Here is a 62,295-nt window from a genome sequence, read left to right as displayed (position 1 = left end):
GTCGTAGAAATTGAGGGACGACCGTCCTCAAAGCCGACGCATGCGCAGATGACGCCAAATGTCATCTTTACCGTCGCAGAACCATCCGTCGTCGAAAACGAAAAGTCCCTATTGTAAACGACACGACAACATCAAAAAACAAAACCGCTCAGCATAAACAAATATATTGCTTATCAGAAACTGGTTACCAGCTAAAAGTCTACAAAGTCATACGTTGTTGTGACTGGTGCCCCAACCATTTTGTTTGCCAATTTGCTAAGCAGTATTGTTCTGCTTAATAGCATTATCAAATTTGGCCCTGTATTTCAAAGTCTGCAATACACAAGTCAGCATTGGTTCGGTCGCCTACACCATTGATATCCCACGCCTGCACCATTGATATCCCGATAGTGGAGTCTGTGTGCAGTACCGAACAGATACAGATACCATAACCATTCAACCAAACCCCGAGCACAACAAAAGACAAATTAGCCAAGCTCTCTTGTTGATACAAAAAAACCTGTTCCTTGCTGAAACCAGGGAGCTTCTTTGACTAGCTCCATGGTGCCGTTTACACACCACGCTTCTGACAACTCTACCATTTCAATCTCAGGTAGCAGTAAGGGCCACAAGGTGTCTCTCCTAAACTACAGGTGTCAACTTCAAACTATTTTAATTTGATTTCCCGTCTTCGGGAGTACAGTAATTTATGGCTGCATGCAAGTCATGCATACAGAACTAGATTCCTGTCATGAACACATGGGACCAGCTAGGCTTACAATCATAAGGTCGTTTTTTTATCAGGCTAGTGCGTTGTCATGTTCCCAGTCTTCAATAGGAAACTTGTTTATGTGTCTCAAAACGGGTTCCGACTATGTTCACTTACCTCAGTTTGATGGGACATGGTGTCCCCGATGTTAACAAACTTTTAACCACTATTTCATTAGACCCCCTTAAAAAACCTCTAAAGATTCCATGAAAATCCAAGCACGCAATGAAGACACCCTTGTAGGGGGTCCTGGGGGGGGGGGGGTTACACCGTGCCCCATGGGAACAGACCGAAGTTCTACTAGTAAATGTACAGAAACTTATGTCAGTTCTGAGTTGTCAATAATAGTTACCGAGTTGAAAGTTTAGAATTTCTTTCAATAAAAAGAGGGCCAACGGGCTATTACAAAAAGTCATGTTGGGGTATACCCAATACAGGTCACGCAATGGTGCCAGATTTACAGTACAAGATCTATTTTGATAGCTTAATTTAATTTCGGTACATACTCCTGACATAATTATATAAAGTACGTTGGTTCATAAGCCTTGAAGGATACCTGGAAGTTGCAGTTAAACAATTAACCACACAGTAAACAAGCAAAGTCTTGTTTAGACCTTTAATCCGAGAAGGATGATTCACGACAACAAAACCTTCAAACAAAATGGATTCTTACGTGTTGAGATTTCAGGTGTAGCCAAAGTACGGTACAAATTGATTTTGAGTCAATTGAGTGAGTGGCGAAAGGAAGCTTAAGTCAAGGTCCCCCGGTGCGAAACTCACCAGGTTCGGAGACAGCGAAAGGGGGGTAAATGGGGGGAAAGGAAGGGGCCAAATTGACCCCTCATTAATCAATTATTTCGTAAATGAAAATGTAACAGATTTTCGACACTCTTTCCTAATCTAACTCACTCCACAGTATTCCATTTTTGGAATTAGTATTACAAACGTCTCCCCTGCCCCCCCCCCCCCCCACAATTTCAAGACTCATTGATAGTATCATGTAAAACAAAATAAATCTAGCCACTAATAATTACAACAACCGCAACACCCAACAGCAACAACAACAACAACAACAACAAGACGGGGAGGAAATTCTGCAATTCTAACAATGACATATACAATTTAAGCATGAGAACTCAAATGTCTACGTTTAGTCGTTTACACACGGGGAAGTACACAATTTCGTGAATGCATAATTTCCTAAAAGACATGCAGTACATTTTAGGCCAACGGGCTATAGGCCCATATAAGCATATATACCATGCACTTGTACACACACAAAGAACAAGCCAAGTTTCAGTTGTCATGTCAAGTTCCACTTTCTAACAAGGCCCCTAGAGGACTCGACCTAACCCCTCTAATTTACAGCTGGTGAACGAGTTAGTGTGAATAGTTCTAAATTGAGGTTTGGGACCTTTGCCTTTCTGCTGGAGGGTCACTGTTGAGAGTGGGGACGGGTGCCATTAAAATGGGTCCAACAACGTCCATGGCCAAGTGTATTGTGGGGATGTGGGCTTATAGCTTCTTTCCTCCAAGCTTCTCATAAGAAACAAATGTTAACATACGAATCAAGGATAAAGATCCATTGGTTTGCAGATACATAATGTACATGTACATAATGTGGTTTAGTTCCGACCGAACCAAAATCCCGGGTCAGAATTGACCCGGATTTGGGTCCTAGGGGGCCAGACCCATTTCTGGGTCAGTTTGACCCGGAATCTGTGTTAATGTGCCCCGGAATCTGAGTCAAAATCCCCGCTTTTAACCCGAATTTGCTGGTCACAATGACTCGGATTCCGGGTCACATTGACACGGATTCCGGGTCAAACAGACCCAGAAATGGGTGTGGCCCCCCTGGGAGTGAAGCTTCAACAACATCAGGCAATCAGATCTTACTGATTGAACCTGAACGTCGGATTGTTAAACCAAAAGTTCTGTCCAGAACAACCACATTTCACAGAGAGAGTTATTTAACTCATTAAGGCTATACATGATATCCCCACAACCACATTATCATTGTATTCCCACCACACACAATTTAAAAACCAAATGTGACAAATACAGGCAAGAACAACATTGTCACAGTGTTTTGTCCCACAACGTTTCTGCATGTACCAAATCTGAAGGAGTTACATTTACAGCTTGAACCTTTATGAACTGATTGTGCCCAAAGACTCTCTGCCTGATGGATTCTGTGAAGAAGAAGAAAAAACCTTTACGCCGACAAAATGGACAAGTTGTGTTGAAACGAAGTGGATGTAGTTTGAAAACCAGATGTTTGAGGGATGGGGAGGTCAGGAGGTGAAGCAGGGGAAGTATCGCCCCTCGTAGGGAGGTCAAGCTAAGAGGGCAACGGTAGTCCCTTTTGGGAGGAAAACAACACACAGTTCGTGAAACTGAATAAGAAAGGGGTTCACTCGTCTTGGTAAATTGGCAGAAATATAGCTTTGTAACTTTCCGGAAACAGGCAGTTGCATCTATAAAAAATGATTTATTGGTACAAAATAATATGTATAAATCAGTTGAAATCTATAATAAATTGTTCAACTAAAGATGTAAATCTTAGACATGTTTGAAACCACCACTTTCATTTGTGTACTAACAAGGAGAAACACAATTTATCCACCCCCCCCCCTAAAAATGTCTAACTCAAGCTAAACTCGAGGACCAAGTCGCCACCATTGCAGCAGCATTGCCCACTTGAAGGTTTCCTTTTGGTCAATGAAAGATCCTTATTGTCCAGACACCCCCTAAGGCAAGCAAGACTGGCTCCAATTTACAACAATTCTCTTCTGATTTGTGTGTTTTGGGTTTTAGTCTTTTAATTGGCTTATCTTCAGGGACTTATATGGCCAATTCAGACAGAGTCCCAGTTGAAATGTTAACAACCCAGTTTTTGCAGTGCAGCAGCTATAGTAATACACAGTTTGAAGTATTCATCAATGGCGCCAAAAAAAACACACACTTTGTTTTATAACACCTGGGTAGATTTATATAGAACAAAGTCTGATTACAGACAGAAGTCTGTATTTCCTCATCCCTAGATCCTCACGGCCTTATTGAGTGTTGGAAGATAGACACATTCAAACCGAGGACCAATAGCAAAAGAGGACAATATAGTCCATCGTTCGCGAAAGGTATTACAGTTTGAAAACGTGTACAAAACCAATGGGAGCTGTTGCAAACAAAAGTAAAAACAAAAGAGGGACAATAGGAGGTTCACGGTTGCAGGTGTATACAAGCTTGTCAGTGTGAAGCTTGTAGTGTGAAGCTCGTTATAGTTGATACAGGGTTAATAAATAGTTACCAAATATTCATAAGGACCAAAATAAAAAGAAGGGGGCGTGGGTGGAGCTACCTCAACAGCAGACATTCAGCTATGTTGTCAAATAGCAATTAGTGAGGACAGAAGACGACTAGCCAAGGAGGAAATAGTGGGATCCAAATCGAAGAACCCCAAACACTTCAAGGATGATATCATTATTTGGCTATCAGACAAAAGTGAACATCACTTAAAGGGGCAACTGCCACTTTAAAGTGGCAACCTGTTGATAAAAATGCGAAGGTGAACAAGAAAGTCGTTTATTACCCAAATGTTTAACTGTAACTTGAAAACCAATAAATTACAACGTACATTCCTACAAATATTTTTTCTTTACAAATATAAAGAAAAATCCACATTTTCATAGAATAAAGAGATCACTTTTTTGATATGAAATTGAAGAAATAAAATATGACAATTAAGAAAAAGAAACATAATTTCTTTCCCTTTTATGTTTCTCCATTTACGTCCTGTTTCTTCCTGAATTCCAATGAACACGAGCTGTACTTCGCCTTTAAAACGAACTTTCAAATTCCCAGACACGAAAACAAAATCATATTTTCCAAAAGCTCAAAATTATGTTGGCTTCCTTTAACAACAATAATCTCATGCACTTTGTCACTCGTCATATTGGCATAATAAAAACATAATGATTGTTATGAAGAGCGTGGAGCTAGATGGTGTTGAGTGAGTCCATCCAGATCCAGCTGTTTCTGGTGTGGGTTCCTGAAGGAGCCATGTACATGTACACATTCATGTACCAACCAAACAGGGTTGGCATCATGGTTGCACCATGGAGGCTTCCTCCATGGTTGCACCCACTCTAGTTCAAACATGGAGGTCTTGAGGACTTGGGTTTTGAAAGGGAGATTGCGACACCAGGCTTACACCTAGACTTGTCCAAGGCTCTTCATGTTCCACAGAATCATGCAAGCAATTGCATGGCGTGACTAAAGGCGGGGGGGGGGGGGGGGGGGGGGGGGCTCTACCTGGCATTGGCGTCCATGTCCATGCCCCGAGTACCCCCCCCCCCCCCCATATTTTAAAATATCGTCTTTCTAGACTTACATTTAACTAAGTAAACAGCGAGGACGCTTTTATGTTGTAATTTAAGTGTTTGCAGAAATAGGTTTCTATTTATTTACAGACCATACACATCTAGTTAGATTATCTTATTAAACAAATTCGCGGAGTAATATTAAAAACCAGGGAGTGGGGTGGGGGCTTGATTTAGTAAACCAACATCGGTGCACACAAACATGGTACACTCACTGGTATGTTTGCCTTACTAGCGAAAGTATTTTTTATAAATTGGAAACCGTAGTATTACTATTGTCAGTACCTACGGGGCTTGTCAATTCACAAGATCGAACTTTTCAATAATAACATGTAAAAAGCAGGGGGAAATGGTTGGAGAAAATCATTCTCACAGTACTTTGTTCCAATGTCAAGTCACTCAACAAGAGAGGGGGGGGGTCTATTGAGAGAGGAATATGTGTCACATTTAATAGCTTCTGAACTGACTACCATTTCAGACATTAATTTCGACTACTGCGGTAAATCGCACTGACACAAATTGAAAACCCTGTCTGCAGCTGGTAGCAATGAGAAGGGAATTCCTGGTTAACTCACGCTCAATTTCCCCCGCATGAACAGAGCTCCAGCCTGCCCCCGTTTGTTTCCAATTATTTGAAGCCATGTTGGTGGGAAAACGGAGAGGCCAACTTTTACTCTCCCAATCAAGTAATAATAGACTATATAGACAAGGTTGTTCATCTGCTTATTTCATTATGTGAGGTTATAGAAAGGGGACATAGGCATCATTTATAGAGATGGGGAAGAGGCATGATCAGAGAGGGTCAGAGTGGAAGGAGCTCCCCTCCCCCTGATCATGCCCTCTTGCGCAAATAAATGTTTGATACACCAGACCCCCCCCCCATTACATGTTTTTGTGTATCTGCCCCTCCCCCGAATAAGAATGTCTCAGGCTTTGAGTATTCTTAGCAAACATATTAAACTGAAACAAAGGCTGTTTGTGGTCGACATTTGATTTTATAAACTTGAAGAGGCAAATAATGAAATGATAATAGTTTTAAGAAAATGTTGTGACAACCTATAACTTTGACATAATCTGATTGTCATTCACAACAAAACGTAGGTCTACATACCCATGTTACCCACTCACAGTGACATATGAGCAGTACCTAATACTCGATTGATACTTAATATTTGTGTTGCCTTAAAAATCTAAAAGTGCAGTGCCATTTCCCAAAAAGGAAACCTTTATGTTTAATAAACGCTAATAATAATCACAATAGACGATGGTGATTATGGAAAGTTACGGTCCAGACAGCTTTGTTGCAGCAATTTTTATATATCCCTCAATCTGCATTAGAGCACTAAATGCTAGTCCCCCACCTTACATGTTTGTCACTACTCCGTGAATTCATGAATTGTGAAGCTCTTATTTTAGTAGGCCATCCGCCCATCAATGCGCGTAAGCCTCGAATTACAAAAGCAAGTGCCAAACAATAATTTGGTAAAACGATACGTTTGACTCTGCACAATATGCTTTTTTAGAAATCTTTGTGAAGCTTTTTTTATAAATCTTTATGAAGCTGGTTAGCTTCACCTTGTCGCTCGAGTTCTATCTACCCTGCCCTGAGTTGTTGTGACAAACCCAATCACCGTGACTCCGCGGACTGCATTCAGCAGAAAAAAAGTGGCATGAAAAAAATAAATGTGTGTATTTTTTCCCACCCCCTAAATAAAAAGTCCCCATTTAGTCTGTGACAGAAATAGTACGACTACCCCCTGATAAGATTGATTACTTACTTTCACTGATGAAAAGCACTGTAGAACCGTCATGCAACACCAAGTGAACACACCAGAAAATTCCCACTTCCGAAAAACATATTTTCCCATTACAATTACACAATTATTTAGAAAACCAACATATTGCAAGTTCTTGTAAACAAAAGGTTCTGAAATTGCACTGGGTGTATATAATGGAAGAACTTTGCAGGAAAGCTGTGGTTTGTAGCTGTGGTTTTATCGATCAAGGTTAAATCGTTTCAATTTCATAGTTGATCACAGAAATGGTGTGCATTGTGTATTCAGAATTGTTCATCTATGGCAAGTGCATGAAGGGGTTAAAATAGCTGAAAGTTTTACAAAGTGGTGGGAGTAAAAAGCATCTCCATTTCAAACTGTCTTCTGTACATCATTTGGGAAAACGCGCCACATATGCCTACTTAGAAACCGGTGTAACACTCCCTGACTGCAACATAGCAATAACAAACACTGATTCTCATTAGACCAACATTGAACCAGCCTATTCTCCACCAATCATTGGTTTTGGTTTACATTAAAGATTTGAATGATTTAGGGATTAAAACGGATTTAAAAAAAAACGAACCAGAAAAAAACACAGTAAAACCTCAGGAAGACAGTTCGGTTTGTTATAATGACTCAAAGATAAACCCGGGAGTTGTTAAATCCCAATAAATAAACACAGGCCAGTGCATCAAGTTTGTTATAGTTCTTAAAAAATAACACATTTTATGACCTTTTCTCTTTGTCTTGCCGTGGAAGTTCCACATAGCCATGTTTCCTGATATGAGCAAATTGATCCCACACCTCCACAAACTTATGTTCGTGCCTTCCTGAGGGCTGGTGCCAAGAGCTATGGCAACTGCGCAACAATTGGCAAAGATACGGCTCAAAGCCTGTCTAAATGAACTTCCCCTTCGGTGTGTTCGAAATGGTACGGGTCTCCCCCCCCCCCCACCCCCCTCACGCTCTCCACCCTACCACCCCTCCCCACAAACTTACGTCCATGCCTTCCTGATGAGGGCTAGTGGAAAGAGCTGCAGCAACTGCGCAAGAATTGACAAAGATAAGGCTCAAAGCATGTCTGAATGAGCTTCCTTCAGTGCGTTCGACAGGGATCACCCATACCATCCCTACCCCCCCCCCTTGCAAGCAAGGTGTACAGTGATAACGTTGCAGACATGAACTGGAACTGTTTAGCAACGCTTGTCAGAAATCCTTACAGCGACTAAATTTCCTAGAGACACTCTGGTACAAGTGTTCTATCCGAGATGCCAATCTTCCTCAGACCTTAGATGTTTGTTCGCCCCTCGAGAGAGTCACAAATAATTTCTGTGTTGACGTATCAAAAAAAAAAAAATAGTAAAAACTCTGAAAAAGTTCTGGGCCCGCACCTAAATAACTTCGGCAAAACAACTCCTGTACTGTTAATGCTGCACTTATGCACTCTAAAAACTCCCGGGTCAGAATTGACCCGGATGCTTGGTCCCAGGGGCCCTGACCCATTTGGGGTTACACTGACCTGGAAAAGGATTAGTAATATGATTTTAGCTGCTTGCTCAGAGGCTGCATCATTTTGACCCATTTATGTGTCAGTTTGACACAGATTTGGGGTCATACAGACCCAGAAAAAGGTCAGGCCTTCCTGAAACCGGAACCGAGTCAATTTTGACCCAGGTATTTTAAGAGTGTGGTTACAGATTAGTTATTATTATAAATTGTTCTGAACTTTCCAGATTTGGTTAGGGAGATCTTGCAAATTTAACACACACAAAAACCACAATCATGGTTGCCGTATTTTCATATTAAAGGCAGTGGACACGTTTGGTAATTACTCAAAATAATTATCATCATAAACCATTAATTGGTGACGAGTAATTGAGAGAGGTTGATGGTACAAAACATTGTGAGAAACGGCTCCCTCTGAAGTGACATATATTTTTCGAGAAAGAAGTAATTTTCCACGAATTTGATTTCGAGACCTCAAGTTTAGAACTTGAGGTCTCGAAATCAAGCATCTGAACGCACACAACTTCGTGTGACAAGGGTGTTTTTTATTTCATTATTATCTCGCAACTTCGACGACCGATTGAGCTCAAATTTTCACAGGTTTGTTATTTTATGCATATGTTGAGATACACCAAGTGTGAAGACTGGTCTTTGACAATTACCAATAGTGTCCACTGCCTTTAATTAAATTACATCATAAAAGCAAAACATCTCTTACTGAGAACTGACATAAATATATCGATGTTTTTTATCTCTCCTGAAACACTGTCTTCAAATCTTTAAAACCAGTGGAGGATAAATAATTCCCGATTCTTCAGAAAAAGGTTGTATTTTGAATGATCCTTCTTTCCGAAATGCCCCCATCCCTAAAATAACTAAGTTATTGCTCTATTTTTGTTTAAGTTTTCTTTTCTATTCACAATGATCAATTCTCTTCTGCCGTCACTGATTGCCCGAGACTGTATGTTGCATGTTTTGGAATAAACCCTAATAGAATGGAATCGAGTTAAATTGAAAACCAAATTGGACAGAATTGAAGCAAATTGACACAAATTACATGCAATCGACTGTACGGAGGAGTGATGTTGAAAATGATTTATTTCTGAAATATGTTACGACAATAATGCCTACTGGTTCAACGAGGTAATTTGCCGAGTATAGAAAAACACCTTTTTGCTTTTAAGGTTTCAGAGTTCACATATCATGGACGTCAGACATAAATTGCTGAGGGCACCAAGTTGTTCAGTTTAAATTATACGGGTCCCGTTTCCAATCCAGAACAAAAGTAGTAACTGATCAGGGGTGTCATGTATAGGGGTGGAGCCATTTATTAGTCTGAACATCTGACGTCACATTTCGAGGCTGCTGAATAACGCTAGGTACCAGCCTGACCGGATGTTCGATTCCTTATACAAATGAAACTTTGACCTCGAAATCATTTCAAACTGAGATTTGCAGTCAATGAATATACAAGCTGACACTAGATCACCTCGGACCAATCACTATGGGTGCGTTCGTTTAGCTTCCCCAGGTCGACCCCGGTGTGTGGCGTGTTTTTTTCCAGGACAAACGTGTGCAGATAAGGTGGAAAAAACCGCCACACACCGGGGTCGACCCAGGGAAGCTAAACGAACGCACCCTATATATTATATTGAAAGTTTACGTCACAGCACGTTTAACCAATGAAATCATTGGGCCTTGATTGAAAACCAGTACATTTCTTTATCCTGACCAGTCTCCGGAGACATTAACGGTACATGACCATGTCTGTACTATACATGAAACACACCAAAATAACCTTAACATTTTTTACTTCCCCAGATACTTTTCTTTACAATTTTTACATGGAATCCAGTTCAGCTGAAGATAATAAAACTTCCTACAAAAAAATCCACAACTGAATGACTTTCTCAACCATGTTATTAGTTAAATATTACTTTAATGCTCTTTTTTATGTTGCGCAAAGTGGTTTGTGCGAAAACTCTCGAAGCATTACACACTAAATCGTTTCGAGGTAATAAACTAGAAGCTTTTATATCCATAAATCAAGTGTGTCCATTATTCGCGCTACTCCACATTGCTCTGGTAGCTTTTATTTTACTTTCTCGTCCTTGTACATACGCAGATAGTTTCCCAACCCTAACCCCACTCCTTGTTCCCTTTTCAAAACCTGTCACGCTAGAAAGTGATTCAGACAAACATTCCCAAATTCTGAGGTTTGTTTTGCTCCCTTATATTAAACAAGTTCGTCTGTACTTCTTCGTGATCGCCTGAATTCTCCGATCGCACCCCCTCGTGGTCTAAAAGGACCTACGGGCAAACATTCCGTCAGTCAGGAGGGATGACAACAGAACAGACTCCCAGCTCCGTGAATGCATTTCGTACTTCCAAACAGGTGGTACCTCCCAAACTTCACCAATTGATACCGATATTGGGTATGAATGTATTTTCCACCCCTCTGTGCCAGGAACAGACCTGACTCCACCACGCCACAGAGGAAGCTGGTTTTTCACACTATAGGCCTAAACTACTAAGCATTTTCAACCGAAGAAAGGAACACAAATCAATAGCATCACCCAACTGTGACCCTATACAATTTTCCATAGCTTTAAAAGGCGGATAATTTTCCCCTGTATTTATAACAAGCCCCTTTTCACTTGCAGACCGATGGAGTGAAGAGGAAAAAATGACAAATAAATTACTCTAGACTGATTGATGCTTTACGGATATTTCCTATGGGCACTTCCTGGCAGATAATTATAGATTTTCTTAAACAAAATTAAAAAAAACTCCACACGTAAGTAAATTGGTGACTAAGGAGCCGCAGTTTTACCAAATTGGAAGTTCTCTAAACTGCTTCCAGTAAAGTTGTGGCAAGAAAGCAGTTCTCAACAATTATCTAATTACATTTTCACCTGGTAAGGGTTTGCGCCGCAGTGAACCATACCCCGTCCTTCTTCAAAGGTCTCTAGGATTTTTGAGATGGGTTTTAGATCCCAACGCTTAACCAGGTGACCTCATCTTTGAAGACATTTTTAAGGGGGTGGTGCGGGAACAGATAGAGGTAGTTGACTTCTCAAGTTCTATGAGGTATTTGAATTCTCCAGGTCTGAACTGGCGCCAATAATTTTCATGTCACTATCGCTCACACTCTTCAGAGTCCTGACGATGACTAGAGAGCAAGCTTGTTCGGTATCACGAGAAAATAATGAAAACGCTATTTGTTTTGCACTGTCTTTAAATTATGTAGTTTTAGTTTCGCGAATTTCAAAACTAAATATCGTCGTACTCATTTGACTCTTAATAAAAAACAAAACAAAAAACACTGTAGCATAACAAAAAAGCACTGTAGCATTTTACATGAACAAAATGTTTCAAGGTTAATTTTCCACAATTCTGTCCTAACCAATTATTGTGTACAACCTTTAAAGCTGCTTGCATTTTTCAGGGTCAATTTAAACGCTTCGCCCAATCCACAAATTGGACTCTGCGTTTTCTACCCTTCATAATAAACAGAAACATGCATCGCTAATGGCAATGGGGCTATGACTCACTCCGATACCAAGCTCAACCCTGAAACAGCCAAATTAGAGAAAATTACGAAAAGAAAATTATTGTTGGACTTACAGTCTGAAGAGGGAATCCATGCTGGAGAAGAGAAGCTCAGGTAAGCTCTGAATCTGATTGCGGTTGATTCTCCTGTAGAACAGAAAAAAGTAACACACCAAATTTTAAATATTGTACAACACAGGTGGAAATCCTGTGTGGACGTGTGTGATTCCTGAATTATATCAAATTGTGTGGACATCGTTTGTTCTTAGCCCCAAACTGCGAGAACTGAGGTGTAAATTTTACACCATGGGTGTGTTGTCACATAAATAACACCAAAGCAAGAATAACAATGTACACATACAACAAAATCACCTCACTTACACCTCACTACAAATTAGAGTGTTAAAAATAAGTGCACTTAAAGACGCTGGACACTATTGATAATTGTCAAAGACCAGTCTTCTCAATATTGTGGTGTATCTCAACATATGCATAAAATAACAAACCTGTGAAAATTTGAGCTCAATCTGTCGTCGAAGTTGCAAGATATTAATTAAAGAAAAAACACCCGTGTCGCACTATGGTCACACGAAGTTGTGTGCTTTCAGATGCTTGATTTCGAGACCTCGAATTCTAAATTCGAGGTCTCGAAATCAGATTCGATGAAAAGACCCTTCAGTAAGCTCACACATGTTTAAAATATTTATTCTCCATAGAGTTGCACTTGGTTATTTTAGCGACGTCCAATTTGATTTAGTACCCATCGCAAAGTAAATACAGTCCCCGACGGTGGTGTTATTTTCACGGTCCTTAGTTTGAATACGTTAACAAATTTACATACACAAAATACACACAGCTTTGAAATTCTGTCTCCAACATTCAAAACCTTCACAGTGTTAAGATCTATAACATTCAGAATATTCGGACACATACATTCAAACTCAATATAAACCATAATCAGGTGGTTCATCTCACATGATGCCAAACTGCAAACACACGTGGGTTTCTATAACCGCGTTCTATTTCCCTTCAATTTGCAAACACTCTCTCCTTCGAAACTAGTTCACGGACCAACGCTGAGGTTGAAAGTAAACTCCATAAGGGTTCAAAACGATCAAGGAAAACATACATTTTTCAAATACAAAAAAAGAAGTCAGCATTCTGACTGAGCTAATCATTAATTTGGTTTGATATAAACTTGGCAAGCTGTAGATTTGATCTGATTTCAAACAACAGTTTGGTTTGATATAACTTGGCAAGATGTAGATTTGATCTGATTTCAAACAACAGTATTTTAAGGAGAAATTTGCATTTTCTCAACTTTCACCTATACCCTTTTAAAAATGAATTAAAATTTGACAAACCCTGTGGCAAAACGAAAGTTATAAAACAACAGCACAAGCGACGAGAATATGGGTTCATAACTGGGTAGCCAAGATTCATCTTTGCCCGGCCCAACCCATTTTGATAAGATGTTGACGAATCAAAACGAAGTGCCAGGGTTACACAAATTAAAGAACTTTGGCTCCAAGGTCAAATCCAGATCTGTGATGCACTAATTTTACAGAATTTAACCCATAGAGACTTGTGATTTCCTTTTCCATTTTGATATCTACTAATCTACTGGGGAAAAAGGGTGTATCACAAAACTGAATTTGACCTTGGCTGGATGGAGCCCCCTTCCTTTTAAAGTCAGCATGATATGTTCCTGGACGCTAAGACAAGATATACAATATTATAGGCTACATGACATACTATGCACTCTTTCTTGCCTATTTCACTATACTGCATGAGCAAATCCTCTTCACCAACTCTCCATTTCACTCTATCCTGCGCTGTCTGTTGCCAAGCAATGCCCCCCTTTATGTACTTAGTTCACGTCTACAGTTTATCTCAACCTGTTTCTTGTTCTGTTTCTTTGAGTTAAGTTGGTTGTTTTGCATGCCCATCTGCTATCATGCCTCCTTGGGGTGGATTTGGTCTTCTCGTCCTTACTTAGGACTTACTTAGGACTGGCCTAGGACTAGCCATACGTTTTTAATATCTCGGACTAGTCCTAACTCTTTATGAAATCGACCCCAGCCCATCTCCATTTCTTCAATTAATGGTCTTATACTATCCTCTTGTGCTCTTGAGTTTTTGTTTGATGTCCTCATATTGGTATATACAATAATACAAAACAAAACTGGATTCTGCAAAATGAGGACAGGCTATACAAAAACGTGGTCTAGAACCTCCTCCATACTATTGTTTTATCTACAACAGTTTGCAACCTGCTTGTTATTTCATGGTTAATCAGGGCATATTGGTTTTGGCATACAGAGGGGAAGTACAGCTTTACATAGCTGTGCACTTGTTCCATACTAATCTTGCTTCTGCACTCCTTTCAAAATCTAGGTCAGGGGACATTTCAGATATTTAAACAAGCCTTTTTTCCCCCGCATACAATATCCATGTAGCTTACCACCTGTCTATCTTCCGAGAACACAAAAGTAGGACTGGGGGGAAAAAACTACAGTTCTTTCTTGTTTCTGAATAATATCTGGACTCCAGTGGGGAGAGTTGCATTATGCGGCGGCGTTTACCAACCAACACACACGCCATGTCCCCCTACAACAGGTCAGGGCCGCTTCCACAAAAACTCTGAAATTGTTAAACATGTACTTTAGATGGTGAACAAAGATAGCCCATTCACTAAAGTCTTGTAACTTCGGTGTGTGCTAACCCCAGTTTTCTAGCTCCGGCTGCTGTGTAATTCAAACTCAAACTGTCAATAAAAATGGGGCAATTAATCGCAGTTTATATCACGAGAATTACAAGACTTTGGCTGGCACAATGGGCCTCAGCGAAACCGGTCCATTGTTATCGTTCTGTAATGCCTGTATACGCGTGTTTCTGGGTCAGTCCTTTTCAAGAGTCTTGTGAGAGAAATTTGGTGCATTAGGGGGGGGGGGGCGACGAAGGGAGGGGAAGCATGGACAGAAATTGTACGTGATCGCAAAACGGGGAGAGTAAATTCAAGATGTGTGGTAATCAGCTTTTCTGATCTATGGTTAATATTTTCCCATCTGCGTCTCTTTTTATCAGATTAGAATATCTCGTGACTCCTTCAAGTATGGCGTGTGTTTTTCTTCCATCTTTGTGACCTTCAAGGTTGGCGTTGAAGGTAAAAACTGATGATGCTGCCTTGTTATGACACACTCAAATCTAATTTTGCAAGAAACACACACCTATATGCAGAACAGTATGGGTGTGAATGTAATGACAGTACAGGCCTACCTCATTGGCACTGTGTCCAGCCATGTCCAGCAAAATTGAAAATGTAAGTTAATGAGCATGCTTTTTGTTTTAAGTGCGGGACACATTTTTTTCTGTACAAGGTAATATATCATCTGGTTCATTTTTCTCAGAAGACGATCAGAGCATACTGATCGAAACGTCGAGTTGAAACCAACGGTTCTTTCTTTTCAGAACCACCCCCAACTCATTAGAGATAGTCATTACATGGTGTTACCGCAAACCTTTCTATATTTCATTTTTCTCGCAAACATCTCTGCCAACATTGAGACAATGTTTCAAGCTGCTTTGTACAGTGAACCTCAAGTTCACCAAACTTCTCACTCTTCTCACTCTTTGCCATTGATTTGCCAAAACACTAACCCAAACAATATTTATTTTGTTGCATCGATGGGCTTTCCCGATGACCTTTAAGAATCACAATATATAGATTGAATAATTTGACGCATCTGTGTTTTTCAGCGATGCATTGTCGCGTCAGTTTACAGGCTGCGTACATTTTGCTTCAATCGTCAATTTGAATTTATATCACCTCTACAGGGGAAACAAGTGATACCCGCCCCATCCCTTGCAAAATGTTGATGAGCTCCCGTGCAGCCCCTTCCTCCCCTCAAAAACTATACATTAAAGGCAGTGGAAACTATTGGTAATTACTCAAAATAATTGTTAGCCTAGAAACTTACTTGGTAAACGAGAAATGTACAGCTGTTGATAGTATACAATTTGTGAGAATCTGCTCCCTCTGAAGTAACGTAGTTTTTTTTTAGATAGAGGTAATATCTAACTCAAATAACTATTAAAAGACTTCCAGGGCTTAATGAAACCATTTATTGGGCATCTAAAAGCGCACAAATTTGTGCAACAAGGGCGTTTTTTCTTTCGTTGTTCTCTTGCAACTTTAGTGACCAATTTAGTCAAAATTTTCACATATTTGCTATGTTATTGATTGTGTTGGGATACAACCAAATGAGAATACTGGTCTTTGTCAATTATTCCCAAAGGTATGCAGTGCCTTTAAGGCTATAACACAAAGTGCCGGCACCAACGCCTAGTTGGATCAGACATTCAACAGAGCGTGGGTGCCAAAACTGATGGAGCGTTTCTGAACATGAGATCACAGTTGTCTGACGATAAGCAAAGTCTTCTTAAATCAAGTTACTCCCCTTCAACAAGCATCAAAGCCAAGGGTGCTCCGGTGATACGTAACACAACATACACGTCTAGGAGATAATAGTGGTCTCGACTAATCTTATTAAAATATCCCTTATTGAAAGTCACGAAACTACATTAAAGGCACTGGCCACCTTTGGGAATTTGCAAAAACCAGTATTCTCACTTGATGTATCCTAACACATGAAATATGAAATAAAAAATATGTGAAATTCGGACTCAATTTGTCATCAACGTTACTAATACTAGAGAACAATGAGAGAAAAAACACCATAGTTGCACAACAAAATGTGTGTGCTTTCAGATGCCCATTGAGTGAGAAGATTACGTTTTTACTTGAGAGGGAGCCGTTTCACACAATGTTCTATACTATCAACAGCTCCCCATTGCTCGTTACCAAGTAAGCTTTTATGCTAACAATTACTTTGAGTGATATTACCACTAGTGTCCAGTGCCTTTAAAGGCAGTGGACACTATTGGTAATTACTCAAAATAATTATCGTCATAAAACCTTTCTTGATTACGAGTAATGGGGAGAGGTTGATAGTATAAAACATTGTGAGAAACAGCTCCCTCTGAAGTGACGTAACGAAGAAATTTTCCACGAAATTGATTTCGAGACCTCAAGTTTAGAATTTGAGGTCTCAAAATCAAGCATCAGAAAGCACACAACTTCGTGTGACAAGGGTGTTTTTTCTTTCATTATTATCTCGCAACTTCGACGACCGACTAATCTCAAATTTTCACAGGTTTGTTTTTTCATGCATATGTTGACATCACCTAGTGAGGAGACTGGTCTTTGACAACTACCACTAGTGTCCACTGCCTTTAAGGTGCTTGGCATGGGAGAAAAAACCCTCTCACGCCAGCAAATACTACTCAATAATGCCATCCATGTAGACCTTACATTGCCTGTGATGACTAGTTCCATGCTAATCTTCAAAGGCAGTGAGTTAGAGTAGTCAGAATATTCCGCATTCAATGAAGCTTGGCCCTGAACCACTTGACCACTTTCTGTTCGTTTTTTGAAGGGCTGTCAAAATCAACACTGTATTCTAAATTCAGAATACTCATCGGATTGGTATTGTGGCATCTCTCTCTGTGAATACATTTACATTTTCCTCTGATCAGTCGAAAATAATTGAGAATTCTGAACCAGGGACGCAAGCGTATGCAAGTGCATATTTGAATGGGTGTGGTTAACAGTACCGAAATGCAAGGAGAACAATAGTACATACAAAATGCATGAAGCGTCGTTATCTTTGTTACAAAATAATCATTGATGCCTCATAAGTGAAATCATTTAAGTTCAGAAGGCTGAGGAAACCTGTAAACAAGGGTTGTTACTTTGTTCGTTGGTTTATTTGTTTGTTTGTTTGTTTGTTTGTTTATTAGACAAACTCCACAGAGTTGTTTAAAATACAACACGTTGACAACTATAGTAAATACGTTAACCAGAAGCACCGAGGTTTACCCCGTCTCTTCAATGGTAAATGTTCTGGGCTCTGGTACGTTCTCTACTAATTCTAGCACACGGGACCTAAGGCTTAACGTCCCATCCGAAGGATGAACTATGTTCAAGTATCTCTCTCAAGGAACAACCGAAACTCCAACAAGAACCAATAATATAATAAAAGTGAGCTCTACAAATACTTTCTTGATTATGTTAAATGTTTACTTTACTCCTCAAATCATAAGTTTCAACACCTAAGCTGTCAAATGTTCGGTTAGGGCCTACTGGTAATGTAGTCCTCAAAATGTGTACATAAATGAGTTTGTTTTTTACAGTACATAGGGCTTACCATGTAAAGTTACATCACAATGGGCATGAGTCATTGACTTTATGCTCATTGCAAATCTGTACAGTGCATTAAGTGGTTTTTAAATCTGTTTTGAATACTTTAGCTTAGGATTTTCCAACCCCCCATTTTCCGTATGTAAGTAAGACGGCAAATTCGTTAGGCGTAAACGAACATTGTGACTAAACTGAAAGCCGAAACACAGTAAAGTTGAACCTGTGAACTTGAAACACATGTGAACGAAATTCCAAAGGAATTTCTTAAAGAAAGAGTAAAACCGTTAAGTATGGGCTAAGGGGGGTCAGCCTTTCCCAAGAAGAACAAAATTAAATTTCGACCCGGGGCATGTGGATTAATTTTACAGTGGTGAACACCATCATTAAGGGTGTCATGCATACAGCGCAGGCAAGCCGATCGGACACTACAAAAGCCAGGAAAAACAGCGCCCAAGGGTTCCGCTTCAGTTCTCCCCCCGAAAATAAAAAAAAAACGAAGGAAAAAGGAGCCATAGCCGGCAATGATCCAAGGTGCTAAGTGGTAATAAGCCGGATCAGGAGGGCCAAGTTAAGCACGCTGGGCCGGGGAGATTTGTGTTACAGTCTCGACCTCTTGCTAGCAATCTCAGTACCAGCCCTGGGAGCACTGATTGTCCCGGATCATTGGGGGGGGTGACCCCGCTTAGCCATTTGCCTCCTGCAGGGTCGCAGAAATTCTTAAGACAACTCCTACGGGGAAGGCTGTTTGATGAAAGGACCGCTGCAATCAAACCCGCAAACAAACTTCACTTTCGAGAGAGAACACAATCTTTATACCACTCTGCCACTAACTATCTTAGCTGAACTTCAAGTAAGAAAGGAAATTAGCTATGTAGTCGGCCACTTTGAAAACTATCTTACTGACTTCAAGTAAGAAAATATATTAATGCACTGTAGTCAGCCACTTAGACAACTTTCCAACTTCAAGAAAGAAGAGAGTTAACCACTGTAGTCGGCCACTTTTAAAAACTTACTTCAAGACCAAGTAAGACAAATCTTTACCACTCTGCCACTTTGAAAACTATCTTACTTCAAGAACGAAAGTTCTTTATATGCTGCTTAAATCCATTTCACATCAAGAAAGAAACAATTTGTATTCATCCTGCCTGTGTGCAACTTTGAAAACCATTAGCACGTGGAGTTCTGTTCTGAATCCTACATCATCCTCACTGGTAAAAACATTTGATTGACAAATTCAAACATTTATCAACAAAGGTTGGTGACTGTGTTTTTTTTTCGTGGTCTACATCTTATATCCCACTCCGTAACAGCACACAACCTAAATCAGGTAAAACGTACACAGTTATGATTGTTTATGAGACAACAAGCACGTTCCTCGTGACCTTGCAAAATATTTTCTTTTCAAAAATTTTTTTTTAACGATGTTTACCCATGCTTGATGTCATATCACCATCCATGTGATCTACCTACATTCTTCTCAATTTGTAATAATATGCCTGGTTGCTTACGGGACAAAACCGAAAACCTTTACGACCATCAGAAATAAACGGTTTTATAGAGGGGGGGAAAAAGTCACACAATTATACCATATCCAAGAAATATCTGCCTGAGGGATAGAGTCTGCACCCCCATTCCGCATGAATGATAATTCAATGATTCTTCAGTAAAAAGGTTCAAGATTGTAAAGAAGTACCAGCAACATGCAAACAACCGTTTTTATAAGTAAACAAGACTGGTATGTACATGTATCAAAAAGTGTTTTGAGCCATGTGTGTAACAAACTGTTTTTAGCACATTCCATTTACCAGTGCTACCAGTGCAGTAAGGTGGGCAGATTCATGGAAAAATCATATCCGATCGGCAGTCAATAATTGTGGTGACAATGTTTGGCAATATTGAAACTAATACAGGGAAAACCCCCCAAAATAGCACACCCCTATTTTTACATTCAAATTTAACCCAAACCTAACATAGTGTCCACCATAACTTGAAATTGTCTATTGGTGTACTTTGACTTTATTTATAGTACATTTATTGTACAGTTTCATTTGGCGGTCAAATGTAGCCATGTATCATTCGCATGGTCTGTGACAGCAGAATCAGAAGTGAACAATCCTGACAATATTGGATAACAGTTTCTTATTTTGTGACAAAACGAAGCCCATTGACAGTTCCCATTGAATTTACAGTGAGATACATTTCAGAGATTTTCAGAGTCTCTCATTTCAAAATATTGTTTTGGTCATAACATGGGCCATGTTTTTTTCATTTCTCCGATATTGATTTCGCTTCTTTCAAGAAAATCTCAATCTTAAGAAATCCATAGCCCTGGTCATCTTTAAAAAATAAAAAAAATAATAACAAAAGGGTTTCTAAAATATCTTTCAAACTGTTAATCGTTTCATGCATGTACCATGATTTGGGACATCTCATAGTCATTGATAATAAAAAAAAAATAGTTAACTTTAAGGTGTAAATCTTTGGCAATGGGCTTTGGGCAACACCTTGAATCTGTCGAGTTCCTTACAGTATTGTAAATTTACTGGTTGCCTCAAGTCAAAAACAACCATGTAAAAAGCAACTCAAATTAGCCATTTTACACTACACCACCCCCTCCCCTTGCTTGTTAACTCCCACCTCTCTAACTTCGAAGGGACCAGCTGCAACACAACTCAAATAAAAGCATTGAAAACGCCACTGTGCGAAAACCACTGAATCGCAGTCACTTTTATAACCTTCACAACAATTGCAGTTCTCTGCGTTAATACTGATTGATCGAGTATTTGCAGCGAACTGGCCGCATAGAGCGAACAAAGGGCTCAAAAAATTATGCTATTACCAGGGGAAATGTACAGAGTACCTGCCAAAATAGAGTGGGCTTTCCTCGTAACAATGCCCCTGGCATCTCTCTCTCTAAAGCCCCCATATCTTCATGATCTGTGAAGGTTGGTCGGATTTTCCTCTTGAAGAAACTGTGTCTACCGAACTCAAAAAGAGTTATTTCTATAGGACACCAATTTATAACGCCATAAGTTTTCTTTGTGGAGCTTGTATTATGCAGTGAACACCTTTGGTCAAATGAACGCATTTGTATCGTTACCACATACAAATTGGGAAACTGACCCAGGAAAATCACAGCAAGCAGCTTAATCTCATTTTAGCTACTCGCAACCTGGTGTTTTAAAAAAAAGTTGTGCTTTTTTCATCATTGTAAAATTTATTCACAGACTCTTTCTGGTGCATGAGATTCCCTGCCCGACCCCACCCCAAAGCCATGACTACAACTTTTAAAGATGACAAAAAACGTCTAACTAAGGGGATGTTCTTGCGCATTGCATGACTAATCTATATAATGTTTTTTTGAAGAAAACAAAAATCTATATTTTTTTCCAATAACAAAGTCTTTCCTTTTCTTGCTTATTTTGGCTTAATGGTGTTACCTGATTATGACACGTCTCGTAATTAGGTTACACACTCCAATTTAAACAAAAACCGTTATCGGTGTGCAGAACGTTCACTATGAACTTGTTCTATGTTTACTCAAATTTTGTTCTACCTAAATATTTCCTCTCAATATCAAGGTTTCATCACGGGGATTATTCAATTTGTGTGGATACAGGTGTACAATTCAAGCAGATGAAGTGGCCTATGCCTTCAATTACAACCTGGATACTGTAGCAAGTAACTGTAGTTTTTCATTTCTCTGTTGTACACACTAAGGCTTCAACTGTGTAATGCATTTCCAACAGTGGCTTCACATTGTTTGCAGCAAGGGTTTAGACATTCGGGGGCAAAATGGTAATAGACTAGCTCACAGTCCTGCTGGTTAGTCATTTGAACATTTCAGTGCGAGCCTTCTTACAAACACAGCTTAAACCAGAACCCCATTATGTATGTGTATCACCCAAATGAGTTTTACAAGCATGGCCTCATCACGTCAACAAGGCAGTTTTACATACATTCAGTTTAAAAAGATCAGAGTTATAAAACAATCTGGAAGCGTTCATGCCTTACAGCTGAAGACACAATCCCCGAGATTATTTCAAAAGCTTTGTCATTAATGTCACTCTTATAGAAAGTCTTCGATAATATATGAGAGAGGATATAAGTCTATAAAGTATAAAGGTTTTGAAGAAAAAGAAAAAAAAGACCAAACGTCATGAGAGTTTAAGTTCAACTGCACCTCAATCACATTCAGTCACGTATACATTGTCGTCACAACATGACAGCGAAACTTTATCATCCTCAATGAACCCGTTCAAAAAGCCACCCACATAATCAAAACCCACTCAAATAATTCACCAGGCTCTTTAGTTCTGATCAAAATACCAGTTAGCCTAAAAGATAACCTTGACTTGTTCACTGCCTTCTCCAAACTTGACACAGAGATTAAAACTGTGATATTGTCCAGATTGTACAATAATTCCATTTGCTCCACAAAAGGGTACATCAACTGAATCATTTTGTTGCAGCAGCACGGTGTACTACTCTGACAAAAATAATAGTGAAAACAACGTTAAAATGATTGAACCTATGACGACTGAATCCTACAATGTCGTCACTTCACGGAGGCAACGAATGCGATTGCATCCATTGCCCCCTGGCCCTTGCCTTGGTGCCCTTGAAATGCTCTAGTACAAATTTACAAGTTCCTCAAAGGGTGCCCTTTGCCAAGGAGAAAATGCCTTGGTGCCTTTGCCCTTTCAAAAAAAAAAATCAATCACCATACTTTTAATCGTTGTCCGAAAGGGGCCAGACTATGACCCCGGGCCCCCTTACAAATCTCAATTTTACTTTGATTACATTGTTTTGAACAGTCAAAAAGTCAAAATTGCTGCACTGCAAAACACTCCAAGGAGTCAGCTTTCAAAAATCAGCTCATAAAATTTAAATTTTAGTTTTGACACTTCTAGGGGAATGATCAAAAACCCAACTGTATTCCCTTGTGTGTCTGATTGTCTGGTCAATGGTCATCCTATAATGGAAACATCAGCACTAAAGCCACGAGAATAAAAGCCAAATTAAAGCCAGATGCAATTATCTCATCAGTCATCTTTAGTTGGCATTCAAGACTGACGCCAATATTCCTAGCACCCAAAACATTTTCTTAATAATTCCCAAGAACCTATAAATGCAGGAAGCCGATACTATCATTCGATTTTTTTTTTTTTTTTTTTTTTTGTACACTGTGGAAGTATGTGTCGGGACGATTAACTCTGATTCCAAATCCTACTGCTGAAACATCAAGGTCTCATCTTTTCTAATCGGGAGGGTTTTAAGAGTTCCCTTTCCCCCTTGTGTAGGGGCAATCTTGGGTCCTTCAGGGAGAGTCGCTGACATACAAGGAGAGAGAATGCATTCACACTTTGTCAGCTTCGAGAGAGAAGCTCAACCATCAGATTACCCTGTGTTAGGAACGGCAGTAAGTCACAAGGGAGAGGAAAATGTGTACGGTATCAATTTATCGCGGTACAAAGGTTGCCCCAATTTCTGACAGTTTCTTTTTGACTTTCCCCCGAGAAATGTTTTCGTCGAGTAGAGCCTTGTTTTGTTTTCTTTTTCTGGTTTAACATGAGCTGACAATACGCATCACAACATTGTTCAAATGAATATCTCATATCGCATAGCAGTTACATAATGATCCCAAAAGGGATATAGAAAAGTAAACAACACAAAGATTAATCTGATCCAATTTAAAGGGGTATAAACCACTAGCCCTAAATAAAGTGGAAATTTCTCCGCGAGAAATAAGTTGCAAATAAGTGCATATAAGAAAACAAGTGGTTAACTCCCAATAGCTAGTGATGAGCTAGTTTAGAGCGATTGACTTCACTCCAGAGGAAGCCTGCGTCTCTAGCTTTCACTTTATTTCATCATTGACCCAGGAAGTATTAATAAATAGTTATTGATGCTTTAAAGACAGTGGACACTATTGGTATTTGTCAAAGACCGGTCTTCTCACTTGGTGTATCTCAACATGCATAAAACAACAAACCTGTGAAAATTTGAGCTCGATTGGTCGTCGGAGTTGCGAGATAACTATGAAAGAAAAAAAAACACACATCTTGTCACACGAAGTTGTGTGCTTTCAGATGCTTGATTTCGAGACCTCAAATTCGTGGAAAATTACTTCTTTCTCGAAAACTACGTCACTTCAGAGGGAGCCGTTTCTCATAGTGTTTTATACCATGAACCTCTTCCCATTACTCGTTACCAAGTAAGGTTTTATGCTGATAATTAATTTGAGTCATTACCAATAGTGTCCACTGCCTTTAATGACTACTCAATAATATTTACAACAATCTCTTTATAGCTCGTAAACATTTTGGCTCTGACCCATTTTCGGCAGACATGAAATTCCACTCTCACTCAACACACACCTACAACAAAAAACTCCTTTTGTTGAGTCTTCCAAAGCAATATTTCTTTATACACGCACAATTTCAAAATGTGACAAACAAAAATGTCCACTCCCTGTCAACAGAAAGAAAAATGTTAAACGTTTCACACAAAATATGCTCCAGCGAGAAACTTGGCATAACAAATAAGGTATTGTGGACGTGGAGAATTCGCACCTTGGAGAATTCCTATTCAAGTTTTTTTTTATTGTTGACTTTAACCTCTCAGAAAACCAAAGTAAAAACATTCTAATAAGAAACTGAACTGACAATCTTCAAACTGTAAACATCAATATTCTGTCACCTCGTTTTTTTGGGGGTTTTTTTGCGGTACTGCCCAGCGTCTCAATTTGAAAAAAAAAAAGGAAAACGGGTCTGATGCTCGTTTTTTAAAGGGCAAGGGCACCAAGATATTTTCTCCTCTGTAAGGGGTACTCTATGAGGAAATTGTAATGTTCTACTGGAGCATTTCAAGGGCACGAAGGCATTGACCAGGGGGGGGGGGCATGGGGGCAATCGCCTTTGCTGCCTCATGAAGTATCAGGCCTGAACTACAAATTTGGACAAACAACAGAGAAAGAGGACAAACTGTCTCACACTTCATAGAGTCTTACACCCTATTTCAAAGACTGCGAATTAATCAACTTGCAAATTCAAACAACACCTTGTCCCGGTTGCCACTTACTACTTACAAGACTAGACAGCATGTATGTCTTTGTTTGGTTGTGTAAACTTATTGTTTCTGAGTTGTTCTCCTGATGGGTGGCCTTACAAATCTTTGCTCTTAGACCTGACTCTCGATTTTTCCAACAAAGATATGCATCATAGTTACATCTGGGATATGAGATTTCAATTGTGCTGTCAAGACATTGGGTTGAAATTGGTTATAATATTGGTTATAAATACCATAGTTACCATAAAGAAAGTAACTTTCGTTATATGGAATATACCATGGAAGTTAAACATTCAGTTTATGGTTATATGGTTACCATAGCACTGTGGGTTATGGCTGTACCTTTGATGTCCATAAGAAAAATCCCAAAACAAACACCCCGATGTCCCTGTGTAAGGGATTAGTCTTGAGTGTTAAACCAGAAGAAATCCTGCTTGAAGGGTGGCAGCCTCACTGACCCCAGAAATCCCAAGAAATTTTACCCAACCCGCATCATGATACTCTCACCTCCCTTATTGACTTTACCCTGGGCTATTTAATTAACACTAGCTCTCAAAATGAGATGTGCCGCCTTCAGGATGGTATAGGGGTACTATAGTAGCCACTAGTCTGGCCCCATTAAGGAGACTTTAGAAAGAAGGCACCAAGTCAGTGGAACCAGATGCCATACAAGTGTTGAAAATCCTTTCCAATCCTTGAGAGTGGAACCTGGGGAATTCTTGGCCTCACGGCTCCAGGCAAGAAAAATCTGAAACAAATCCTTCGAGGGTTTACAGAGGAGCAAGGTCGTCCCTTTTTTTAATGAAGGTTGGAAGATTTTTGGGGGTATTTTCTTTGAAGGAATTATAAGATGAACAAAACCACCACAACGGCAGTGGTATCAAGAACCGTGGATGATATGCTAAACAGTGCTACTGCTCAACTATGTTTCAAAAAGAAGAAAGTTGAACAGTGTACTTTGTATGGGTGACTTTCTGTTATCAGCTCAAAGAGCTGTTTCCTTGTTCACTACTGAACTACTACAAACAATACCATTCAAAACCACTTTTACAAGCAAAACCCAACTGTGAAAAAGGGACTTTCTCCAAAGAAAATAATCAGTATTCCCACTTGATTTCAAAAACCTCTGACATTTCCAATTCCCAGCATACTATAAGTCATCGAATTGTAAAAGCAACAGCAGATGCCTGTGACTCAAGTCCCACGACTGCATATATCCACCACCTCTTAACAAATTTAGTTTGGTTTTTTTTCCAGAGAAAGAAGCAACTGTTTATCCAGCAGCCAAGGATGGCTCCTCTACACTTGGGAATGAGCGAGTACGGCCTTGAATCAGAAAACCCGACCTTACACCTGGCTTCGGACCCAGCCAGTGCAATAATAAACCAGCAACAATGTTGCTACGCTGGAAAAAAAAAATCCGATTCACACTTTTGTTATAAACTGTTGCAAACCAAACCATGCAATTTTTTTACAAGAAATCTTGTTTTGTGTGCGATTTGAACAAGTATGCAAAACTTGCAGTTCCATTCATGGACCCTAGCTGGATACTTTCGCTAGTCCCTTTTACTGGATCTAACCAAGCCTGATGAATCCAAGGCCGGGCAGGTTTTCTTTTTGTGGGAGCGATGGATGGAGATGAAGTCAAGCGGAATTTCAAAACGTAATAATTTGATCACGCTCTTCGCTGCCAGGCCATTGAACTAGACATTCAAATACAGGACTACAACAATGGGGTTTACTTTTGTTAGAGAGAGGGTTTGTCAACCGATTAGTTGCTCAATTTACTCTAGAGATGGCTGTTGCTTTTTTTTTTACCAACGGTTTATTCTTTTGTTAGAGAGAGAGAAAGACTCTGGGTATACGTAACAGAAGGAGTCAAAATGTTCACAGCATTATAACTTTATGCATTATGCATTCTGTGAACATTTTGACTCGAAGTTGCAAGAAAGTAATGAAAGAAAAACACCCCTCTTGCAGCACGAATTTATGTGCTTTTCACGTGTCTAATAAAAGGCTTCGGGCGTGTGGAAGTCTTTCAAAAATATTAAGTGAGGAATAACCTCTTTCTCAAAAACTACGTTACTTCAGAGTGAGCCGTTTCTCACAATGTTGTATTCCATTGGACAGCACTCAAATGCTCGTGTCCAAGTAAGTTTGTAAGCTAACAATAATTTCGAGTTCCAAATACTGTTCAGTGCATTTGAGATCTACACCCGGTACTCGATACCAAGATAGCTGCATCTTGTATTTCCAAACACACACCAGCAGGTTCGCAGAGGAGCCCCTACTATCTATAGTTATACCAACTTCACACCAAACCAAAACCTAAGCTCTTAAATAATTATTTGTTAATTTGATAATCTAGTAACTGTACACCTGCTTCAATCCAGAAGCCAACACTGGAAAACATGTGGCCCTTTAGAAGCCCAATTTGCCCCTCTGGTGACCACAAACAATACCCGCCTATTCAAGACACATTGATGGTCATTTTACGGTTCATTGTTGAGGTCCCCACCTGTGTATACAACAATGTCTGTAACAGCCTTCAAGTACGCAACCCCAATGGAATTACAATGATCGCTCGCTTGGCTTCTAAATGCAGGTGGCTCTGTCAGCCAAAATACTTTGGTGTTTTGGTGTTATAGTAGGGTAAAAACAACAACACAGTCATGCTAAACTACGTGTGTTTGATCAGCCTTATTGCTAACTACGAGAGTCCTACAGCACCATGATATTGTACTTACTTAGCTAAAGATCTTTTGATCGCTAGAATCAATTTACTGCATAATAAAGTCTTTAGTTCTTTTTTTAATTAAAGCAGAGAGGGGGGTTTTGACAGAACAGTGCCAAGACAGGGCATTTCAAAAGATTCAGGGAAATTATCAAGTAAGCTAAACTTTATGCTGATGTTTTGTAAAGAGGCCCTTTCGAAATTATGGTTTCGGCTCCAACGTGGGGTTCGTAAGATACAAGTGGCTTTAATTATGCATAAAAATGCTTGAGGCCCGAACCGAAGTCTGTTAGTATTGAGAAGTTACATCTTTGTCAAAAATTGCGTTACTTAAGAGGGAGTCGTTTCTCACAATATCAACAGCTCTCCTTCGATCGTTCAAAGTAAGTTTTTATGCTAACAATTATTTTGAGTAGTTACCAATAGTTTCGAGTGCCTTTAAAGAAACAAATTTGAATCTTGAAGCTTTGTCATAACAGATGAAAACTCATGCTGCTTTTCGTATCTATTGTAAAATGGTACTACATTCCATCACAAGTAAAAGGTGTTCAAACAAAATAGTCCGGCTTGACACAGGTGCGTGTTACGCAAACTGGTGTTTTCGGCTCAGATGTAAAACCATGAAAGGTGTTAAAAGGCATTGAAGAAGCACTAAGGGATAAACGCAATCTCAACGGAATGCAAAGTGCCTATTATTATAATAAATTATGGTTTGGACTAGAACCCATAACCTTGAATCCACGTCCAAGAGAGTCAGACATCTTAGAACGACCCCGATCTTAAAAAGGTATTTGGGGAAGTAAAATTATTGTGGTTTGGGGGTAAACACCACAAGTTGAGTACTTATTGAGACGCCTGCTTGGCAGGAACAGTTTGTGGTTCGATCCCACCTAACCCAATTATGGATGGTGCTCAATATGTGGCATTGTGTTTCACCTCCCCTGCCTTTGTGTCTTAGTCTTCGTTGTGTTATGAGAATCTCACGAGTTCTTTGATTTGTTTGCAATTTTATTTATTTTGTATGTATTTTTCAAATTTGTTTCATTTAATCTTTTTTTTATTTATTTTTATTCATTGTATTGTTGGTTTCTTTTTCTTTTTCTTGGGGCTGACTTCTGTACATGAAAGAATGTGTTAAAAAAGTGTGGGGTTTTCTTGCGGGACGCCATCTACCGAAAATGGGGCATGCTTTATGGACCATTGGTGTCGGTAGATAATTACGAGAAAAAAAGAAGAACAAAATCATTAACTTACATTCGCTCCACTGATCTGAGATCTGAGAAAGCCCCACGTTCGATGGTAACGATTTGGTTGTCCGTCAGCTGTCTGTAGTTTCATTAAAACAAAGGATGAGGTTTCAATCATTAGTGAGAGGCTTAATTTAAGGCAGTCATTACATAGGTATTTAGAGTTAATTAATATATTATAGCTTATGATATATAATGAATAGGGTAGATGGCCTTAGCTTTCGATCCAATCCGGACCTTCTTCAGAGGCATAAAACAAGTATGAACGAATACATATCCATTTATAGAAAAAGAGAAGGATTAAGGAAAGGATCCAGAAAGAAGCAGGAAAATAACAGCCAATCAAAGTTTCTATTTCAGAAACAATATTGGTGGCTTATGATATAAATTTATAAAATTAAAAAAAATTAAAATACTTAATTTTGTGAATTTTGCACCGGGAAAAAAGGAATATAGTTTGGTGAGTAACGTTAGGCCTACACCATTGAGTACACAGTGCTTAAAAGTAATACACACGATCAAATATTTAGAAAACAAAAATGTTTTTCTCCAACGAAATACAGTTTTTACAGGAATTGTTAAGGATTTGGATGAGCCTGTGACTACTATTCGGTATTAACATTTTTGTTCTTTCTGAAAACACAATTGAAACTCTACTATTTTTCTTCTTTAAATTGGCAAATCATGAATTGGTATAGTGTAGCACATAGAGAATGTCTTTGGAATGATATCAATTGGTGTTAAATTGAACAACTGACAAAGTATACTTACAAAACACGTAATTTCCGAAGGTTATCAAAATCTCCCTTGCGAATCTTTGTAATATTATTTCCATCCAGATTTCTGTTAACGAAAACAATGAAATAAATTATTACATATTATGTAGATATTCGACAGCTCTAACCCTCCGTCGCTAACCCTCCCCAACCCGTTTAAAGTGTCCACCAGCATTCACTCCTCCCAATATAAATTGTCCATCAATTGAACCAGAGCCTTTATGACATCATTATGAGGGAAAACCCGAAATGCTTGGCAACACCCTGTTCTCAATTTGGGGCCACTCTTTTATCTGTCATTTACAAGTTAATATTTTGTAGAAACAATTTGGACACAGTTTTAAAATTTCCAGCAAATTTTGACACCCTTTCACAAAATCCTGGCTAAAATCTTGAAAGGTCGTTTTTTTCTTATCCACTAAAGTTCTAAACTCCAAAGTTTTTTACACGCAATGCTTTTGAGTATCTTCCTCATGTAACGAGCTAAAATCGATGGGGAATGCATGGCCCTCCGAGGCCGGCACCTCCCAAACCAAAAAAATAAAATAATAATATAAATAAATAAATAACTAACTAAAATAGAGCTAAACATCAACTCATTCCTCTGCAGACCTTTTAGAGCTACCCCGGCCCTAAAACACGAAGAAGAAGAAAAAAATGGACCTCGGAGAAATCGGTAGTCCTTGACGTGTACGAGAAAAGCCAATTCCCTTAAACTTTGATAAAGGTATGCGGGTGAACAAAGGAGGCTATAGATGTCCTGGGGTAGATTTCACAAAGAGTTATAGGACTAGTCTTTACTTAGGTCTAGCCCTACTCATGAGATGTTAAAAACGTAAGGCTAGTCCTAAAATAGGACTCGTCCTAACCCGAGTGAATGTGAAATATACCCCTGTATATACTGGGTATAAAAAGGTTTCACTTGTTTCTTGAGTTTAACTTATTAATTGACGCCACTTTGTAAAGAAATTGAGTCCGATGAATCAAAATCTAGTGTCCACTGTCCACATGTTTTGGGAAAGCTCTTTGCACACAGTATAGACTATCACAATCAGTGGAGAGGTCGGTAGAATCAGTATTGATTTTCCATCTTGATATGGATTAGCTATGGTATGTAGCTCGGCCATTAGGGAACTTTGCAGGTTTTTAGTCTGGTTTGTTAGCCAGAATGTAAGCATCTATTGAACATTCAGAAAATTTAAGCAGTTTTCCTCTTTTTAAATTTGAAATAAAGAATTCATATAAAGATTATCGTTGTAAACGCACCAAAATAATTATAAGCATGCACTCATGCCTGTCTACATGATGCATTTCCAACAATAGACAACGAATAGGTTTTTTTTAATTTTCATCACCAACGTAAAAAAGAAGAAAGAAAAAAAGGGGGGATTAAAAGAATACTGTCTTAATCCATAAACTTTATTTTTTTCTGTTGAAGTATTGTACTAGATGTAAGTAAACAAATCAGCACCCAACAAAAGTGGTAATAAGTTTTTATTACAAAACATTTCAACCATGCACGGTGGCTGACAAAACAAATGTTTCACGACATTCTTCGGGTCCGCATACCGTGACCAAAATGTCCACCCAGTTTTTTTTTTACACCGCGGCCATCCATCACGTTTTTGATGAATCAATTTGAAATGGACGTATACATGATGTATATACATGTAAATAACACTGTTCAAGCATTCCATTAATAGCAATACACAGAAGTGGTGGCGACCTTGCTATGGCGAACATACCAAATGCCCTGTGATTAATTGATGGGGCAATGTTGAAGGGCAGTTTAGGAAAGTCAATACAAAGTGTCATACAATTGGGTTGCATGTCCAATGGTCCAAACAAATTTATAAAAAAAAATCCTGATTTAAAGATTTTTTTTTTTTTTTACTTGGTTTGAACAAAAATCCCCATAGAAAAGCATTTCCTATGGAATGAGCTCCCCGCGGGTCTGAGAGAGGCGATCTCGTTGCCTGTATTCAAAAGCCTCCTCAAGACATTTCTTTTTCCCCACCCATCCTAGTTTGTTTGTTTTTCTTTTGTTTTGTTGTCATAGTCGCATGTAAAGCGCTCTGTTCTCCGTAGAGCGCTATATAAATGTTTCATATTATTATTACATCTAGCCATTAAAATAACTGTGAGTAAAAGAGAACGTATAGGACAGATCATGTTTCTATTCTGTGGCGATGTGTATGGTATAACAAAATACTACTTTAGTTTGAAATACTTGCACTTAAAAAAAAGGGGTTCAGGTACAACTATGATCTCGAGAGTTTGTCCCCAAACAAACAGTCACTAGGTATTTTTTTTCTGTACATACAAATTGCTACAGTTGTAGTGCTTTTTAGTTGAGAATGTTTTCTTCTTATTATTATCGATTCAAAAAGGGAACCCCTCAAGAAAGATCAAGACTTTGAGGTTGACAATTCTAAACTACAGAAGAAAATTGCGTTCTGGAACACCTCAAGTACAAAGTAAGTGTCACAGGTAAAAATGTGTTCATGTACAATTTATTTGTCAACAATACTTACAGGCGTTCCGTGTTGAATGGGATATTGACTGGCACATATTGTAATCCGCGGTTCATGCAGTCGACAGTTCCCCGGTAACAACTGCACTCTGTCGGGCAGTCCAAATTCGACTTCTTCCTACGCCCCTCGCATATATCCATCGATAGGGCTAGGACACAAAGTCCCGCAATTAAATATCTCATCCTCAGCGAATCCATGGTTAAATAACAAGAAAAAGAGTTCCAACGAAACAAGAAGGTTAGATGTTCCACCGAGCTAAAAATGGAGACGCAACAAAATCAGAAAAATACTGGGAATAAGAAATCCAAAACGCTTATTTTGTAACCCAGAAAAAAAGTACAAACGGATTTGGTTTGTGATATGTAGAAAGACGACAACTTTTTTTTTTCTCCGTGAAAATTCTGCCTGGATTATAGCCAGATTCCTTTACTCGTAGCACGTAGAGCAAACCCAAGGTAGATTAAAGCATTCCATATGAAGAGAAGAGAACAACTGCTGGCCAAACCGGGTCCCACGAGCCCCAACACTTTTCCTCAAATCCAAGGGGCTCGAAACAGATGATGGAGCAATGTATGTCAATTTGTCTCCCTAACTAACTTACAGAGCGATGTTGAGCGTTGAAGGAGAGTCAATCCTGAAGTTAAAGTCCACAGACCACAGACGAAGTGTATAGCAGTAAAAAATGGTCCTATTCTCCTTACGGCAGCATCGTTTAGAGAGCTTGTGTTCTCGAGAACAATAACAAGCCTTTCCAGAAGAATGGCATTAAAACATATACAATTCCACAATTTTAACTTGATTAAGTAATTCCTGAGAGAACAGCACTCAATTCATCCAGCTGCTCGCACGAGTACGTCTACACTACTACAACACTCAAGCCAATGCTCTCACACTCATGTACAGTATCCAACCACTACTGCATCCAACCACTACTGCATGCAGTAGCCAGTTATCACACTATGATTTGCCGTGCGTGAAGTAGCGAGCATGCGGCATGTAATGACATCCCACGAACGGTGCGTGTGTGTACTAAAGCTCTGTAGTGCAGTGATCACTGCGTTGGCTCGGTAGTCACGCACTGGCTTGCACAGCGTGTTGCAAATAAACCGCCCCCTAAGTCACTGTTGGGTGTCACTCACTGGCTTATCCACATTGCGGGATGGTGGGTTTACATGAACACCACATTATTGACTAGTATTATCTCTATTTTGGATGAATGTAATGTAAACCACGCTGGAGATAATCACCGAAATTGACTTACAGCACTTGAAAACTTCACATAAGTCAATCGGGGCATCCAACAGCAGTTCACAGTTTTTGAATCAATCTCGTAATGATCAATCGTTTATCGTGTTTCACAAGTATGGCTCCCTCATTACACAATCGCAATGGTAAAAAAAAAACGACCGTTTAACCGTGCACATTTTTTAAACTACGTTCCAGCGATTTAATCTGATAATTCTTTCATGAACATAATGTGATCTTGTTCTCTTTTTCTTGGAAATGGAGCCTTGGGAAATATGACGTAACGTACTTCACACAAACCCGTTTTCTTTCAAAGAAATGTTCTTTCCCAAAGGTTATATATTAAGGTCTTATTTTGTATATTCACCAGGCTAGAGTCAGCAGTAACACACAATAGGGGACAACATTAGACTGATACCAATGCATGCATTAAACAGCGCACAAGGTACAAATTAAAGGAATGTGACAAGTTTGAGTGCCACATGAATAATAGATGGTCACAACTACAGGTAAACTTTTGGTGAAGTCAGTTAATTCATTCAAATCCTTACCGTTTTCAACAAACAAGCAATAAAATCAAAATGAGCCACATTATGACTTTTGGTCGTTAGGTTTTAACAACGGACGACGGATAAGTGTGTTCGGTTTATAGGTAGCAATTAATAAAGCAATAGTGATTTTCAAATGCTATTTTCTAAATGTTAAACAACATCCATGACTTTGTTGTTTAACCATAGAACTGTACATGACTGCACTTCATAATCAGCCAGATTTCCAGATGGTAAAACCCTAATTTTCTCCGAAAATAGTAACTTAGCAATTTGAAATGAACCTGAAAACGGCGCGCTCCCCCAAAGAGGGCGCTTTAACAACGAACATTTCTGAGAAATAATTATGATCACTTCCATTATATACAGCTCTATTTGAAAATAGCTACATATTACGTATCCACTGGGTTTAAATGAACTAACTTAAGGGTCTTATGTCCCAATTTGCACACAGAAAATGTATATTTTGTTTTTACACCAACGCCATAAAAAAATATGGTAAATTAAAATAAAAATGCACTGAAAAGGACAAACGGAAACTTGGCCAGAAGTTCCCCCCACCCACGAAAAGAAATTGTTTACATGCACCCATTGTTCCCCTGGTTAAAGGCACTTTTGATAATTACTCAAAACAACTGTTGGCATAACAACTTACTTTGGTAACGGCTCCCTCTGAAGTATCGTAGTTTTTGAAAAGGATGTTATTTCTCAATCAAAATAATAATAAAAGACTTCAGGTGAAGGCTTTTATTATCATCCGAAAGCAAAGTTGTGTGCAACAATGTTTTTTTTTTCTTCTTTCATTGTTCTCTTGCAACTGCGATGACCAATCGAGTCAAATTTTTCACAGGTTTGTTATTTTATGCACGTTGGGAAACATCAAGTCTTTGACAAGTACCAAAGTTGTCCAGTGCCTTTAAGGTGTTATCTGAAATCTTGTGCTGTTAATTCGGGAACGTGAAAGCACATGACTCAGTGGATTTTCGCGGAGAAGGGGCGGGAAGGGGAAACGTTGCATGAAAGATGAAATTATGCAAATAAAATAACCTTTGTGGATAACGCGCTGAGTGGGGGGGGGGGGTGATAACTATTTTTACGTCAACACGGGGGAATCCGTGTTTAGAGTTGGGGAGGGGTGTGATATAGTGCTGGCGTCAATCGACAATGCCGCGCTGGGAGAGGAATAGCTTGTTTAGTGAAGGTGTTCCCACTTCCTTCGAGACTCACTTGATCATAGTTTTGCAAACAAATTTGAAAGGACAACGGACATAATGATGATTAAACATTACCGTGGTTAAAACATAGCCTAGAACAGACACGTATATCTAAGCATTGAGCATGATCTAAGCATGATCTAAGGACCATGTCAATACCATAGAAAATTAGCACTTAACAGCTTGTGGTGTCCAAACGGCAGCGGATGTTGGTTCTAACCAAAAATGTTGAGGATGTATTCTTTCTCTTTCCATTAAAGGGGATACAGAATGCCTCAAATGCCAGCCTGGCTTGTCTTTAGACTGGCACCGCAACGTGGTTAAAGCACCCCAGTGTAATCCTCACGTACCAATATTGACGCAATATTATCCTATTGAGAAAGCATGTACACCATTTTTCCATCGACCCAATTCCCAGAGCTCAAGAACACAACAAGTGAAAAGACGTCCCTTGTTTGAACTGTCATGATTATAAGAAGGTTTTCTTAAATCTGACACAGTGACAGGGAGTGGACATGGTGGGTGTTGTTTAGCGCCTCCAGTCGGCCGGACGCCAAAGAGCAAAGACACTTGTCTCCTTGGAGGAGGAAGTTCAGCGCTAGACAGAACAAAACGCGAAGTTAAAGGCACCGGACACGTTTGGCAATTATCACTTTTGGTGTGTCCCAACAAAGATTATGCATAAAATAACAAACCTGTGAAAATTTGGGCTAACTTCGTCATCGAGATTGCAAGAAAACAATAATAATGAGAGAAAACACTCTTGTTGCATTATACTTTGTGTGCTTTCAGATACAGACTATACCTCTTTCTCAAAAACTACCTTTACTTCAGAGGGAGCCGTTTCTCACAATGTTTTACAATATCAACAGCTCTCCAATGCTTGTAACCAAGTTAGTTTTTATGCTAACATTAACAATCAGTTTGAGTAATTACCAATAGTGTCCAGTGCCTTTAAGTCCCCAGCTCGCCAGACCTGACTGGCACCCACTCTGCCTCGCCACGCGACAACCGATACCCTGGTGTCTGATGGGAACGACGAGGTGACAGCTAGCTACATTATGGTTCGTTGTTTGTCAGTTTTTTTGAGATGGTACTTCGTTTGTCAGAAATTATGTCAAAGCAGATTTCTGAAATGATGCAATAGGAACCAACAAATCAGGACCAACAGGAACTCCCTTTATCATGCGATAATGGCTTTAGAGATCGTCATACAGCAGCGATATTAGGTTTCATACACAGTACAATAATACACACGAATACAAGTCTTTAGTTTACAAAAATGGGTCACAGTATATTATTTTCCTTTCCCAGTCTCGGTGGCTGCACCACGATGGTTGATCAATGAAGTTCTACTTCTGCCTCCATTGTTGATGCAAAAAAAACCAATATCGCCAACTTGTGATTCATTTAATAATTGTATTGCTTTTAGAAGGCAAAACTGCGTAAAAAACATCTAAGTTTGAGTATTATCCAATTCCTCCTCAAAAATGCCTTTCTCGAAATTGAAAGGGCTCGCTACTCTCATTGACAGAAATTTGTGTAAAACAAGTACAATTAATTCATTCAAAAGGATTATTCTTTGAGTACAGAGGGCGCAATTCAAGTTTCGCATCCCTAGAAAAATCGTACCGCACTAGAACTGCTTTCGTAGACGCAAGAGGGCGGTATAATCTAAAAGGTAAAGTGGAAACTACAGATGGTGATACCACGGTGATGATGCGGGGCTGGCTAATATTATTACTACATTCTGGACCGAGCGATAACCCCATGATAAAATCATCGGTCCCAAAATGCAGTGTAAATGGGCATTAGCATGGCCTTAGAATAGTTAATAAAACATAATTTTAAAATAAAAACAAAGTGGGTTCAATTGAGACAACATTCAGATCGAAGTAATCGACATGCAATGTGCAATCTTCAATGTCTTTCTCTGAAAGAAAGAAATACTGTGCTGTAAAACAAAAACCGATTGAACTGAACAGACTGTCTGCTTGAGTAAGGATTTCCGCAGCGTAAAACCCCGATTTTCTCCGACAATTTGTTTTTATGCTTTTCAAAAAGTGAACAAGGTCGAGAAGAAATGAACCAATCGATTCAAACCATTAATTTGCCTAAAAAGACAAACCAGAACATATAAAAGAATGCATCGAGTTATTGTTCAAATTATTATTCATCCTTAAGAAAATCCGGAATCTTCTGCGGGTCTAGCACCCAATGTCGTGGAGGCTTCGAATGTATACGCTCTTGATAGAAAACAGAGAAAATATGGCTTTGGATGCTTAGGTTTTCCCTATTGATTATTCCTTATTAGAATGTTCATAAATAAATTAATTAACTAAACACCCCGATGCGTATTAGGCCTAGGATTTCCAACATTCAAACACAGTTTTAGACAAACCAACGTCCTAAACATAGGCATGCATTTTGAACAGAAACTAAATGTGTTTAAAAGAAACAGTAGACTGCAGTCATAACAATTAACGGGGATGGTAAAGAAAGGTGACCGAAATAAAACATTGTTTGATATTAATGTTTCCCTATAGGTAAGCAAGGACACATTTTCCATGAAGTAAACTGCAACATAACATGTACAATCTGGTTATATACACCCAGTGGTGATTCAGTAACAGAAAATCAATGATACTTATTAATAATTATTCCACCGTGACTTCTGGCCATTATGTATACGCCATCGCGTGTAAAACATCGATCAGAACAATCCTACAAGAACATCAATCGACCAGGCACCAGAGAATGTCACTAATGGGGGATCCATTACGTAACATTAGTTAACAAATCGAAACTGGAAAATCTCAAAGTAAATCACAGAGCACGGTACTCTGTTTGGCAGAAGAGACGTGAATGATAAAGGCATGAACTGAATCTTCCGGCTAAAATTTGGGAAGTAGGAACGCACCAACTCAGGAACGCACCAAAGGAACCAATGAACGCACTCAAGGAACCGAGGAACGCACCAAGGAACCAAGGAACGCATCCAAGGAGCCAAGGATAGAACGCTCACACGAGACCAAGAACGCACTCTTTTAGGGGTTAGCCTTCATCTGTGCGAAGATTGTTTAGGTAGAAATACACTTTCAGTATGGTGCTAGGGGTTTATAGTGTAGGCCTACTACTGGTGTTGTTTGGAATCTGCCAAATGAAGTCGATGTTTGTTGCGGCTAGTGTGAGCTACGGCATTTCGGGATCTGAGATTGGTGAGTTCAGAATTGATATTTTGTATTGTTGGGTTGTTTGGTCGTGGTTGATTTGGTTGGGGCAAAGGGGATTGTTTGCCCCAAATGACGGGTTGCTTTGGGATGGAAGTTTATTCTTTTTTATTGGCAGCCCTGATTCGTACAACTGACTTTATTTTCTTCATAGACTTTACAAAAACAAATATGGATGTATTGCAATAGCAGAAGTCTTGCATTACGATACCGTAAGTTACAGTTAATTATATTAGTTTTGAAGTATTTTCCCCCTCAGATGCCCAAACAATGGAGGGGGAAAGAACAAATTCTGTCTGTTTTTTTTTTTAAAGATACTATCATAATTTTTACACACGTTTTCCTATGGTGGCCCTGAATGGAAATGAATCCTTCTAAAGTTATAATCAAATCGGTTCGAATACCTGCAGTGTCCGTTTAAAGCCGTCGTTCTCATTTTGGGGTATGGGGACTCTGGCCCGAAAGTGTACACAGATAAAAGAAACCAGTTCAAATTTAGTGGTATATAACAAACGTTTATATATAACAGCAATAATAGATCGTCGTGCCCGAATCATTTCCACATTGACAGCGGAGTTTCTGCCCCTCCCCCTAATACGCATTCTGCTGTTAACACACTTCTTCTGATAGCGCCCTCTTTTGAACCTTCCTCATTCAGTCCATGTTAATTTTCCCCTGGGGACAGAATCTCCGGGGAACATAAATCCCCTACGACACCGGAACGCCTTGATGACACATTCTTCAACGATATCGTTGCACGCAACGGTAATAGCCGATGTCGATTGGTTAGGACGCGGCACTTAAAGACAGTGGACACTATTGGTAATTTGTCAAAGAGCAGTCTTCTCACTTGGTGTATCTCAATTATGCATAAAATAACAAACCTCTGAAAATTTGAGCTCGATCGGTCGTCGGAGTTGCGAGATAACTATGAAAGAAAAAACACCCTTGTCACACGAAGTTGTGTGCTTTCAGATGCTTGATTTCGAGACCCCAAGTTCTAAACTTGAGGTCTCGAAATCAAATTCGTGGAAAATTACTTCTTTCTCCAAAACTAGGTCACTTCAGAGGGAGCTGTTTCTCACAATGTTTTATACCATCAATCTCTGCCCATTACTCGTTTCCAAGTAAGGTTTTATGCCAATAATTATTACCCGCGTATCCAAAAGTGTTCGCGGAAGTTAAAGACACTGGACACTATTGGTAACTGTCAAAGACCATTCTTCTCACTTGCTGAGTATCCCAACATATGCATAAAATAACAAACCTGTGAAAATTTGAGCTCAATCGGTCATCGAAGTTGCGAGATAAATGAAAGAAAAAACACGCTTGCCACACGAAGTTGCTTTCACATGCTTGATTTCGAGACCTCAAATTCTAAATCTGAGGTCTCGAAATCAAACTCGTGGAAAATTACCTCTTTCCCGAAAACTACATTACTTCAGAGGGAGCCGCTTTTCACTATGTTTTATACTATCATCCTCTTCCATTACTCGTTATCAAGTAGGGTTTTATGCTTATTTTTTTGAGCTTATTACCAATAGTGTCCACTGCCTTTAAATGGGAGGTCCGCTCCCTATGCTATAGGCGTGCACTAACATAAATATTGAAACAACCCATTGATGCACAGGCGGGGTTATTTAGCCATTAACGAGACTTTAATCTGGTAAAAAAAAATACTAGAACAAGATTGAGACAATGCTTTTGTCAATGTAATGGTTTTATTTAAACATTTACAAGAACAACATTCTATAGGGACCACGCACAGATCATTGATATAATGTCATTGCTTGATATAAGCATATAAGGTAACAATTTTCTGGTTTCTAACCGCTTGTGAAAACAGCTGAATTTCATCGATTTAAACTATCAGGACAAGATAGTGACCTTAAACAAAATAATGTACAGAGAATAATGCAATTGCCATGCTTAACTTTTTGTCTTGTTCTTGTTTACCATTTCTCAAAATAGTTGGATATCTTGGTGGAGGTCCATCTCGAAATGAAGGGTTGCTTCAACTCTACATAGACGGTACCTGGACCACGGTCTGCAACCGCAACTGGACTTACGAGGCAGCCGACTTCACCTGCGAGATGTTGGGCTTCGACGGTGTGCAGCCTGACGGGTGGAACGCAGCGGATTACGGTGGGGGCACCGGTCCCGTTTGGTGCTACTCCCCGGAACAGGGCGAACTGATGCCGTGCCCGACTGACGGTGGTGACATATGCACACATAGTGATGACGTAGGGCTGCGATGTACCTGGACTCCCGAACCTGGGGATTTTATGCGTAAGTTTTGTTTCCATTGTATAAACTAAGCTCTAAAACCTAAAAACGAGTGAAACCTGAAAGCCTTAAATCTAGTAGGTCATAAGGTGCTTCTGTGGCAATTTTTTGAGGCCGAGTGTACACCAAAATGCCCCAAATTGAAAGACAACAATATCATGGCACAAGCTGGGACCATCTTCCAATAATCCCTAAAAGCCACGACCTTCAAATCTTGATTTACATAAACGAAGTTGCCCATGAGACCTGTCGCACATGTCTCACTACATGTACCCCACCCACGAGTGTGGTTTATATAGCGCCCTCTCTCGATTCATTCTCTTCAAAAGTAAGCCACAGTCCACCGTTCAATTGATGTTTCCAATTTAGTGCTGTGTATTTTTGTTAACTTTTCCTGCCTGTGATATTTTTTTCCCACAGTGCTAACACACATCGGCGGATGGGTAAAAACAAAAAATTGATTTTAACTTTTCTTGTTACATGTGTAGATCGATTGGGATACATGTTTCGCCTGACGGGAGGCGATGCAGAACAAGGTGAGGGGCGGGTCGAGGTGTACCTCAACGATGAGTGGTCAACCATCTGTCACTATGGATGGTCAGAGTACTTTGCTGATGCAGTCTGCCAGCATCTTGGGTTCCAAGGCGTGAAAGGGAGCAACTGGAATGTTCCGTACGGAGGGGGGACTGGCCCCGTAGTGTGTGCCGAGATATTCTCGCTCACCGTTTGCCCATCCGATGCTGGAGGAGTGTGCACGCACGCGCAGGACGTAGGAGTGAGGTGTGAGACGGACGAAGGGGAGGCTGATGGAAGTGAAGATGAAGGAAGGGGTAAGTTTGATGTCGCCTTCAGCAAAATCGAGAGCAGGCTAGCCGAAACGTCGACACCCTGAGACCAAAAGCTTACTCCACAGCATGTGCAGTGAGGTCTTGACGTTTTTCAATAGTCTTAACTTGTTGATGGGTGTTATGTTCTCAATAAGATAATTATTAAACTGTGTACACTTCACGATGTTTATATTATAATATTTGTATAAAACACTTTGTGACGGGTAATTTGGGGTGTGGGTCCCTAGTCTTGATTAGCTACGCTAATTGTTTTATTAGCCATCGGTCGAAAGCGCAACATCGACATGCTCGGAGAAACTGGGCAAGTCTACAAATAAAATTTGTAGATCCGGATGTTTGCTTGATACATTATCTCTTCTCCAGTTATTCATGTTGCAAGATATCTGCGACTGTGTGTAAAGCGAAAGTAAAAAAATCAAGAATATCGACATTCTCTCATTCATTGTATCAATTCTGCAAACCGAAATAAGGAAAGAAACTTAATAAAACGCACTTTATTTTTCACACAATTTGTCTTATGGTATAGATATGGAGGTCGTGCGTACCGGTATTATAGCAGCTGCGTCTGTTCTCGTCGCTGGGGGCGTTTTCATACCCATCGTGGCCTGTGTTCTGGCCCACTCACAACCTGTGAGCGGGCGCAGCGAAGACTGCGAGAAAATGTTGAGCTCATCGGAGGGGAGCGTCTCGTCACCGGAGCATGAACCACTGGATGACATGGAGAACGAAGGGAAGCTGAATGAGGGGTTCGAGGAAGATGACCCAGGGGAGTGTTCTGGAGGAACCGAGGTCAAAGGTCAAATTACGTCAGATGATGGAGAGGGGGATGAAGATAAAGATAGAAAAGACATTAACGAGGATACTGGTAGCGTTGGCAACATCGAGGAAGGCTGTGAAACTGTCTGTAATGAGACCGACGGAGGGGAGGGAGACGGAGAGACGGGAAGCGACGCAGGAGTTTGTGAAACAGTTTCAGATGAAGGGAAACAAAATGGCGACCGTACAGCTACCCCTCCACCAGTCCGTACCCGACGGGAGCAAGACATGACGGACGTTGAGGGCGGGCGAGACACTGTGGAAATGTACGAGTATTCGATGCATGGTGAACATTCACTGAATTCTGTTTACTTTTGAACAGTGGGTCGATATTTTGAGAAGTGATAAAACTACAAAGGGAGGATTTTGTTTGATACACACGGTGTTTGTATTATTTCCAAATTAATTGTACGGTCGCGATTTGTCAAGCTGCCTTTTAGTGCACATAGGACTTTTGCTGCATTTGTTTTGACGTTGGACCTATTATTAGCCGCGTTTACGTAATTTTGGTCTACACAAAGAAACATTGACTACCGGGTGTCTACGAAAAGAACTAAACACTTTTGAAATGGCTGCCGAATAATAAAATATACGATTCTGTGGGGGAAAAGGTATATATGTATGGATCGCTTATGGTCTCAACTTTCATATGACACCAAGAAGTCCGAAAATAATTCATGCTTGGGAGAGCACTGCTCACTTTTGTGAAGGCGGTGACACACTGTATAGATCGAGACTTGAACCTGCAACCTTCAGGTTAACGTGCAGGCGTTCTACCATCTGAGCTATTCAGCCCTAATATGTTGACGGTCTCCATTTTGGTATACATGTGGTCTTTGTTCGGGTGTGCTATCGGCAGTACGATACAACCATGCAGGGTCCAATTTCATAGAGCTGCGTAAGCAAACAAAACAGAGCTAAGCACAACCAATACCAGAATAAGGTTACCAACTAAACTGCCAAGTCACACGTACATTAATTGTGCACTTCTCATTTCTACTTGGGCAGCTCTATGAAATTTGATGGCCCAGGGAAGCAACAGCACCAGAGGGATCACATTAACGGGAAGGTACGCGTTCGGTAATTGTCAAAGACCAGTCTTCGCACTTGGTGTATCCCATCATAACCATAAAATAACAAGCCTGTGCAAATTTGGGCTCAATTGGTCATCGGAGTTGCGAGAAAATGATGAAAGAAAAAACACCCTTGTTGGACGAATTAATTTTGTGTGTTTTCAGATAAGAATAAAAGACTTCCAGCTAGTCTAGAAGTCTTTTATTATTTTAGTGAGAAATGACCTCGTTCTCAAAAACTTCACTACTTCAGAGGGAGTCGTTTCCCACAATGTTTTGTACTATCAACAGCTCTCCAATGCTTGTTACCAAGTCAGTTTTTTAAGTTAATAATTGTTTAGAGTAACTACCAAACGTGTACCTTCCCTTTAAGATAATGCAACTTTTATCTTAGTAATAAGCCCCAATGGAAACCGACTGGGTAAATATATCCCCTCCCCCCACCGATGAGTCGAGATGGGCATAAAAGTTTATGATTTCCAGCGGTTTGTGACAACAGGGTACGGGGTTATTCCTGGCGGCCTTTGTACACTTCCGTATCTGTGCACAGAGAAAGAGTCATAGGGCTAGGCACGGGGTAAGGTTGTGTGGGGGAAGGGGGAACACAGCTGAATCCAACTCATAGCTTCAATGAACTTCGGATGTCTTGTTTACACGACTTGATACAAAACAGCTTCAGGCACAATTATGTCCCTAGTTCCGGAGCATTCTTTTTTTTGGGGTGGAATCAAAACAACGTTGGTAGCGATTGTATGTCCAGGGTAAATCTACGAGCGAGCCTGTTTTGTTCCACAGACAGCCCAACAAAAGAAATATAAGTGTGATATTTTAATAGCTGTAACTCATAAAAGTATTGTTAGTACGTGGATAATAGCCCCCATTGTGAGGCAGGTTCAACCAGTGGACAACGTGTAGTTTATGTAATGTGTTTTTATCAATCAGTAAAAAATAGTCTGTTATTCCCTGTCAGATTGATTCAATTTGTAGCATTAGGGCCTGTTCACACGAGGCAACTTTTGCAGGCAACCAACTGCAGTGCATGCTACAGGACCACTTTGGTATTAAACACATGAGTAATTTTTCAAACAATGTCTTACGATTCCCAAGAAAATAATGAGGATATTCAAATGTGAATGGATTCTCTTCTTGGAGATTGCCTGGAACTGGTTGCCCGTAAGTTGCCCCTTAATCAATTCAAAGCAACACATCTTATACGTTTCAACCTGGCTATTTTTTCAATCAGTTCACACAACTGCCTATCCTCCAGATAAATAAACTTGTGTCTGTTGTCAACGTCGAGAAAGTTACTAAGTCAAGATCTCACGATACAGCCTAAGCTTCGATTGACCGTATAGGCCCAAAGTGGTCACAATAAAGACCAAATATTATGTTCGAGACGCGCACATTCTCTTGGTTGCTTTACCCCAAATTTGTTAATATTATTGGTAGGCTATGTTAGTGTAAAATGAATGTTTCGTTTATCTATGAACCCCTTTGATATTATTATTCACTGTTTTCTCTGAAGATTTTTTTCGCATAAAGTTTAACAATATTGTGGGACAATGTACTATTGTTTACATTTAGGTGTTGTCTAAAGTGATCGTGATTGAATAAAATAACGAACAACAAACAACTCATTGTATTTGGTTGAATAAAGGATATCAATAATTTAGTAGTACTACTTAAAACAAAAATGTAATCTGATTGTCGATGCGGAATAAATAGCTAGAATTGTTTTGAGTGAGTACAACTGTCTCTGAATACTTTGTTATCATTTATGATTAAAGTTTAGATCCATTGGTATTCAAAATGCTTAATTTTGATTCGTGTAAAAATGCACGGCAAAATAACATTCCGATGGTCGACAAATGAACCCCCAAATAATGAAAGTTATTCTTGGAAGCAAATAAGTTTTTCACAAATTATTTTATTCTTTTCGCTTAGCAACTAAAATGTTCTAAGAAATCTGCTTGGACTTAATAAAGGAAGATGCAGAGATGAAAGCTTCATAACTGTAAATTAAACATTGTCATGTATAGTGTCGGTCTGCTTGGCGGGGGGGGGGGGGGGGCGGGCTTGTCGTCCCCTAATGTATCTACTGGAATGGGCTTTACTTTGGTCATAACAATCCACCGTTTTATCACTAACTTAATTTGCGTTGTGACTTTCTACGAGTTGGATTTGTATACTTCAATACTATTAAATATAATTGTGTCAGACCTGTCTCAAAAGATCAGAAAAAATGTTTCCCAGTCTGAAGACCTTTACAGCATACTGATCGAAACGTCGAGTTGTTTGTTACACTGCCATCACAAGCACACCAAGTTTAATCTTAAACGTCACCGAGTTTGTCTCAACACATCAAAGTGGTGTCACTTGACAGGTTTGAGTTCTTCATATATAGTGACGTTCTGTGATCTGCCATAAACTAATTAATTTTGCATGACTTTTGACTGTCCCATTGGACAACGAGACTGAAAACAACTTCCCTGTTGCCCAAGAAAATCATAATTTTAAAAGGGATTAAATAAACGTCTTTGTGCGTTTTTGAATGGGATACTTAAAGTGAACGCTAAGTGGCAGCAGACTTTACCTGGTATGTCTGCTCCCATCTAGCATCCCAAAGGTCCCCCATTATTTAATATTAAAAGATTGCGTTTCTTCTCTCATGGACACTTCGAGCATTTTGGTTTTTAACACAAATGTGGCAGGCCAGACAATTTTCACTATTCCATATGTGTATCTTGGAATGTCCTTTAAAAGTTAAAACTTAACCGACGCTTGGTGGCAGTAGACTTGTCACAGAACTATCCGTTTGGGACGCAGTTTCCTCGGCTTTGGAACGAAACTTTAAATTCTGCACAGAGTCTTGAAGATTTGTTACTAATCTCAAGAGCTACTGCCACTCGATTCTGGGTACGGAGACCCTAGGAAGTCCCATCTGTCATGTGATATTTCCATATCACACGTCACAATTTCTTCCCTGTCTTCGAGAGTTTGTATCGAGTCACTGATAGTCCCTGATTCGTCAAAGTGCGTCGTGACGTCAGCTTCCTGGACGGCAGCCAGCCACTTACGGCACCTCTGGGTGTTCTCGAACAAATACACAGTGTCGTCTTGATATGTCTTGCGGAGATTGAACTCAGAAGGTTTGGTCTTGGATAGAGAGACGGTCTCTGCCTTAGGTATCTCTTTGGCGTCGATGACGCGACTTCTTGTCCGCCGTATGTTGGCTCTCACAGCCCGTCGATCCGACTCCACTGTGGATGATCGAGTGGTGGCGCTATCACACCGGAGTGCAGGGACGCTGTGCACCGATTCGGGGACACTGTACATGTGTGTGGTAACTCCGGGCTCTTGAGAAGTGTTGGCGGTGGGCTGATCGTGGGCTATGTCCTGCCAAGACGGCGGCTTCGGTCTCTGACTCTTTGAATCCTCTCGAGATGGTCTCCTGGACTTCACGTGGCGCGATCTAGTGTTTGTCGAGTCCGGTGCTCTCAGGTGTTCTTTGTGTCTCTTTGTACTGTCCGATTTGGACTTGTGCTGGTGGTGGGCTGTGTCCTTAGTTGGTGCCTGTTCGGAGGTAGAAGGCTGGGTACGACTTGACTTGCTGGAAGGTTTCTTTGGTGTGATTGTCAGGTTGTCTAGGTCGCACAGCACCGGGCATGAATTGGTTTCCTCACTCGTGGGGAGGGACGCCCACTCGTCTGTCTGAGACGGTTTGGTACTACACGGTGGGTAACTCATGCGTTGACTCCTATGGTGTTTAGTTCCCGTACTGGACAGGGTTTCTTTTGGTCTTCGTCTCGCTGTGTCACTGTTCTCTTTTTTTGGGTTAGCAGCTCCTTCTTTTGAAGGAGCTCTTGGTACAGTTTTCCCACTCCGTGGTCTGTTGTTGCTGGATACGCCTTTCGCTAGAGCCAGTTGCCGGCCAGTTGCACTAGAGCCGGGGGATGTCCGTTGCTGCTCGATGGTTGAAGCCAGTCTGGCATTCTCACGAAGTGGCTCCAAGTGCCGGTGTTTGTTGTAACTCGCGTGTAGCCTCCTGTACCACGTCAAACTCCGACTCGCTACTACGGGGTCTGCCGTCTTGACCGAGGTGAGGACGTCGCTAGCGACCGGTCTCTCACCGCACGCCATGACGGGTAGTGACGGCAGTAGCACCGTCCCGGGCACCCGAGGCAATCTTAGTCTGGCCTGCTGCTCAGGCGGAAACAATGCCGTTTTCTCCACCACTTCGGCCAGGCTCATGCTCCAGCTAACACCTTGTCGATCTTAATTTCTCTCATTCGTCCGTCACTGTCTGAGGAGAAGAAAGGAACAAAAATAAGAACCAGTGAGTTGGTGGGTATGTTTGGTCTGGGCAGTGTAAACACAGTGCCCGTGAGTGACCGCGGATAAAGACTGTGATTAGTGAAGCACATTGAAAGTCGACATTCAATCCATTAGCCCCCCCCCCCCCCTTCATGGCTCTATTTGCTGGTGTTGCCATTTTGAAACCAGTTGCTTCGGTGGTTACATATAATTCAAGATAATCCCGTTTCCTCAGTCATCAACCACTATATCAACCATGGAGGAGTAAACAAACAAACAAAATGGGTGCGGACTTAAACACAAAACTTCCAATACGAAAAAGCCTTAGGGTACATCTAGCCCAACACCGGCAAATTTGCAGACTCCTTTAAGTACACCCAAACGCTTGGGAGTGAGTTACTCCACTACACACAAAAAAGTTAATATTTATCTCACGATCACTGCTGATTGTGTGTGAAGACCTCAATACAAAGTCCAACTCTGAGGTCTCGAAATCAAATTCGTTGAAAATTAATTCTTTCTCGAGAACTACGTTACTTCAGAGGGAGCCGTTTCTCATAATGTTTTATACTATCAACCTCTCCCCCTTACTCGTTGCGTAGTAAGGTTTTCACTTGTAATTACCAATAGTGTCCACTGCCTTTAAAACAAAAGCAAATGAACGACGCGGAAAGCAATTTATTTTAATAGGCATGTAACTAACTACCAACCTGCATCTTTCACAACCAACGTTCATGAAGTGATGTGAAATGGCAGTGGACACTATTGGTAATTACTCAAAATTTGTCAGCATAAAACCTTACTTGGTAATGAGTAATGGGGGAGGTTGATAGTATAAAGCATTGTGAGAAACGGCTCCCTCTGAAGTAACGTAGTTTTTGAGAAAGAGGTAAGGTCTGAATCAAATATTGAAATACTTCAGGCATGGAGCCTTTTCTAAGCATCTAAAACACACTGCGCAACAATGTTGTACTTTGGGTTCGTTCATTATTCTCTTGCAACTTCGATGACCAATGAAGTAAATATTTTCACAGATTTGTTATTGCATAATTATGTTGGGGGTAGTACACCAAGTGAGAATACTTGTATTTGACAATAACAAGGGGTTCAGTGCCTATGAAAAGACGAACTTCAAGTGGCAGTCATCCATCATGGCCGTTAAAAAGAAAGTGAAAGTGAAAAACTGAGCCTGAATATTGCAGGAATTCTTGGAGAGTAGAGAGGGCCCCATGAGAAGGCTTTGAACGTTAAAGGCAGTGGACACTATTGGTAATTGTCAAAGACTAGCCTTCACAGTTGCTGTATCTCAACATATGCATAAAATAACAAACCTGTGAAAATTTGAGCTCAATCGGTCATCAAAGTTGCGAGATAATAATGAAAGAAAAATAAAACCCTTGTCACACGAAGTTGTGTGCGTTTAGATGGTTGGTTTCGAGACCTCAAGTTCTAAACCTGAGGTCTCGAAATCAAATTCGTGAAAAATCACTTCTTTCTCAAAAACTATTGCACTTCAGAGGGAGCCGTTTCTCACAATGTTTTATACCATCAACCTCTCCCAATTACTCGTCACCAAGAAAGGTTTTATGCTAATAATTATTTTGAGTAATTACCAATAGTGTCCACTGCCTTTAACAGGTATAAGGACGGTCACAATTTATTATACTGAATTCATACCAAAACCCACTCTGCAAAAACTGAGGTGTTAAAATCAAAACATAGGTGTTGTCACATAATTATATACACAAACAAAAGAACACAATTTAACACCATATGGTGTTAAAATAGCACCCATTTCATATGTAAACATGGTGTCAGTTTTAACACCCCTGTGTTTGCATTGTAGAATACTATGTAATTAAAGGAACACGTTGCCTTGGATCGGACGAGTTGGTCTTTGAAAAGCGTTTGTTACCGTTTGTTATAAAATGCAAATGGTTAGAAAGATGTTGCTAAAAGTAGAATACAATGATCTACTACCACTTGCCTCGAAATTTCGTGGTTTTACTTTACTTTGCGAACAAACAAGGTCGGCCATTATGATTTGACTTCCATCAATGGCCGACCGTGTTTGTCGACGAGGAAACAGGATACCACGCAATTTCGAGCGACACTTGTGTGGATCAGTTTATTCTATTTTTAAAACATCTTTCTAATCATATGTATTTTATAACAAACGGTTACAAACGTACGCTTTTCAAAGACCAACTCGACCGATCCAAGGCAACGTATTCCTTTAAAAGTGAGTACGATCTTGTATCCGGAGTAGCTACATGAATCTACCACCAGGGCTCGATTTCACAAAGCAATAAGCATGCCTAAAGACCCAAGAGTCATCTTAAGATGTATTGTTAGTATCATAAGTCTCCCTCCTTGGGATCATCAAAGTGATTCGTATTGTGTAACGTCACACTTTGCTTCAGTCACGATTGTTACACAGTTATGATCAATCTTGAATCGGTCCCTAATCACACAGCCGATATTCGCCTATGATTTGCCATGCAACAACCACATAACAAGTCTAAAACTAAACCCTATGCCATACGTATCGTTCACGATAAATATCGCCCCAAAATGTTCACAATGCACCGCACAACACCTACGCAATCTCACTCAGACAACACCAAATACCGCAAATCTATACTCAGCCAACGTTCATCCAAACACCAAAAATCAAAGTTAATATACTATTAAAGACAATTGTGATTTACCTAAATACAGCATTGGTAATTTATAATACCGTTGTAAAGAGATCTTCAGATGCTTCCGGTCATACAAACTCTCAGAACTTTTACAATCAGACATCACATAATTATTCCTTCTTCCCAAATAGACAGTGCCCTCAAAGAACAACTGCGGGGGCCGTAACTCTATTGTTTTCCAACTGCTATCTTTTCGTGATAACTATGCAACAGCTCATAAAAAAAAACCCTGAGCTACCCCAAAAGCTCCAGCAAATACTGAGTTCACGTGGAGGTGACGACTTGACCCCGACGACTTCGCTGGCAAGAAACTCAATGATGACAAGCTGACCGCGGGGGGAACGTCGTTAGCAGCAGTACAGGCAGGCCGTCATCCAGAGTGTTGGCACCGGGTTTGTTTTGCCATTGGGGCCAGGTTTGTTTTGGTATCCGTAGCGTAGTTGTTATGGCATGGAACAGTCAACACCTTTATCATTGGTCTTGTCCAGATGCATTAAATAATTTGCATTGTACTAAACAGTGAAGTTCACACCATAAGAACCTTGGCTTTGCTTATGGCGTGTGTTACCACAGGGATCACACCAGGCATGTTATCGTTTTACATAAATTAATAGACTTGATACTAGTCTTGAAGGGGTAAGACCATAGAGCTATATATATTGACTAGAGCGCTAACTTGCTCTGCGTTTTGAAGCCACCCTGGGCGCAGACATGTTTGGTGTGTTGCGTGAATTCGGAATTTTAAGAGAACACACATTGCCGCGATTATTTTACTTTCGGCGTGTGCGTATACGTACGCAGCTGTCCACTCGCGTACGTTCGCGCTATGAAAACCGTAACTTCGACTTGATTGCCGTACTAAAAAAAGTAAACGCGCCTTTTAATCATGACGCACATGACGCTCGCAGTTTGTGCGCTGATCAGCAGATTGTGCGTTCACATTTACTGCATTTTTTGCTTCGATGGCACATAAAAAAGAACAGACGCACGATCATGCAAATAGCCGTACAATTGCCGTACAAAATTTCAAGCTTTTGTATTGGTTTGTACATAAACATGGATGCGCCCACATGGCTTCAAAACTTTAGTGGTGTATAACGGGGTGTTAGCGCTCTAGTCAATATTATATATAGCTCTATGGGTAAGACGCAGTTAAACAATGCGAGTCAGTGGGTTGATGGAGAATTATATCATCAGTCGACTTGTGAGATGTCTATCTTGTTATCTGAAGAAGGTTTTCAGAGTCTATGGCGTGATCGAACCGAATAGTTTTGGTAATCTGTCCGTATCGAAAGAAGACGGACCAGAATTCTAGCGTCTTCAGAAAAATTACAACAACTCAACCTAGAAACAGCATACTTCAAAATGGAAAAAATAGATTCCGGCCCTTGGTCCAGATTTCTCCACGCCCCAACAAGTTTGTGAGAGGTCCACAAGAACAATTGTTAAGTCTGACATTAAAGGCACTGGACACCTTTGGTAATGTTGCCAAAGACCAGTATCCTCATTTGGTGTATCCCAATATATGCATGTACATACAAACAACTAATGTGAAAGTGTTGACTCAATGGGAGACTTTCTGGGACGATAGAGGGCAGCAGACTTACCGGGTAAATCCATTGTTCTCAGAATTATGCGCACGTTCAGAACTACGTAAACAATGGAAACTTACCCGGTATGTCTGCTGCCACCTAGCGTTGGAAAGTCTCCTATTGGTCATCGAAGTTGCATGAGAATAATGAAAGACAAATCAACAGCTATCCATTACTCTTTACCAAGTAATTTTTTGGGGGCTAACATTCATTTTGAGTAATTACCATAGTGTCTAGTACCTTTATATTTGATATTACCTTGCATGTGCTCTTTAAGATGTTAAAAAAGAAGGAAAAGGTGGGAGGGGACTATAGTGAGGAAAGAAGGTACTTGATGATGCTCAAATTTGTTTTACTTAGAAAATGCGATGCTCTATCGAGTACCTCCATCCACCGCAGCATGCATAATTATAGATTGTGTATTCTAGACCTATTGTTCACTGGGATGAAGAAAACCCCAAGCTCATAGGCACACACACCTGGCGTAGAAGCCAAATGAGAAACCTCACCTGACTCCAACCACTTCAACAATCGAACCCATTGTCTATCAACATCTGACTTCGGAGAGGGTAAAAAGGACAACATTTGTCCCTAATCCACAGACCGCCGAGACTACACAAAATGCACAAACGAGAACTGCGTGACTAGACTCTGAGTAATGCGTGACTATGAGCAGACCATACATCCACGAAGACAGAAAATAAACCGTCTGGGACCCAAAAAGGGCCTCAGGGCACTGATGAAAACAATAAGTTAAAATAGATTCTCCATAGCTCCCAGAAAACAAAACTCTTTCAAGTGCTGACGAGACATGAGGAATGCCGTATTTTCAAAAGACGGTACGAACGGACGGACGGTGTGCAACGGAGGCAACGGAGGCGATTGCCTCCATGCCCCATGGTCATTGCCTTTGTGCCCTTGAAATGACCAAGTAGAAATGTTCAATATTCTCAAAGGGTGCCCTGGTGCCATTGCCTTAGGAAATTGTGCATGTTGCCCACAATTTCTCCTGACTCACGCAACTGATTCCGCCCAAATCGTCACAGGTTTGTTATTTCATGGTTGATCACACAAAACATGACTGCCTGCGACAAATCATACAAATCTTACTTAATACATTTATAGAGGGTCTGTATACGTTTGGTTATGACTCAGGAAATTATGGCACTAAAAACTTCCCTCGTGAGAGGTAAAGCAGCTGTCTTTGGATGGTGCCCATTAAGACAATTTTCACTTTGAAATTTAGCGGTCATTGAAAAAGATATAGCTTTTTACTCCTCAAAATTCGAATCTTAGAAGCGTTGCCGACGGAAACATTTCTAGTTTTTGAGTATTCCAATTGCAGACTGTTTTTTTTTTTTGCTTGGCAATGGCCGCTCCAGATTTTCGGTAATATATCGAGGGTTAGTTTTAAACAAACAGTGGGTTCCAAATACAAAACGCATACAATCCCTTCTTAGATGTCTGATCAAATGTCGGATGGTGTATTGATGAAGCTCCGTAACAGTTATGAAGATGACAACTATGATTTTTCAGTATGGGATTCATCTGAAAGAAAAAAAAAGTTGATTGCAGTCACCAGCCCTCTCAAAAATCATCAGCCACAAACACTCACTCCTATAAGCCATTTTGAAATATGGTGGACACAATACTGATAACACTGTTAGGTTTGGGTAAGTATGTCTGTTTACACCCAAACCACACAGTGCACTCCTGTCTTGGCCACCATACCCTTAAATAACCAATTTCACTGTTGTCTGCAAAATCAACACAAGAAAAAACTGGGTTTGGAAGTTATGGAAGTATAAATACACCCGCAACGTAAACGGGTTTCACCGAACTTAAAAAAAAAAAAAAAAATGGGGAGGTTGAACCTCCAGATAAATTGTATTTAAATTTTTAAAAACTGTGAGTTGCTTACAAGGTTGCGAACAACTTAGCCAGATAATTCACTATTTTTGTTTGTCAACCCCACTCTCATTAACATAAACCCTTCAACTGCGCCCACCTTTTGGCTCAATAGTCAATTCAATGTGCAGTGAAAACAGCCCCGAGCTTGGTGTATTTTTTCATACAGTCGCTTGCACGCGATGCAGGCAAAAATATATCGTTCGGTGATGGCTAATGTCAGCAATTTGTGGACCCAAACACATTTTTGTTATTGTATGTCAGCAACGTCCGTAACCAATCTACTCATAAAGGCAAAACGTTACCATTCATGCCAAATTGATAATACTAAGACAGAGAAGTTCCTTTAACTATGTAATAGAGCTGTCGCAAGAGGGCGGGCATGTGTTCGCACAAACCAGATTATTTAAAGTCAGTGCGATATTTATTATGCCATTCTTAAGTCGCCGTAGCACGCTAAATCAATGCAAATTTCTTACTTAAAATACGGTTTCAAATTATGGATCATCATGACAAAGTAAATAAAACAAATACTGCTCTGTGAAATTTACTATACAGACCACCATGTCAGCCCATATACATGATAAGCATACAAGACGAGCTTCCACAGAGCCTCCTTGTCCGACTTGGGAGTGGAAGGAACTGGCTTTGTGGGACGGCATGCTCCGATGAAACCTTACAAGTTGAAATACCTTTCTCTCCCTTTATCTTGAAAGCTACGATTGGTCAAAATAGATGCCAGAGATGCAGATAAGTCTGTCCAGTGTAGGTATCCGGTCGCCAAATATACTGGCTGTTAATAACCCAAGACAACCGATGCAACATTGGACAATTTCTGAGGGTTAGAACTGATTAAAGACCTACCAACAAAAGTTTTAAGGAACACGTTGCCTTGGATCGGTGGGGTTGGTCTTTGAAAAGCGATTGTGATCGTTTGTTACAAAATGCATTGGTTAGAAAGATGTTTTAAAAGTAGAATACAATGATCCACACACATTTGCCTCTAAGTTGCGTGGTTTTCCTTTTACTTTGCGAACTAACACGGTCGGCCATTTATGGGAATCAAAACGTTGACTCCCATAAGTGGCCGACCGTGTTTGTCGACAAGGTAAAAGGAAAATCACGAGTGATTTCGAGTGATACTTGTGTTGATCGTTATGTTCTACTTTAGCAATTCACCTTTGGCAATTGCCAGTATTCTTGCTTAGTGTATAAATGTATAAAATTACTCGTCACCAAGAAAGGTTTTATGGCAATAATTATTTTGAGTAATTACCAATAGTGTCCACTGCCTTTAAGATATTTGAGTGAGATATTATCCTTTCTCAAATCGTACCCCAACCATCTAGAATACCAACTTTAACTCCAACCATCTACCATACCAACCAATCATATTTCAACCATCTACCTCCATGCTCGTTCCGACCATGGAGCTATCGTGCTCCAACCAAGTTAACCAAGTGGTACTCCAGCCAAACTAGTTCTCCAACCAACTCGTAATCAAACCACAATTCTAGCACCAACTCGTACTTCAACCAACAAACGAACTCCTACCCCCATGCTATAACCAACTAGTAGTACTATAACCAACTCGTACTCAAACCAACTCGTACTCTAACCGATCAATATTTTAACAACTACAACTAATGTCGTTGTTATGAATGTTGTTCTGATCATAGAGCTATTTACTGTGGTGACGATAGCTTTTCTCTATTAACGAATGCAATAACTGGGGCATTTACAATAAATACACGCAGAACCATGGAGGTAGAATTAGCTACCTCCATGACAGAACACACACTCCAGTAACATGAGCACATTGTTGTTCTGTGGTTACAATCTTTCTCTATGCAAAAACTGTGGTTAAAAATAAGTACACGCAGAACATGTGTGCAACTTGTTACACGTATTGTGAATGTTGTTCTGATTTACTGTGAAGCTTTCTCTACATACAATAAGTACACGCAGAACACACAGCCTACACTCAGTAACATGGGCACATAAATACAACTTGTTATTGTTGTGAATGTTGTTCAGATTTACTGTGTGGTGACATTTCGCAGTTGTGAACCACCCTCCACTGGAAACCTACCTTAACAAATCAGCTTCCTGTATTTTCGTCAATGGACGCCCACCTGTCATCGTACAGCAACATGGCTGTCGTACCCCAATGATCAACGAGCCGGGTGTTATTTCTTTCTGCCCGGTTAGTCAACTCGACTGCATCAAAAACTGCACAATCCACTAAGAAATGTCAGAACAGCTTTCATAATGTAATTATTTAGTTGGCTAGAAATGAGGCGAACACACTGAGAGGTTTCTTCAGCCATCAGCAGAGTTCTGCAACTACTGTACGAACATTCTCCATCCAGCAAGCCACCAATTGCTTCATAAAACAACACATTGCTATTGAACGTGTCCACTGCTTATCACCCACGAATACCAGCACTAACAACCGGATATCATTTTTGTCGTAGTCATCAGTGTTAACTGTTGTTGTTAACACAATTGTTTTTTTTTTACATTGTGGTAACACAAACTCGATGATATTCTGTACTCGTAGTTTCTCTGCTTGTTTGGTGACCGCCGCCTTTCGTGACCAAACCCGGCAAAACAAACTCAAGGCACGGCGAAAGGTGTGTACAGTTACGCAATCTCGTAGGTGTGGAATAATGAAAGCTCAATAATCAACATGTACTGTACTGGCGCACTGATGATGGCTTGGATGGCTACTTTTGTGTATGATGAATCACAGACTGGCCTTTTATGCCGATTTGTCAAACCAGTGGAAAGAAAACATAGATTACGTAAGTAAACTACCACTCGAAGTTGACTTGAAGAATGCAGTTCTTCTCCATGACTTAACATCAAAATTAAGTCAACTCATGTTGTGGGCGAGCGAACCGTACTACACTGGTGGCAGGAGCCCCGACGTCGTGTTGGTCTAACGTCTGACTCGGGTAGAATGGAAACACTATGAACTTTACAAAGTATCTCTGTCAGAGGCTATAATGGTTAATAATATTCCCCGAAAATAATGACTGTACAATAACAGAGCAGTGGTTTAGGCCGAGCCGACACGCTGAAAGCCCCCAAAATGGGATGCCGAATTGTAACATGCTATTGTTAGGCCCAGCTTCGGTGCTTTGGTATAGGCCCTAACAATGGTTTCAGCCACAGTGGGTCTCATTTGAATATGAATACGGGACAATAAATAGCAGGGCCCTGTCGGACGGCTGAGCTGTGCACTCACGCACGTCGCCAGCCTATTCACGGACTATTAGTTGAAATGGCCTGTTTACACATTGTTCAATTCACTCTTTCTGCCCGATTTCAATATTAATCAAAGATAAACACGTGAGAAATTGGCCGTTCGCACGCAAGGCGGCGGGGGCTGGGCCGCTACTCTAGACGGTCGGGGACTTAAAGATGCTAGACCCGTTTGTCACTTTGACCCCGAAATTTAATATTTTTTGTCGGTAGATATTTTGTATGGTATATTCATAGTTTTAGCACTGTTTACTCAGTACTTTCCCGAGTTGGGTGGAAAACAAAAATCACTGGTATATTACTCGGGTGGGACTCGAACCCACCACCTGCAATTCTAGAGCAGAATTCATATAAGCTCTTGAAAGTTATATGCTACCAGTTTAAGGTATTTCACGAAGTTAATTTACCAACTATAGGTATTTGGGGTAGTATTGAAAAATTAACAATAGGTATTGTCGGATCTTTACATTATCTCAAGACAATCAGCCATGTACGCACCAATAGTTGCACGCTATACATACTGCCCGTGGCACATACAGACAACTGTTGTATTGGTTTTTGCGTTTTGATTTAAAGAAAATCTGTCAAAACTCGTACAGTGAAAAACAAAATATTGGGGGCCTAAAGTTGGATCATGCAAATTTAAGATAAAATGTGAGGTACGCCCGCATTAGACCTTTATCACGGTGTGGCCATCTACGACATGTCAAAAAAAGCAAAATGGCCGCACCACAATAAAACAAGCTATATATTTGCCTTTTGGCTTTTGACGGCGCGTAACCTTCAAACATACATCGTGTCATCGTGGTATGTGCACATCACAGCAGGTCACAGTCACTAATGCGCGGCATCACGCTGAGACAAAAGTACTTTATTTCCACTAATTGGAGGTGGGTTATTTATGAACCACCCTTTGTTCTCGAGACCCGTCCGGCTCCTACACATCCTTGAGGTCAAAACAAGTTGATCGGCAGCAACGTAGAGTCGTGCGTGGGAGTTCAATCATCAAACTATTAGTGATTAAAGGCAGTGGACACTATTGGTAATTACTCAAAATAATATTAAAGACACTAGACACCTTTGGTAATTGTCAAAGACCAGTCTTCTCACTTGGTGTATCTCAACATAATGCATAAAATAACAAACCTGTCAAAATTTGAGCCCAATCGGTCGTCGAAGTTGCGAGATACTAATGAAAGAATAAAACCTTGTCACAAGAAGCTGGTGTGCTTTTTTAGATGGTTGATTTCGAGACTTCAAATTCTAAATCTGACGGCTCGAAATCAAATTCATGGAAAATAACTTCTTTCTCGAAAACTACAATACATCAGAGGGAGCCGTTTCTCACAATGTTTTATACCACCAACCTCTCCCCATTACTCGTTACCGAGAAAGGTTTTATGCTGATAGTTATTTTGAGTAATTACCATCGTGTGTCCACTGCCTTTAAGCATATTAAAAGCTTACTTGTTAACGAAAAATGCAGAGCTCGAGCTGTTGATTGTCGGCAATATTTTGAGGTCTAGTGCAACAAAAGTGTCAACATTTAAAGTCAACAACCTCATGGCACAATTTTGGACAATTTTAGACAACCTTTTAAAGGCACTGTACTGTAAAACAAAATATCCGTAAAATTTACGGCACTTAAAGCCATTATACACTTTCGGAACAGAACAAAACAAATAAAGTTCACAGATTTACAACTTACAGGGTTTACAGAAGGTAATGGTGAAAGACTTCTCTTGAAATATTATTCCATGAAATGCTTTACTTTTTGAGAAAACATTAAAACAATATTATCAATTCTCGCTAACGAGAATTACGGATTTATTTTAAACACATGTCATGACACGGCGAAACGTGCGGAAACAAGGTATGGGTTTTCCCGTTATTTCCTCCCGACTCCGATGACCGATTGAGCCTAAATTTTCACAGGTTTGTTATTTTATATATATGTTGTGATACACGAAGTGTGGGCCTTGGACAATACTGTTTACCAAAAGTGTCCAATGGCTTTAACCCTGGCAGCTAGGGTGCAAGAAAAGTGCCGTAAATTTCACGGTGGAAGTTTTGTAAAATTGTGCCTTGAAGGGGTGGACACTATTGGTAATTACTCAAAATAATTTTAAGCATAACAAATGACTTGGTCACACGCAAAGGAAAGCTGTTGATATAAAACGGCTCCCTCTGAATTAAGTAGTTTTGAGTCAATTTCTCACTAAAAAAATAGTGAAAGACTACAGAAAGTACACAAATTCTGTTATGCAACAAGAGCGTTTTTCCTTCATTATTCTCTTGCAACTTCGATGTCCGATTGATTCAAAATTTTCGAGAGTTGTTATTTTGTGCAAATGTTGGGATACACCAAGTGAGAAAACTAGTCTTTGACAGTTTCCATAGGTGTCCAGTGCCTTTAAGTATTAAATGTATTTAACAAATAAATGAAAAAATAAACCCTTTTTATTAATGAACAACATATTATTGTATATAACACACCCTGTCCGCTGGTTGAACCTACTCGACAATAAGGGCTAAATCCAAATAACAATAGTCTATGTTTCTCAACAATGACAATACCATACTGTATTCTTTTTGTCATAGTGTCTGGTGTAACAGGCTTTATTGTAAACTACCCACGGAACAACGGCATATCCGGATGGCGCTTTATACTTACGCACTTTTATTTTGTATTTCTGATGAATGAACCTTTCCCCCTTTGATTCCAAGTGAATACACGGGGAAAATGCTCCGGAACTGAGCAAAAATTGCCTGAAGCTGTTGTTGGTATTTTTGTAGCAAACCTTGTAAACAAAACTAGCCAAAGTAGCACAAGTTTAATACTACAGTATGGGTCAATGTGATGTTGGTAGTTTTGTAACGCAAACACGCAGTTTCTGAAGTAACCAAATGAAGAAAATGCTAATGAACACGCAACCTGTTGCAAAGGTTGTTGTAAAGGACTTCCCAATATTTTAAACCGTGAGGGCGCGGCGATCCTGTCGCTAGCCGTAGTCGCATATCCGAACCAAGGCAAAATTTCATAGAGCTGCTAAGCACAACAATTTGCTTAGCATGAAATTGTTGCCTTGATGAAAACAGGATTACCAACAAACAGGATAAGCAAACTTGTGATTCTGTGCCCCCCCCCCCCCCACACACACATACAATATGGCGAACCGCATACAAACTTATGGTATCATCCTCTTTTGAATCCCCCACTTAATACCGGTATGTCTCATCCAAGATGCCATGCTTTCTTTGATTTCATTGAAAGTAAACAAACAGTTTGGAGTACATTATTTTGTCGTTAGCGGTAACATCATGTATTTGTATAGGGCAACATAGTTTCCTTAGGTAAGGCCAAGCAAGACATTCCGCACATTCATCAAATCTGCCCAGTGCAGTTCGATGGAACACAGAGCACAATAGAGGGCGAAAGCAGGGGATGCGATCTCCAGGTAGGGTTTATAATTATTCTTAGGGTTACAAGTTTTGATTAGTGCTTACTACATACAGCAACAGTGTGCGGGTTTTGGGTGTAGCTCAAGGGAATCACCGCAAGACAGCTAGAACTGAGCAACTTGTATTTTCTCAATGTCGGCTGCTGATAACTTTTGATATGATTATTGGGAGACTGTTGACAAGGAGGGCTCAATATTACAGAGCCAGATAATTTAGACATTGTACATGTGTGGCAACACGAACCGTGTGTTTACTGCATGCAACAGTGGGGAGAGCAAAAGAGCTGAAGAGCAAGGTAAGCTGTAAGTAGGATATTAATTGTTCAATTTTCAGAAAAGTTGAAGAAGTATGGAATAGATTTTATTTGAAGTGAGATGTTCTTGATTGTCTTAGATTTGGAACAAAAATGCCTTGGATATTCATCGGGAAATATGTTCACTTAAAAGTAGAATAATAACTGTCTTGACACCGACTGTGGTAAAGTACCTTAAGAAATGGAAAATATGCTTGGTACATTGCAAACAAGCAATAGCTGTCACACAGTATACAATAGGTTTGCAGTAGGTCTATACAAGGGCTAATATTAATGTTACAACAACAGAGGGCAGGCTTCTAAAACTGACGTAATTTTAAATCGTGGAGGGCGTGTTTTACACAGGCCGCTATTTTCAAGCTCGTAGAGCAGCCGTTGCTAAAAATGGTAATAGTGCCAATTAATACTAAATAATCGTTGTAGGGTTGTCTCTTAGCCTCTTGAAAAATAAACTCATACTATTTGCGCACATTTCAGTTAACCGTATTCTTTCTTAAAAGGCACTGGCCACGTTTGGTCAAAGACCAACACACATGTGAATATTTTGGCTCAAGAGAATATAATGAAAGAAAAATCATACTTGTTGCACAACTTTGTGTGCTTTCAGATGCATAATAAAAGGATTCAGCTCAAGTCTTTTATTACAGGCAGTGGACACTATTGGTAATTACTCAAAATAATTATTAGCACTTGGTAACGAGTAATTGGGAGAGGTTGATAGTATAAAACATTGTGAGAAACGCCTCCCATTGAGGTAACGTAGTTTTCGAGAAAGAAGTAATTTTCCGCAAATTTGATTTTGAGACCTCAGATTTATAATTTTGAGGTCTCGAAATCAAGCATCTGAAAGCACACAACTTCGTGTGACAATGTGTTTTTTTCTTTCA

The 62,295-nt window shown here is 40.0% G+C and overlaps 3 protein-coding genes across 3 annotated transcripts; 1 reads left to right on the top strand and 2 right to left on the bottom strand.

Moving 5' to 3' along the window:
* Positions 1–12,034: 12,034 nt before the first annotated feature.
* LOC117294705 (slit homolog 2 protein-like) lies at positions 12,035–33,621 on the bottom strand. Its single transcript, XM_033777214.1, has 4 exons — positions 32,588–33,621; positions 30,049–30,120; positions 29,285–29,356; positions 12,035–12,110 (listed from the first exon to the last, which is right to left on the bottom strand). Exons 1-4 carry the CDS (start codon positions 32,782–32,784, stop codon positions 12,035–12,037), a joined length of 417 nt encoding a protein of 138 aa, XP_033633105.1. The 5' UTR covers positions 32,785–33,621.
* Positions 33,622–38,754: 5,133 nt separating this feature from the next.
* Positions 38,755–43,625, top strand: LOC117294703 (scavenger receptor cysteine-rich type 1 protein M160-like). The gene is made up of 4 exons (XM_033777213.1): positions 38,755–38,812; positions 40,796–41,113; positions 41,599–41,940; positions 42,485–43,625. The coding sequence occupies exons 1-4, from the start codon at positions 38,755–38,757 to the stop codon at positions 43,090–43,092; spliced, it is 1,326 nt and encodes a 441-aa protein (XP_033633104.1). The 3' UTR covers positions 43,093–43,625.
* A 2,283-nt stretch (positions 43,626–45,908) lies between these two features.
* Positions 45,909–57,593, bottom strand: LOC117294589. The gene is made up of 2 exons (XM_033777074.1): positions 56,456–57,593; positions 45,909–48,150 (listed from the first exon to the last, which is right to left on the bottom strand). Exon 2 carries the CDS (start codon positions 48,096–48,098, stop codon positions 46,737–46,739), a length of 1,362 nt encoding a protein of 453 aa, XP_033632965.1. The 5' UTR covers positions 48,099–48,150; positions 56,456–57,593; the 3' UTR covers positions 45,909–46,736.
* Positions 57,594–62,295: the final 4,702 nt, after the last annotated feature.

Source organism: Asterias rubens, chromosome 9, assembly GCF_902459465.1.
Source record: "Asterias rubens chromosome 9, eAstRub1.3, whole genome shotgun sequence".
Lineage (NCBI taxonomy): Eukaryota > Metazoa > Echinodermata > Asteroidea > Forcipulatida > Asteriidae > Asterias > Asterias rubens.
The sequence above is the reverse complement of the archived record's forward strand: the minus strand, read 5'-3'. Positions and strand labels throughout refer to the sequence as shown.

Excerpts from the sequence above, each read along its gene's own strand:
- LOC117294705 (XM_033777214.1), bottom strand. The coding sequence starts at position 32,784 with ATGGATTCGCTGAGGATGAGATATTTAATTGCGGGACTTTGTGTCCTA. Across the intron at positions 30,121-32,587 it reads CCATTCAACACGGAACGCCT|AAATCTGGATGGAAATAATA; the intron begins GTAAGTATTGTT and ends TTTCGTTAACAG. Across the intron at positions 12,111-29,284 it reads CTCAGATCAGTGGAGCGAAT|GAGAATCAACCGCAATCAGA; the intron begins GTAAGTTAATGA and ends TCTGTTCTACAG.
- LOC117294703 (XM_033777213.1), top strand. The coding sequence starts at position 38,755 with ATGAAGTCGATGTTTGTTGCGGCTAGTGTGAGCTACGGCATTTCGGGA. Across the intron at positions 38,813-40,795 it reads CATTTCGGGATCTGAGATTG|TTGGATATCTTGGTGGAGGT; the intron begins GTGAGTTCAGAA and ends TTCTCAAAATAG. Across the intron at positions 41,114-41,598 it reads CGAACCTGGGGATTTTATGC|ATCGATTGGGATACATGTTT; the intron begins GTAAGTTTTGTT and ends TTACATGTGTAG.
- LOC117294589 (XM_033777074.1), bottom strand. The coding sequence starts at position 48,098 with ATGAGCCTGGCCGAAGTGGTGGAGAAAACGGCATTGTTTCCGCCTGAG.